A 71,256-nucleotide genomic window follows, 5' to 3' on the forward strand; every position below is an offset into this window, starting at 1 on the left:
TTATTGAATTATTAAATGACGTGGAGTTATGCTGGTTGCTCAAAGACGCTTCTCAGCCTCAGCATCTTGGATTCTGAACCCAGTGCTCACGGGTCTCTCCTTAGAACAGGGCCTGCACAGAGTCAGCACTCAGTGCGCATTTGTGGGATGAGGGACAGCAGCATCCCCTCCTGTTGAGAAGCTTTGCGGGGCCAATTCTACAGATCCGGGTCAGACTGGGTCCTCCACGTGGGCGCTCTGAGACCTTGGCAAGTTACTCATTGCTCTGTACCTCTGTTTCCTAGTCTGTAATACTGGCAAAACGGCGATCACCGCACCTCAGAGGAGACGGTTAGAGAAGGGTTGTGATGAGCTGATGAGATAACGGCGTTACAGTCGATTGGGAGAAGCGTCAGGGTCCTCAGTGATGGCTACTTGTCTTTGAGACGTTGACCTCCAGGGGCAGGGGCCGAGGGAGGCCTGGCATTTAGGAGGAGATTAATAATAAGCAGGACATATAATAGTAAATCATAAAACAGGTAAATCTGATTGCATCGAGATGTAAAGCTTCAGTGTGATAAAGTAACAGCTAACATATAGTTAACCCTTAAAAAAAACATCTTTCGTGGCAGTTGTCGTTTTGCCAGTTTTACTGATAAGAAAACTGAGGCACCGAGTAGAATCACCTGCCCAAAGGTGCACTACCCCAAAGTGGGTAGACTGGGCTGTGAACTGAGGTGAGTCTGCAGGGCCTGTGCCCTTCACTGTGCCGGCCGCTGCTTTGCATGAAGTTAAAAGGCCCATCACGGAGTGGAGGGGACACTTCCCCCATCCGTCCTGCATGTGCTTACTAAGCGCAGCTGTACTCAGCACTGTACTGGGCACAGTGCTGAGGTCGTGGGCATGAGCCAAGCATAACTCTGCCCTCCTTGAGCTTATGTGCTTGTGGAAAAGAGGACCCACACAGTCATAAAGAACTGCACATTCCTGAGACACAGGCAACCTAGTGGGTAAATGGGCAAAGGAAGCCCCAGGGGCCAGGGAATCTGTTAAAAAATTTATATTTATGCAACCTCCTTGATGGTCAGGGAAATGCAACCTAAAATTGTCTGATGGGTGAGAATGAAGAAGTCTGTCCTTTCAGATTCTGGCCAGGATGGTCGGGGGTGGGCACTGGTTCTCAAAGTGTGGTCAGAGGAACCTTCTGGGAACCTTTCACAATACACACTGTACGTATACTCCGTGCTCTTCTCATAATACTGGGTAGTTACTTGCCCTGAAACCTCAGTGCTCTCACAAGTGTACAGTGGACAGTGGAGTTTTCCAGAGGCCACATGGCATGTCGTCACCACAGATTGAACCCAGAGGCAGAGATGGGAGCCCAGTTGCCTTCTTTTAAGCCGGACATGAAAGAGATTTGCAAAAATGTATAGCAATGCTACTCTTCTCGTTAAAGTTTTTTTTTTTTTTAATAAAAACCCTGCAATTATTTGAGCCATTATTTAAGTGTTACAGGCAGTAGAACACAATGCCTAATTGACATATTAGCTGTCCAGTCTGTTTATTTACTTTTATTGAGCTGGTTTGTTTTCATGGTACCCTTTGTTTTTTTTCTTTTTTGGCCGCACTGCACGGCATGTGGGATCTTAGTTCCCCAACCAGGGATTGAACCCGCGCCCCCTGCATTGAAAGGCAGAGTGTTAACCACTGGACTGCTGGGGAAGTCCCTTGTTAAGGTTTTTATTTTTAATACAGTTGTTTTTCATAAAAATATACAGGTTAACATATGATAGGTTTATTATGTTATGTTTTAAATGAATTAATAAACATTTTAAAACGTTTGGGACTTCCCTGGCGGTGCAGTGGTTAAGACTCCAGGCTCCCAATGCAGGGGGCCTGGGTTCGATCCCTGGTCAGGGAGCTAGATCCTACATGCATGCCGCAACTAAGAGTTCACATGTGTCAACTAAGGAGCCCATGGGCCTCAACTAAGACCCGGCACAACCAAAAGACAAAAGTTTAAATTTCTAATCAGGTAAACATTAGTAGCTCTAACTCATGGAAGCAATACCTCTTTGGAGCCTTTAATGTTTATTAGTGTAAAGGAGTCCCGAGACCAAAATGTTTGAAAACCACTGCTCTGCAGCAGTGTTTTTCCAACTGTAGATTGCAATTTATTAACGATTTAGGAACCTAGTTAGTGGGTTATGATGATCTTTAAAAAAAAAAAAAAAAGGGAAGTGGAGTAAAGTCTAAAGGAGGAATCAGTCCACAGCATGTGAGGTTACATACTATTTTGTGAAACTGATTTCAGTCTTTCATACATGCATGTGTGTGTATGTAGAATTGTAATGCTGAGTGGATTTTTTTGGCGTGGATCGGGGTCAGAAAAGGTAGAAAGCCCTGGAGGACCTCTTGCATGTGTGGGTGGGAAATCATGTACAAGGATGTTCATTGCTGCGTTGTTGGAAATAATTTGGTAACATCAGTCTCCACACAAAGGGACTGTCTTAATAAAATGTGGGAGAGTGAGATGATTGAATCCTGTACAGCACTTAAAAGAAATGTACTAGGGCTTCCCTGGTGGTGCAGTGGTTGAGAGTCCGCCTGCCGATGCAGGGGACACGGGTTTGTGCCCCGCTCCGGGAAGATCCCACACGCCGCGGAGCGGCTGGGCCCGTGGGCCATGCCGCTGAGCCTGCGCATCTGGAGCCTGTGCTCCGCAACAGGAGAGGCCACAACAGTGAGAGGCCCACATACCGCAAAAACAAAAACAAACAGACAAAAAAACCCAAAAAGAAATGTACTAGATGAGAAGCAAACTAACAGTATAACACTTACGTAAATAAATACCTATAAGATGACACCTTATGTTCTTAGAAATATACGTTAAGTGTAAAGCCAGTTTAGAATGGATTGGAAAGGATTCATGCCAGATTCATGATGCTGCTTTCCCCTAGGGAGGGAATGTGATGACAGATGGGCAAAGGGGACTCCAAGAAAATCTCTAATTTTATTTTAGAAAGGATTTCCCACAGTTAGATTGGGAACACTAGTGTTTGTTTATTTTCTGTTCTTTCCTAAAGCAGGTAGCCAGATCCTGAAAGAGAGAAAAACCATATAAATCAGAACTTTGGACACGGATTTTGCAAAAATTGGATAAATAGCCAGTTGTAATCCAAAAAAACATGAAATCATAATTATTTTGTCAGCAAGTATTTGCAGTCTTACTGGTATGCCAGAACCTTGTTAGCCTCCTGTGGGGCAGCAGCAGACCAGACCCTGGTCCCTGTTCTCGTGGCATTTCCCGTCTGGCGTTTGATCTGGGTGCCCATTGTGTGCAGTCGCTGAGCACTTAGCTCTCGGTGTTGTGTGTCTTCCTCACAACAGCCGGGTGAAGTGGGTGCTGGCTTCTGTGCATTTTACAGATGGAGAAACTGGGGTTTAGAGAGTTTGAGTGTTTGCCCCCTAGGACAGCCAAAGACTTGCGAGATGGTAGTGGGCAGGACTGATGTGGGCAGGTCTTTTAAGCTCATCTGGGCTGTAAAGAGAATATACAAGTCATCCTTAATGATTCAGGCACAGGTCAGCCTAAGATAAAATCCAGAAATAGTCCTGAAATATCATTATAGCCAACAGTTTCACATTTGTCCATTAAACCTTTCCTTTTTAAACTGGCCGTTTTAGCAAGAATCTAGCTAGACTGGGTCCAGCTGTGAGTGTTCTCTTGGAGACGGTGTTACAGGCAGGAGGAAGGTAGAGAAACAGAGGGAAGATGCAGGGGTCAGTGCTCTTCTCATTCCGGGACTTGTGCAAGGTCTACAGTGTTGACAGCCCTCAGCTGTTGGGGTGTCCAAGTAGGAAGTGGCAGAGGCATTGCTGTGACTCTTGTCCTCACTCTTTCCTTCCCAGGAGTATTTCTTGCAAGCAGAGCTGACAAGTAATGTTTTGAAGACAGGCGTGGTCCGCTGCTGCGTGGGGCAGTGCAGCAACGCCATCCCCATGGACACCGTGCTCACCATGCGGAAGCTGCCCATCACCTATGTATGTGTCTTGGCCACGACCTCTGCTCTCCGTAGGATTTAGTTCATTCGTCTTTGTGCCCATCTGGGTTGTGGGTGAGGGAGGTGAAGGGGAAGCTCGTCCAATCCTTCCACGAGGAAGGCCCAGAGGTGTCTGGTGGGCCTCAGTGTCACAGACGCTGGACACAGTGGGGCCAGGCTGGGTGACCACAGTCTGGGAGGTGGGCTTGTGTGGACACTCAGATGAGGACAATTTACCTGGGGGCCCAGTTAGGTTTTTCTTGGCTCTTCATCCCTTGCCTTGATACGTTCTGGGGGATTTGATAGAGCAGAGTCCACCCTGGGCACTTGTGCTGGGAGAGGTACGGCCTCAGGGCCACACAGGCGGGTCTGAAAGCATCAGTCATGATGGCAGTGCTGGTGGTGGTTGGTTCACGCTTCTTGGTGGGAAACGCTTGCCCTTCAATTGTTCCCCCTGCTCCCTTTTTCTCATCCTGCCCTGCAGAGCAACAGGAAGGAAAACAAGGGTGGGTACCTGTGCCACTCATGTGCGGAGCAGCGCATTGGGCCGCTGGCCTTCCTGACTGCCTCCCCCGAGCAGGTGCGCGCCATGGACCGCACCGTGGAGAACATCGTGCTGCCCCGGCATGAGGCCCTGCTCTTCCTCGTCTTCTGAGGTGCAGGGAGCTCTCTCCTCCGGCCGGGATGCTGGGCAGACTCCTGCCTCCATGGATGGCGGCATGGGGGGCTCCCTCCCCGAGATCGGACTCACTCACAGAGCATCTTCTGAGGAAGATGAAGCCGACTGGAGCTGGACTTGCCGTGTCTCCACCCCTGGAGGTAGCCAGACCCCACTGCCCCTCCTCCACCCCAGCAGGCCGGGGATGCAGGGGATGGTCTTTTGATAAAAAAAAAAAGAAAAAAAAAAGAAAAATTATGTATTTAAACTTTTATTACAAGGTTTCGATTAAACAGGCATTGTAGCACTGGCGTTCCACTGTGTGACGGCCCCTGCCTTCAGCCCTGCTGTTTCTGGACTTTCTCCTTTTCTCCTCTTACTCTTTTCAAAGCTCTGTAACTGTTCACAGTGCACACCAAGCAGAGTAGGAGGCTTATTGTCCAGGGTGACAACTAATGCATCAAAAATGAGATTTTTCATGCTGTGGGGAATCACACATGTATAAGACACAGGGTGCGCCTTTGTCATCATGGGGTTCACAGCCTGAACAGGGAGGCAACGTGACATATAACAAGACAAGTAGAAAGTGACACTAGCTAGACACCTTGTGTTCCCGCAGGTAGAACGGAAGACCAGAAATACCTGAGAGGGAGGTGAAGTAGGCCAGCCACGTTGTGGGGGAGACAGGAGCAGGTGGAGATGGGCAGCTGGTACCTCGTTCACTGCCTGGGGATGCTGGGTGGATGTCGTAATAAAGCTGTTCTTTATAGAGACCAGTGGAAAAACCCATGTTGCTTAGCCGTACATGGATCTGGTTTTTTACATTTTTGCCATGCAGCACTTCAGGGATGCAGATGGCAGGTGAGGGCATTGCCCAGAGAGTTCACCAGCTAGTGTCTGAGCCCAGTCAGCGGAGTGGAGAGCAGACTCCTAGCCTCATTGTTGCGGCCGCCCCTAACCTCTCCCGCGTCAGGCCTCTAGTGGAGTTTAGCGAGCAGGCCGGTGAGTAAAGCAAGGGTGCTGTTGGATCGGGCTGGGGTGCTTGGAAAGGGTGATGGACACGTCTGCATATAGCAGAGAATTCACAGAATGGGCCCTGAAGACAGAGGTGGGACGGGGTGCTTTCATCTGCTCCGCCGGCATGCCTGGCCTCGCCTCGCCTTGCCTCATTTGGTGCTTTTGGTTAACTCAGAGCAAAACAGCACGTCAAAGGAAATGGTTTGGATTTGGAGGTCACAGTGCTCAGAGTCGTTCAGAAGAGGGGTTTGTGGGGGTGGGTGGCAAGAGGGGCCATGAACACGTTTTCTGGAAATCTGCTTTTACCAACCAGAGAGGAAGCAACTTATTTATTGGGGAGAAGTCATGGATTCTCTAGACCTTCTCAGAGCACCTGATGTGGGGCAGGGCCCTGGTCGCGGGCGTCTGCAGTCAGCCGTGGTCCTGACTCGGAGAGGTGACAGTAAGAGGTGTGATGCGTGTCAGGTGTTTGGAGGCGGGCCGCTCGGGTGTGGGGCAGAGGGCGTCCGGAGAGGGGACCGCACTGCTGCTCTGGGGCGGGAGGGGTGTCTCTCTCAGAGGTGAGGTCGGAGGACCACCAAAGCGGGTGGTGCTGGAGCTGTTTTTAATAACGGGGTGAGTCGTTAGCTATTAAAGAAGAAAAGAATATTCTAGAAAGAAGGAAAAACATGAAGGTGTTGGTGGTCACGGCACTACCAGGGCAAAATGTCAGCACTAGTATTTTGGTACTTATTTAAAAAATAATAGGATCTAGGAATTGATGCTGGTACTTTATTTTTTAAGTGTTAAGAATTTCTAAAAAATCAGTAAAATCAAATGGTTGGTGTGTTTCAAATAGAAAAACAATTTTTAAATACACAGTAAAAATAGAAATGTTATTTATTTTAGTTTCTTATCAGTAATCAGTTTAAGATAGAAATTCCTATATAAAACTTAACGATTTTGTTAAATATACTTATAAAGTTAATTATATTCTATTTATTTTTATTAAAAATTTTTTATTGAAGTGTAGTTGATTTACAATATTATATTAGTTTCAGGTGTACAACATAGTGATTTAATATTTTTATAGATATACTCCATTTAAAGTTTTTAAAAATGGTTATATTTCCCTGTGCTGTACAATATATCTTTGTTGCTTGTCTATTTTATACATAGTAGTTTGCATCTCTTAATCCCATACCCTTATCTGTAAGTGTTAAATACCCATTATCACTTTAATTAAAGTGATTAGATGGAAAGAGTTAAAAGCATTATTCAAAAATGTAAACTAAATACTACATGAAAATGAAGATCTTTTAGATCTTTTATAAGGTGTAGTCTTTAAAATATGGGGCTTCCGTGATTTCATTTAGTTGTTAATGTATTTTTGTGCACAGTTTTCTGTAGAAGTTTGTTTTGTTTTTACACCACGTAAATTGGGAGAAAAAATAATTATAAGCTAGTTCCAAATATTTTTCTTTGGTTCATTAATTTTTAAATAATCCCTCTTATTTAATAACTTAGAGGAGTTCTTTTTTCAGTTGTTTAAGAATGTGTAGTCTACTGATAGCAAGTTCTAGTTTTTTTGTTTCAAAGTTAGGATTTCTGATTTGTCTCTGTCTTTGACTTTATCATGTATATAGAGGTTCTGATGCAGAGTTACTCATATAAAAACAAATTCTGTTATGTCATAATCCATTTGTTTAGAAGGTATTTGAAATAAAATAAAAATTATTCTTGGAATAGAAGTGTTAAAATATCATAGTGCATTGTAGACTATGCATTAGTTTTTCCTTTCACATAATTATTCTCAAGACATATTTCAGATTTTAGATTTTTCAAAAACTAGGTGATAGTAGTTGACCAACCTGAAATACTGGCATAGAGAAATTTTAAAATGTCACAGAACATCAGCACCTGAAATTGCATCCACTAAAGGTATGCCACTGTAGGAAAGGCTTGGGGAAATGAGATGTGTGTGGCTGGAGAATGTATATAGTAGGAGCCGGCTAGCGAGGGCCAGGTAACAAAGGGCCCGGGACACGAAGGAGTTTGGGTGGTATCCTCAAAGATTATGAGTCAATGAGAGATTTTAAGACATCAGATTTTGTTTTCAGGAAGAACATTCCAGTTGTAGATTGGAGGATGTTTTAAGAAGGTCAGATCAATTAAGAGGCTCAGAGTTGTGATCTCTGCAAGAAATGACAACCGCTGGGCTGGACCAAGACAGGCAAAATGGGTCTGGTGAGGAAGGGATGGACCTAGGTGAGTGGTCCTCAGAGTGTGGCCCCAGATGAACAGCGTCAGCATCCCTTGGGAACTTGATAGAAATGCACATTCTGTTCTTCACCCACATCTACTGGATCAGAACCCATGAGACAGCCCAGCAGCTGGCATTTAACCAGCTCTACAGTGATTCTGATACACACTGAATTCTGAGAACTTCTGCTCTCAGGATTAGAAGGTAGAATCAGTAGGACTTAGTGCTTCAGTGGGAGTGGCGAGTCGGTGATAGGAATCCCGATGGGACCCCTGGTCTTCTGGCTTGTTTTCAGGATGGGTGAGGGTACCCATCATTAGGACAGAAAACATAGGGTGTGGTAGGTTTGTATAAAAACAGTGATGGGTTTGGTTTTGACATGTTGAGTTTGGGTGCTTATGAGAAACCCAGGTAGATTTGTCCTGGAGGCTATTGGGAAAACAGGTGTGTACATCAGCAGACCTGTTTGGGCTGGGAGCAGAGGATTTAGAGCTGTCATGTGTAAGTGGTGGGTGAGGTAGATCAGTGTAGGGGTCTCTGAGCTCACCCCAGCATAGGGTCCAGAGAGAAAAGAGCAGAGGACGACGAGGCTTGGGAGGAAAAAGGAAGAGGATTCTGTGAAGGAAGTGACAGCTAGTTCCGAAAGATAGAGCTGCTGCTGAATTCAGGAGAGGAAGGGGTTTAAGCAGGAGTGAGCTTTAGCATCCAGCACTGTCCAGACCTAGGGGAATGAAGGTACAGAGCCAGAGGTGATGGTGTTAGTGCAAAGCCTATTTATTATCTGCTCTACCTTCACCCAAGGTCATCCTTTAAAGAACCTACCCAGGGCCTCAAGAAGTAGCTGACAGGACTCAACATCCTGGATTGTTTTTTTCCTTTTTTAAATGTCCAATTCAATGGTCCTGGATTTTTTTTTATGTAATCATTTTCCTGGTATTATGTTTTCTTGATCTGGAGCCTGTGACAGAAAAGGTAACATTCTAATGAGTGGTTTGGAGCTGCATGAGGAAGGGCCACTGACTTCCTGGCCTGAGGTGGAGGGACCTCACTGTCCTGTCCTACCCCTCTGCTCAGCCCATTTCACATCTCGGGGTAACTTACACCGTCCCCACTTTGTGTTACCAAATTCTGTATCAGGACACTTGGGGCCATGAGTCCCCCAGACAGAAGCTCTAAAGGGCGTTGAACAGGAAATGTGACGGTTTCGCAGAGGAGGGCGGCCTGTTTCTGGCCTCCCTGCCGTCTCTAGTGTCAGCTTTGCCGCCAGGCTGGCTTCCCCGTGGCAAGCTGCCTGTATCTTGTCGGGCAGTGTGTCCAGATGCAGCAGTGAGAAGAAAGCCTGTCCTTTGTGTCTCTTGGGAGCAAGGAACCCTTCCCCAGGAGCTTCCCCTCACGTCTCAGTGGTCAGAACAGGGTCACTTGCCCATTCCTAACCCAGCTGCTAGCAGGAGGGTAACTTAAAATAATCAGGATTTGCTTTCCTGGAGTCTGGAATGAGGTCTGCTTCCTTTGATATACATGATGGTGTGGAAGAGAATTAATACCCCAAAAGTGGGAACTCGTTTGAAAAGGAAGGAGAGGGGCAGGCAACTGCCAGGGCCTGATTGTCCAGTGTACACATCGATGTCGTCCAGGAAACGACTGCAGCATTTCTTAGCATGGTAGACATACTCGGGACTGCACATTATTTTATTTAGTTCTCCCGACATACCTGGAGGAGCGGATGATGAAGCAGCCTTTAGAGTGATTGATCAGTAGCACTTAGAATAGTGCTCGGGTTAAAACAAGTGTGATCTCCAAACCCGTGGTATTTCCAGCACCACCATGTCAACGGAACTAGAACTCTTCAAAAAGCCCACATTTGTCAAAAACAAAGCATCAAAGGCTTTCTGATGTTCTCAGCCATGGCATTCTTCAAACCAAATTTTACTGCCAGTTAAAGTGTAGCTACTGTAATTAGGACTTGGGGTGGCAACTAGAATTCTTTCTTAAGCTCTCCCCCTGGGAAGCCCCCAGGCTAAGGCTCTAAGGCTTCTGGGAACAGACCAGAGACACCGCAGCCACATGCAGCCCAGGCGGCCCTGGACAACTTGGAATTAGAGAAGCTTGGGCGCCTCTGGATCATATTCATCTCAAAGGGGGTTCTGAAGATTACACGCTTGTTTTGCAATTAGTGCTTTTGGCTCTCTGCCCAGAGAAATGAGGAAACAGCTCTGGACAGATAACCATCCAAGTTCATGGTGATGGTGTCCATCAGAAGGGGGCCCTTGGGTAGCACCTGGGACTTGCAAGACCCTAAGATTCTGCTGATTGCACTCAATCCCTGCAAGACCATCGCTCTTTAAGGCTGCTTTCGTTTCTGTTTGTTTATAATGGTCATCAAGCAGTCCTCCCAGAACGAACTCGTGTCACAGGCCACCCCAGGGGTTGTAAGAGAAGCACGGAGCTCCACAGTCTGCCTTCCACCTCGTCTGTTATGTGAGCCCCACAAGTGGTCTGTCATTTCAACTGCCTCCTCCTCTTCTGAACTTGTCACTTGCTTCCCTCTGTCTTTGCCTGTATCGTTCCCCCTATTTAGAACCCTCCCTGCCTATTTCTGTTTATTTAAATCACAACCATACTTCAACTCAAGTCCCATTACATCTAAAATACTCCTCAAGTGTCCAGGCCTTTTAGTGATTTCTTCCCCTGCTGAGCTTAACGTGGTAATATTACTGTGTTCACGCCCCATGTGGCATTTATATCTGCTAATGTGTGGTATGAAGTTTTTGCTTCGCTTTGTTTTGCTATGTCTCCCCTTTTTTTTGATCAGGCTGTAAGCACCTACAGGGTAAGAACCAGGTCTTCACTTAGCATCTCTAGTGTCTAGAGAGAGAGAGAGAGAAAGAAGCAGTTCAGAAAGCACTTTCAAACACTGCATTGATCCTCACCTTTGTGAAAAGGACAATGCAGGTGTTGTTATCCCCACTTTAAAGATGGAATGTCGGTCCTTATAGCTTAAGTGACTCTCGCAAGGTGACAGGGCCAGCGAAGGGTAGAGTGCGAGCTTGGCACCCAGGTGGTCCGAGTCCTGTGCTCCTGCCACTGTTTGAGGTACTATTCAGCAAACTCCGCATTTATAGGACACGTAATAAAGGTTACAGGGGCTCAGAGGTGGACGATTTCACATATTTGAGTAGCTAATGAAGGCTCCCTGGAGCAGGTAGATATTGAGCTGGCTCTTGAAAGGTAGAATGGATGTAGAGAGGATGGCCAAGGACTGGCAGATGGGTTGACCGTGGACGTTGTGCTTGGCCTGTGGGGACACAGGGAAGCGGTGGGGGGAAAGGTGGAGGAGGCAGCCTGGAGCAAGGCCCTGGATGGCCCTTGTGAGGGCTGTGATTTAGTCGAACAGGCTGCTATGTGATCCTGAGGGTCTGGCTGGCATAATCAGTGGGGGGTAGAACAGGGCCACAGGCTTCCTCTTGCAAGGTGACTCCTCAACCAAGGAAGTAGCGATGCTGCCTTGAAACAAGCGAGGAGCAGCGTTGCCAGGTAAAACGGGCTGCTGCTGAGGATGAGGGAGGGTCCCTGGGGGTAGAGTTGGGAGGCCTGTGAGCCTCCAAATTTCCCCTATATCTTTTTTTTTTTATTGGGGTATAGTTGATCTACAATGTTGTGTTAGTTTCAGGTGTACAGCATAGTAAATCTTTATACATATATATATATCCACTCATTTTTAGGTTCTTTTCCCATATAGGTCATTACAGAGTATTGAATAGAGTTCCCTGTGCTATACAGTAGGTCCTTATTAGTTATCTATTTTATATATAGTATTGTGTATATGTCAATCCCCATCTCCCAATTTATCTCCCCTCCACCCCCCACCCCATTTCTTAATTCCAGTCCTGGGGCCTCGTCCTCATCCAATCAGTGCTCTGTCTTCCAGCCCTCAGGTCTCTTAAACCTGCCGTGGCTGTAAATTCAGCTAACATGATTCAACACTGTGAAGACTTGAGCTCTTAAGTTGGGTTTCCTCTTGACCTTGCATCTCGAAGGCATGTGATTCAGTGGTTACAGAATCTCTAGGTTTTAGACTGTGGCTTGAAACTTGAATAGAGATTTTAGGGATTTGAACTCGTGTTCTCTTATCTAAATTATTCAATGCCATGAATAGTAGCCACCTGGCTATGGCCTTGGATTTTTCCACCCACAATATTTTAGGCCAGCTGTGGTGCAGCCTCCCGGAGCTGGGCCTTCAGTGGGCGTGCCGTTCCAGGCCACTCCTGGGGAACTAGTTCACTGCCTGCCCTGGGCCGCTGGAGTCCCATCTCAGGCTGCTAGCCAAGCTTACGCTGTTTTCTGCCCTCTCTAAGGCAGGTAACCATTCAAAACTATTCCTTCTTTCCCTACTTCTCTGTAATTTGCAATACCTGTTACTAGTACCAAATTCCATACTGGTGGGACCTTCTCAGTGACAAGTAATGAAAACTGAATCTGTAACAAGGAAAGAGAAGATGTATTGGACGAGTGTTGGGGGCTCATAGAATCACAGGATGTTGGGGGATTAGGCTTGGGAAACAGGTAGGAACCACAGCAGTCTGGAGAGCTAGGAAACAGGCAGCCTGACAACGTTGGATGCCCCTGAAGCCTTGCTGGGCGCTGCTCCATCAGTTCTGTTGTGTTCCTTCATCCCATAGTCAACGCTTCTCACCAGGTGAGGGCATCTGATGGGCCTCATGTGGCTCTGGGGCCCACACCCGGTGGGAGTTGGTGGAGGGGATATTGGCCTTTCTGTGTTGTGGTAGGGAGGGTGCCCCACACAGTGGCGGGTCCCCAAATTGGAGAAGAGGGAGTGTTACATCCCAGATAGTTCAAGACCACAAAAGTAGCATGGGTGGATTTTTAGACAGGCCCTTAGGGGAGAACAGTGTGAACCACAATTCCCTCATAAGTGTAGCGCCATATATTTATAAATTCTGTGAAAACAGTCACACATTGAATTCCTCATAGGTTCCCACAGTGTGAGGTGTTGGGGATGCTCTGATCTGAATCAGGCTGCTCTTGCCTTCAAGGAGCAGAGTCTTACGGGAAAACAAGCAAACTCAAGATTCTCGGCTACATTCTCAAAATTCTGAGGCCAGAATTGAAGAAAGTGGATTGGGCAATTAGAAGCACGGAGAAACCCTTAAATGTGCCTTTTTGGTCCCTGTTCTCCTACTTCCTAATGTCTAGAGGAGGGTTTAAAAAGATGAAAGTCAAAGTCTTAAGGAAAATCAAGTTAAGATAAAAAAAGATGATGGGCAATCAGTTTTCTTCATGACAAATGTGGTGGAGCACAGGAAATGAGAGAGGAGGGAAAAATGTGAATTATGTAGGTTTGTAGCCAGCTGGTGACATCATCTGGGCTAAAGACCTAACAGCTGTAGAACTTGCAAATCCCTTTGGGTCCTATGTACCTTGTCCACTAAAAAGTAAAAATAAAAAGATTGACTCTTCTCAGTGCCTGGCAGATACTGACCCCCGATCATTCTCTTCACTCATTTGTCCAACATTTCCTGGATTTATGGAGTGCCAAGGATCGAAAGATAAATGCCACTTCTCTCGTGCCCCTGGGAAGTACTCTGGTATAATCTCCAAAGATGGTTTCCCTTGATTCCTTTCCTCCTTTTTTGTCATCCCCCTCCCCTTGGGGCTGGGTGGCCTGGAGACTTGCTTTGACCAATAAAATGCAACAGATGTGCCCATCAAGTGTGCCAGCTCCTACCTTTGAGGTGCCTGGTGGCTTCTTCTTTCAGCCACCTGTAAGCTGTCTGGCTGTCTCGAGGCCACCATGCTGTGAGGAAGCCCAGGCTAGCCACGTGGAGAGTTTACACAGGGGAGCACTGGGGCCCCAGGCAGTGAGTGAGGCCTTCTTAGACCTTCAGCTCAGCCCAGCCACTAACTGAATGCAGCCGAGTTGATGACACAGAGCAGAACTGCCTGGCTGATCCCAGTCAGCTCCCAGAGACAGTAACAGTGGTGGTGCAGAGCTGCTGTTGGGGTGGCCTGTGATGCGGTGATAGGTAACTGGAGGAGGTAACGGCACACCAGGTCTTTCTGCAGGACCCTCCCAGGTTGGCTGGATTGGGGCTTCTGGGTAGGAGAGGGGAAGTGGTAGTTTTTGGAGAACTCTCGCAGGCAGCCTACAGGTGGGGGCAGGTGGGAGGGAGTAGGAAGGGGGTCCTGATGCCACATAAGAGGTGCATCTGAGACCACCGCATACCGTTTATCTGCCCTTCCAGCATATGTTGTTATGGTTTCCATGTCTATTCCTCACTTCCAGGTCACCTTGTGTCCTCCCAGGCCAAGCCCTCTGGGCATCAGTCACTATTTGTGTGTAAAAATAGGGGCCAGATGTAGAACTTGAAGCAGTGCTTGGAGCTGTCAAAGAAGGCTAGGGAGATGGGTGCAAAAAGACAAGTGGCTGAGTGCCCCCCAGATCACTTCCTTTGTAGCTTTGCCTGAGAACCTGCTACGCTGTCTCAGAAAATTTGGCCTTACTGTGATTAGGAATCTTTTAGTGTATTGATCTAGCATCTGTTAATGACCTTCAGGGCACTGCATCAGTCTCTGGGAATTCAAAGATGAAAGCACAGTTCTTTTCAAGATGTTCATCACTGCTTGATGGATAAATTCTGAGGCCATGGTATGTTCTGGCATCGTACAGGTTACTTTAACATTTCCCTAGAAGGACTACACCACCTGGTAAGAGAATTCATTTTACCCCTTTAGACTTAAAAAAAAAAAAAAAGGAAGAAAGAAAAAAAGGTCCTGATTGATTGATTGATCTGTCCCCACCCAACCCCTCTTGGTCCTTTTAGACCTCAGCTCCACCCAGCCCTGCTTCTATGTCTAGATCTAATTTTTGTTGTATAATTTACCCACCTTGAACTTGGTTGGTGCCTGGTAGATCGCAGACTTCCGTGCTGGACCTGAACCGGGTGATTCTGCATCTTCAAAACAGCACCCCCTGCCCCCCAGAGGTCATCATGTCACTCACTCTTCCAAAGATGATGGTGATTTTGAACCATAAATCCTTGAACTATCCCTGTGACTCAGCCCTCTTCCATCCCATAGAAACCTTTCAGATTCCTGGCTCCACTGAACATCTGCTCTTTTTTTTTCCCTGTCAAATTAGTTTTAAAATAACAAGGGTCATACACTTAAAGATTCTTGTAAGAACAAACTGGATCCAGTTAATGGTAAACTCTAGAAACTTAGGGACAGGCAGCTGAAGAGAGAAGCAAAAAGTTTAGGTAATCAGGCAGGTTCAGGATAATCAAGTACTTAAGGCCAATAGTGAATAGAATGGCCCAGCTCATGTGTTAGCAATGAGTTTTCCTACTTGTTGAAACAGATATTTGCAGATAGTGAAAATGGTGTGGCTCTGAAATTCCCAAAGCAGCCATTTAAAATTCCTCCCCTTCCTTCCTTCACTTTTTTTAAAAAATAAATTTATTTATTTATTTTTGGCTGCGTTGGGTCTTCGTTGCTGTGCGCGGGCTTTCTCTAGTTGTGGCGAGCGGGGGCTACTCTTCATTACGGTGCGCAGGCTTCTCATTGCGGTGGCTTCTCTTGTTGTGGAGCACGGGCTCTAGGTGCGCGGGCTTCAGTAGTTGTGGCTTGCGAGCTCTGGAGCGCAGGCTCAATAGTCAGGCTTAGTTGCACCGCAGCGTGTGGGATCTTCCCAGACCAGGGCTCGAGCCCGTGTCCCCTGCATTGGGAGGCGGATTCTAAACCACTGCGCTACCAGGGAAGTCCCCCTTCCTTTACTTTTTTTTTTTTGTGGTACGCGGGCCTTTCACTGTTGTGGCCTCTCCCGTTGCGGAGCGCAGGCTCAGCGGCCATGGCTCACGGGCCCAGCCGCTCCGCGGCATGTGGGATCTTCCCGGACCGGGGCACGAATCCGTGTCCCCTGCATTGGCAGGTGGACTCTCAACCACTGCGCCACCAGGGAAGCCCTACTTTTGACGAAGCCATCTAAATTCATGACGTGAAGAAGTTTATAAGAAATGGTACTTTGAGAGCCGCGGCAGCTCGTGAATTTGTTGCTGTGCCTATGCCCCACCTCCTGTATGCTTGTGCTGTGTGATGGGGCAGCTGACACCTGGTTTATAGACCTACCCCTGCACCTGCCCTGTTCAGACTCTGTTCAGACTCTGGCATTAACTGAGCCACATGGCCTTGGGCAAGTCACTTCTCTAGGCCTCAGTTTTCCCATCTGTAAAATGAGGAGGTGGGACCAGGCCCATGATTTTATAAACAAAAGTTATAAGCATCGAAGCATGAAAGAAAAGAACACTGTAGAGAAAGAGACAGTGTGTGCACCAGGTATGCCTGGGCCACAACCTGCCACCCGTTGCTTCTGTCGTGGAAATGCTATTAAAAATTCTCCAAAACTGTGATCTGACTCAGATTCAGACAAGACTTTTTTTTCTCCTTTGAGAAAGAAAAGCTGAACTCTGCATTCCTGATCTCCTTTTTTTATTTGTGGTACATTTCTCATGATTCTTTCAGTGCATTCTTTTTGTATTGAAAATAGACATTTAATTTTGTTTATACAAGACACAATTTCAAAATACAAATCTTATAATATGTAGCTATAAAAGACAAGGATATAAATATAAATGCACATCTATAGAAAATGTCACCAAGTTCAGTTTTCTCTCTGAACGTTTAAATCAAGAGGATTCACTGGGCACAATCTCTCTGTTCCCTTTCAATGTGTGCAGAGCACCTAGCTGAGAGAGAGGTTTTAGGAGCTGAAATGCTGGTGTCATCCTCGTAAACATCTCCCAAGCCAGGAGGAACCTCGAGCGTATTTCTTTTCTTTGTAAACTGCAGGTCCAGGTGAGGAATGGGAGAGAGAGTCGAGTGGATAAGCTGTCCTGAATAAATGTCATGATGAAATAAAAGCCCTGATAGGAAGACCTGAGACCTTCACTCTCTCCTGGGAAAGTGTCGACCTCTGGGACTGTGGGGACTGGGCCCTCTGCCCCAGGGCAGGGAGCGAGTGTCCGTGCTGAACCCAGAGAACCCACTCATACGGGCGGTGCCTGAGCTGGGCAGTTGGTACAATGGTACCAGGATGTTTTCTCACCCTGGTGGGCTTTTCCCCGAGGCCACCGCCCCAAGGCTTCTCTAGGTCCTTTTTGGCTGGAGCAGAGCTGGGCCTTCACTGTGGCTTCTGCTGTCCTCGGCATCCCCTGGAGCCTCCTAGGTCGTGTGGTTCATTTTCTGTGCCCTCCCCTCTGGCATCGGTTCCCCCAGTCATTGGCACGACCTCCATGCTTTCCATTTCAACACTGGGTATCTGGTAAGCTTGCCTGTAAAGCAGGTAATTCACAGGTTTTGAAAAGAGGAGAGATTAGGTCAAAAGATAGTTCATTCTAGGTGTTCAGATGGAGAGCACCTAGATTGTCTCCACTCACAGGTGGTATTTAAATCTTATTTCGGTATTTTAAGCCCTTTGTCCACCAAGGTTTACCAATGCTCTTGGAGTGGCCTCCCGCACCTTGCCAATCCTCCCTCTGCTAAAGGTGGTGGTTCAAATGCCAGGCACCGTGGAAGGAGTAAGTCACCAGGAGCCCGGCTAAGCCAGGTGTGACAGTCTTAATGAAAATGGTGTAATGGTTACAAAGCTTTTAAAACAGCTCCTGACATTTACTTAGTAAGTGTTAAATGAATAAACAAATGTTGAACTTCCCTGGTGGCGCAGTGGTTAAGAATCTGCCTGCTAATGCAGGGGACATGGGTTCGAGCACTGGTCCAGGAAGCTCCCACATGCCGCGGAGCAACTAAGCCTGTGCGCCACAAATACTGAGCCTGCACTCTAGAGCCCATGAGTCACAACTACTGAAGCCTGTGCACCGCAACTACTGAAACCCACATGCCTAGAGCCCGTGCTTCACAACAAGAGAAGCCACCGTAATGAGAAGCCCGTGCTCTGCAACGAAGAGTAGCCCTGCTCACCTTAACTAGAGAAAGCCTGCGCACAGTAATGAAGACCCAACGCAGCCAAATATAAAGAAATAGATTAGTTAGGGCTTCCCTGGTGGTGCAGTGGTTGAGAGTCTGCCTGCCGATGCAGGGGGCACGGGTTCATGCCCCAGTCCAGGAAGATCCCACATGCCGCGGAGCGGCTGGGCCCGTGAGCCATGGCCTGCAGAGCCTGCGCGTCCGGAGCCTGTGCTCCGCAACGGGAGAGGCCACACAGTGAGAGGCCCGCGTACAGCAAAAAAATAAAAATAAAAAATAAAGAAAAAGATCAGTTAATTTAAAAAAAAAAACAAAGAAAAAACCAAATATTAATCAGTCCTTGAGAAGCCAAGAGTAGGGGATGCAGAGCATCTTAATTCCACAGTTCCCTGTCTGTCGTTGGACATGTGTTTTAGGCCCTGAGTATGTGGGTCTGTGGATTATACAGTCTACCTCCTGAGGATGAGCAACTTTTAGGACATTTTAGAGTAAGCACTTTGAGTTCCTTGGAGTGAGGGCTAAACTGTAAATTAGGACTCTAGGCCAATTTACCAAAAACAATTTTCTAAAAGCCAACTTGTTGAATGACAAATCTACCTAATAACTTATTTGCAAATTATCAGTTTATGGCAAGAATCAACTCACCAAATGCCCAAGTAGTCACACTTACCAGGTTTACCAGTTCTTCTTATAGATATATTTATGATTTTCCATAATATAGTCAGTGAATATTGATGTTTTCCTTTTATGAGCATATTTATTGGCCATATCAAATTTACAAATCCTTTTTAAAAATATATTTTAAGGTATTCTTAAAAAAGATCGTGTATATATTCTTTTCTAATATAGTCAATGAATATATTCATTATTGGGACTTCCTCAGTGGTTAAGATTCTGCCTTCCAATGCAGGAGGCGTGGGTTTGATCCCTGGTTAGGGAGCTAAGATCCCACATGCTGTGGGATGCACTCAAAGACTAAAATAAATAAGTAATGGAAGGAAATTTAAAAATGTATATATTCATTATAATCTCCTAAGAATGTAATTCCAAATACAACGTTTTATGTGGAAATTATTTAGTTGTAATGGTATTCTTAAAATCCTTTTAAAAGTCATTTTCTGTTTTTCTAATATTTTAGCACTTGGGATTTTTTGATGAATTTTTAGGTAAAATATCAACCTTATTTTGATTTCTAAACTATGAGGTTTGTGGCATTTCTTTTGCTTGGGGTGGTATTAACAACTTTTGAAGATTTGTGTGAATTTTTTGATGGCTGTTTTTCATTGTGGCTTTACAGTAGCATTTCATGGAATGTTCATTTTGTCAAAGTCAGGCTCGAAGGGTGATATAGTCTTTGTATTGAGATAATATTTAGAAAAAAATATTTGATAACTAGTGACTAAAAGTTTAGTTTCAACACACCTGATATGTCTGGAACAGCCATATCACTATGGAATTCTAAAATACTGGCTACTAACTGATGGAAGTACAAAATCAAGGCTAATATGCCACTTGAGGCTTTTACGAAGGAATAGTAAAAATGCGTAAAGATTAGAAAAATAATAAAAACTGAAATTTCAGCAAGTGGCAGAAACAATCTTGCCACTACTGCTGAAATATAGAATTTCAAGTATTAGAAATTCCAAGGCCAACATGAATGAGCCTGTTTATGGGGAAGCATATCTGTATTTAACGAGTACATTCAAGAAGAATACATTCATGACTATATCATCAGAATTGCAGATCCATCAGATTGGTTATTTGGAGCCTTCTTTCCTTCTGAATCGGCTTTCGGTGAATTGGCCCGGTGTCATCTGTTGGCTTCTGGCTGCCTGGTTCTGACCAGTGGCCTGCAGGCTGCTTTGGAAAGTGAAGGGCACAGGCCCGACTCAGTGACCACTCAGCCGTGACACTCCTTTTGGCAAACACAGGCAGGGTGCATGGAAGTGCCTGTGTCTACAGCCAGGAAAGGGGGTCTTCCTTGGACAGGGCAGGCCCGGGGTCATCCAGATGCAGCCCTTTTCTTGGGGGAGGAAGCATCTTGTGCGGTGCGAGTCTTCTGTCTACTCACCTTGACCGTATGTAACGTACGTAACGTACCAGAAGACATACCACGCACACTCCACAGAGCACGGCGACTGACGTGGAGATGGCCGCTGGAAAGAGAGCAGAATTGAGTTGGCATTGAGCTCGAAGGCCTGGCAGCAGATTTGTTTCTGAGACTGAAAATTCTTTACAGTTTACATTCCTGCAGCGAGATCCAGATGCCTTCCTAGCCAGCTCACCGTTACTAACAGTTCCCTGAGGTCCAGCTGTTCAGCCTATTCTACGTCTGGGCACAAAGGACACTCCTTTCCCACCAACACTGCCAGTTCAAACCGTCCCCATTCGCATTATCTTTATGCTCGTCCTTCCCGATCAATGTGGCATGGGTGACTGGGCAGGGACAGGAGTGAGGCTGGAGGAGAAAGTAAGGGCCTCAGCAATCAGAAGCTGGGCGTGAGCATCAGGGCGAGGGCACCAGCACCCCAGGAGGAGAGGAAGCTGCTGCTAAACCCGAAGGTGGGTAAATAGGGCAGGGATCCTCCTCAGTTGTCCCCGCCACAATGTCCCCCTTTTCTCCACCTTCACAGAATCCTGATTTAGAAACAATAGAAGGCAGTGCCATTTTTCTTCCAATTTCATCTTTACTATGTTTTTTTATTTGCAACTTTTTACGGTGGTGTTAAGAAGGGTGTCATGAGGCAGGTGTTACAGATTAGAAGAGAATAAGGTAACAGCTTAGGAAAAGGGGAACACATGTTTCGTTGGAGTTGAAAGGACCAGCATTGGGAGGGGGACTTGAGGGTGGAGGACCCCAGGCACGATGGCTTGAGATTGTTAGGGAGGGTGGGATCTTCACATGGAAGCGAGAGGGCTGAGCCTGAGGGCAAGCTGAACAGAACTATCTTTAAAACATTTGTATCAATCATAAGCGCCAAGCAGATTTGGCCAGTTTGCCTTACTATTGTGAAATCTCCCTGCAAAAAAATTGCCTACGTGCACTGTGTGTAAGATGACAGCCCCGAACGTCTGGGGACCCAGGAATCTCACTGTGGACCAGGAGGCACATTCATCTCCTGAATTGTTGAGCTTTTCAGACCTGCACCTATACGGACAGCACACAGCCGTGCGTACAAGGATGAATCACCCATGACGTGGCCTTAAAAATAGAACTTTCCTGAAAAACAGCTAAATATGAGGGGAAATACCCAGATTCTCTGCAGGGTAGAAGAGGAAGTGGGTGAAGTTTTTCTCAAGGGCAGTTAGCACGTGTAACAGAAGCTTTGGAGAAGACCGTTTCCTTTGACTCTCTAAGTCCACTACTAGAAATTTATTCTAAGGAAATAGGAAATACATATACAGTATTCACTAAAGTATTGTTTAAAATAATTTTTAAAATGTTAATCTAAATCTCTTATCAGTAGAAAATAAAATAAAATGTGGCATACCCACACAATGGAATATTATTCAGCTTTTTAAAACTATGAAATCTACATTTGTTAATGTGGAAAGATGTCTACAGTGTCTTAAGTAAAAAAAGCTGGTTGACATAAAAACAAAAAAAACTTTCCAGTAAGCCATGTGTGTATCCATACACACAGAAAAGTCTTGAACACTATATACCAAAGTATTAGGTAATACTTTAGGATTGTAGATAACCTTATTTTCTTTTTTAAAAAGTTTTTTTTCCTGATATTTTTGCAATGATATTGTGATCAGAAGAGACACTAAAGTTATAGAAACATAACTAGTTGCACCTAAGTAAATAAAAGTAAGCATAGAAAAGTTGTTCCCAAAAAAGTAATGGAAAACATGGGAAATTAGTGGAAGTTGTTTTAAGTTTTTAGACTTAACATTAATCATCATTATGACTAAAAGACAAAATTTTTTTATGTGACTCTGTTAAACTATTCCTTCATGTTGACTAATCAGGTTGGCATGCATTTACTGTTCATGGAGAGATTTATTGGAAAAGGCAAGCTGATGTTAACTATAGTTCCACTTTCACAATGCTGCTTCGTGTTTCTTCTTATTGAGAATAAAAACTGCAGACTCCAACTCAAGTGAGAGGAGCGCCCCTGAGCCAATGATATAACACAGCAATTTGAATTCAGCCATTTGAACTTGGCCTCTTCCTCAGTTATTTCCAGGCAAAGTTAGTAAAGAAACCAGAATCACCAAAACAATGGATTAATATATCAACTGCTACGTTCTCCACCCTTTTGTGTTTCCTAGGGGGCACATGGATTGGAGAAAAAGGAAAAGAGATTTGGCAAGACAGAGGAAAGAGGGGAGAAAAGGTGGATGATTGCACAGGAGCCCAGAAGGGCCAGGAGCCCCCACCTTGACTTCAACCTACAGTGATGTTGGGTCTACACTGGGGAAGGCGGCTGAGGTGGCCAGTGGCCACTCTTCAGTGTGGGTGATGAAAGGGTCCTCTGTACCCACAATGAAGTGTCACCTCACACCGGTCAGAATGGCCATCATCAACAAGTCTACAAATAGCAAGTGCTGGAGAGGGTGCAGGGGAAAGGGAGCTCTCCTACACTATTGGTGGGAACGTAAATTGGTGCAGCCACTATGGAGAACAGTCTGGGGTTCCTCAAAAAACTAAAAACAGAACTACCATATGACCCAGCAATCCCACTCCTGCCTATATGTCTGGAAAAAATGAAAATACTAATTTGAAAATATACGTGCAGCCCAATGTTCATAGCAGCACTATTTTCCAAGCCAAGACATGGAAGCAACCCAAGTGTCCATCCACAAATGAATGGATAAAGAGGTGGTATATATATATACAATGGAATATTGCTCAGCCATAAAAAAAAAGTGAAATTCTACCATTTGCAGCAGTGTGGATGGGCCTAGAGAATATTATGCTTAGTGAAATAAGTCAGAGAAAGAGAAAATACTGTATGATATCACATATGTGGAATCTAAAAAAATAATACAAATGAATGTATTTGTAAAACAGGAACAGCCTCACAGAGAAAACAAACTTGTGGTTACCAAAAGAGGGAGGGAAGGGGGAGGGGCAAATTAGGGGTAAGGGATTGACAGATACAAAACATTATACGTAAAATAGATAAATAAGGATATACTGCACAGCACAGGGAATTATAACCGTTATCTTATAATAACGTAAGTGGAGTATAATCTGCAAAGTTACTGAATCACTGTGCTGTACACCTGAAACTAATGTAATGTTGTAAGTCAACTATACTTCAATTTTAAATGTGTCCTCCGTGAACATCCAGGGAATCGTCATTTCTTGGCAGTCCGTGCAAGCTAGTTAAGCCGTGGGGTAGTGTATCTGATGTGCCGTGTGCCTGCATCTGCTGAAAGTAGTTTTGAAGTGAGAATGTCAATTCCTTACTCCTGGGCAGTGGTTTCTGTTTCTTCCAGTACTGAGCACTCTGCTGGGTTCAGAGTGGGTAATCAATAAATACTTAAGTGATCAAATTAAACCGTTAACCTTCCGTAAGCTGAAGGACATGTAAAGTGCCATTTGCTTTTTAATGAGAAACCTGCATTTCGTTGCAGCTTAGGACCCTATCTGGCACAGGATAGGAGCTCAATTTATATTGTTTGAATAGATGAATGACACAATATAGGGGTAGCTCCTGTTAAAGGCTGAGCATATAAACTGCAGCAAATGTATTTCAGCTATGAGAGATGAGAGGTAAAATACAGTCTGAAAGAGAAACCCTTTACTCCTCGTGCACTAAATGAATATAGCAGCGTAATGCTTCTACGCCAGTAGCCTGACAGTGAGAAACTACCAACATTAAGATAAATAGTCAAGTTAGAATTCCATAAACAGGGGGATCATGTAACTTACCTAAACAGAGGCACTTTTGAGAGTGAAAGAGGGAGCTGTTGGTGACCATGCTGGGACAGCAGGCATAAGCCAGGTCTGCCCAGCACCCTGGCACTGAGTTGCCCTGAGCATAAACACCACCAGGACAAAGGAAAATACTTACCAGTCACAGCTGTGGGATTGTACTGATATGCACCTGCAGAGAAGAGATTGCAGCTCAGTTATTGCCATGGTCCTAAAGGCACTAATTTCTCACTAAGCAAGACAAATCCTGGACAATTTGGCTCCCATCTTAAAGCCTTGAGAGAGTCACGGCTAGCAAAACCAGCCTCACTTTAGCACAGAACCAGGGTCATGGATTTGATTGATGCTGGGCCATGCTTAAGAATCAGATACGCTCTTAGAGAAGATGCCGATTACCGAGCGCTCCCCCATCCCACACATTGTGATTCCAGATCAAGGAAAGCTTCCTCTGGCCTCCCACGTCAGGAGGAGGAAGATCTTATTCTGATTCTTGGCAAAGGCTCTGCCATGTGAATTAATACGGGGAGGCTTGTCACATGTAGGAGACAGGCTTTCTCTCCCCACTGAGCTGAGCCAGGGTGGAGCACAGAGAACCAAGGCTGTGGCAGAGAGCAGGAGGCAGAGGGTTGCTCAGTCATCCTGACTTTGGATTGGATGGTGTGATGCGCTTGGCTCGCTCAGGATCTGCAACTCAGAAGCAGCCTGTGTGAGCTGCCCTCTCTCCTCCAGCACGCAAAGCCAGCACTAACCGGGCGGGTCCTGCGAGGCCGAGGGGGTGTGTTCCGGAGGCTTGGCTGTTGTCTGAGCTGGGACTTGGGAGGGCTCATTATTGACTACCCCTGTGGTCCCCGCAGAAGGAGCTTTGGATGGCATCAGCCTGGAGCCTGGTCCAGTAGCCAGCCTTGTGGCCACTGTGGTGTCTGACCTGGAAGTAAAAGCTGGCTCTGCAGGGAAGTGCAAGACATGGACAACGAAAATATTGAGAACAGTGTCTTTTCTTGGCTTTGGAAGAGAGTATACTAACATCGGCTCTCGTGAGCCTGCCCTGGCCAGCCCGCCCCCAGCAAACTCCTCCACGGCTCTGGGGGAAAACCCCTTGAGTGGGTAACATCTTCATCCATCTGGAATGGCCAAGGGGCTTTTGAGGACGCTAGAGGATTTATGGTTATTTATCATGGGGCACATAAACTAACCATCCGAAAGCTCTGAGTAGAACCAGGCACTAGAGAAGTGTTTACTAGGAGACCCAGCTCAGATAAACAGTGGAACTGTACTGGCCAAAAGACATTGGGATGCTGATTTTAGTTTACTTTTTACCTGTTTGCACAAAACATTTGAAATCAGGGGAACCTGAGATTTGCCCTGAGGGATGTGTCCTGGCTTGGCCCCCATCTCGGGGAGGGTGGGCCACCTGCCTTATGTTTAGGTCCTTTACCTCCCCATCCCTCACTAGCCAACGGCTGCCCCAAAGTGTAAAGTGTGGTGGCACAACTCCGCTGTTCTCTTTCTGTGAAAAATGGGTCTTCCACTGTGACAGTACGGTGCTTAGGAGCCCAGCCCTGGAGCAGAGGGTGTGCAAGGGTGGCTGTGAGCCCCGCATCCCGGGCTGTCGGGCCATACAGTCGGGCCACTTCCCCACGCTCTCCCAGCCACGTGGGCAGAGCATGGGTGGGCACCCGTGGCCATGGTGCCCGCCTGGGAGATCAATCTCATGTCTGAGGTTTCACTATGCAGCTGCATCTGCCAAGTGTTTGAGGCATGAAGGCAAGGCTCGGGGAGGCCACCTGAACCAGGTGTGACTTGGACCAAAGGGATTCTGGGTACTCCAGCCCCTTCCTTCCGTTTGTCATTGGCTAAGTAACTGGGAGGAAACCCTGCTCCCGCCTCTCCATCCTCCCTTCAGCAGTGGTTCTCAGCCTTGGGCACCTAAGTAAGGGTCCCCAGGAGAGCTTCTAGAACCCTAATTCCCAGATGCTCCCCAGACCACGCAGAGTTCCAAGGAGATTTCAACGAGCATCCACGGTTAAGAACCGGCTCTCCAGGGAGGCAGCCCGAGCAGCATGGTCAACCACAGTGGGATGGCTGTGCCTGGAGGGAAGGGAGGAGACAGGGACCAGGAAAAGCCTCACAGTGGGTAATGGGCGACAGAAAACCAGGAGTCAAGAGAGGGCATTAGAGGATACAGCGCATGTTGTCCCAGGATGTTCAGCCTCCAAGAGCTCGGATTTTCTTAACATCAGGACGGTGCTGAGGAAATTGGGGTAGAGTTTACCTAAGACATGATGGAAATGCAGAACCCTGGCAGCTTCGTGCAAGCGTCTGTACTAAAGCAATCACAGGTTATTGGGAGACGGCTCTGTGTGGGTCTCTCCCGGTTCTGCACACCTTGCCAGCAGGGCACTGATGGCCCTTTCTTGGCACCGTCTTTTCAAGGATGCTTAGATGGCCTTGGAAGGTGGAGACAGTGCCTCCCCCTGGAACACAAGGCAGACATGTTCATGCCAGCAGTGAAACACTCAGGTTCCTGCTCAGGCTTCCCCTCCAGTGACATAGGCTGCCCGTACGGGCATCTGTTTAGGCCTGCTTAAGGCATGTGGGGACGAGGGACTTGAAACCTGCTGACAGTCCTGTTGCCTGTGGTGCCGGGTAGGAAAATCCTCCATCTCTGACCCAGGAGGGTCAGGTTTTCTGCCAGCGCCCATAAGACCTGGCAAGGCTGACGTGCAAGGCATTCAGAACCTCAGACCCTCCCCCGTTCTTGAGGCTACGTTTCTCCCACAAAGTGTGATCTGGCCTATTAAGGGTGGATTTTAAACCGTTATTAATTATGTACCTGTGAAGCCTGGCTATCAACCTACTTTGGTTTACAAGGGAAAATGAAACTAATGTCAATCCTCATTCTTGACGTGAATAAGAGGTGTTTGCAGTGGAACCCTGGCAGTGGTCCACGAATCTGAGGGTTCTCTGTGGACCAGATGGCATCAGGGGATGAGAGTCCGGAGAGAGTCTGTGACATTCCTACCTTTTCCAGAAGGGTTGGGGCTGTCTGGCTCTGGGGTCACCCCTGTCGGTGCTGCTGTGGAGGGTGGCCTTTGGTGAGTCAGGGAGGGGTCTCCTAGAGAGAGGATAACCACATGGCGTTTATGATCCTGAGGGTGGAACCTGGTGTGGCTTCAGAACTGGATGTAAATAAAAAATAAATATATAAATTTAAAGTGGACACGTCTGGCTCCCTAGGCTAGGCCAGAAGCACAAGAGAGAAACAAGCATCAGTCTGCAGTTCCCACTGCAAACAGACTGCACACTATTTTTTTCTAGCCTTTCAGAAAGACTGCATAAGTTAAGTGTCACGTGTGTTTTATTTTTGGCTGGGATGATAGCAGCGATGTCAACTCAGCTTTAAAACACTGGCTTTTGCGTGGGAAAATAAATGATTACTCGATGGACTGTTTTTGGCACAAGAGGTTGGGGAAAATAATGGAGGCAGCTTTTAGTGGTAAAAGGTGGGGGCTTTGGGGATGAGACCTAAAGGTTCCTCCAGTCTTTGGGTTCTAAAAGTCTACGATTCCAGGCCTCGCCCCCTTCTTTCCTCTCCCGCCTGCAACCCGCCCTGTTCAGTTCGCCATCCTCGATTCATTCACCCAGAGGAATTGGAACTTTGAAGAAACAGTCACTGTCCCTACAGTGGAAAGCCCTTATTTTTGCCCCTGGACTATGGTTCCAGTGGGTCCCCGGACTAGACCGAGGAAGACACCTGTGTTCTCCCAGAGGTTACTGCTCAGACCCGTCCTCACCCAGCTCATCCCTCCAATGGCCCCAGGATGCCGTGGGCGCCATGTTCCCAGCCCAGCTATTCCTCTGCAACAAGCAGAAGGTTCCCTCCTTGCCCGGCCTCTGATGCCTGCATGGTGGCCACGCAGCGGGAGGGGAAGGGGTACAGGGCGATCTCAGCGCTACAGATACAATACAGATTCAAAAAGCCAGAGGGAGTCTGGCTTTTCAAGGAGTCCCCCAGCTGTGAGTTTGCTGTAGAACAGCCCCACTTGTCTGCTTTGCCCAGAGAGGAGTGGTGAATTTTCACAAATACTACGTGAGAAAGTATCACGGCTGGACATGCACCACGTGTGCAATAAATGTTTGTTAAATCATCATTCTCTTGGAAGATCACAGATTAACCTTTCCTTTTCTAGAGTATGGGGCTTAGTATTCCTGAAAATAGCACTACTGGCTTCCACTCCAAGATTGTTTGACTTCTGGTGTGGTTATCCAGCTGTGGATGCTTAAAAAAAAAGGGATTCTGGAGATCTTTCCTCACACCCAGTCTTGAGCTCTGGCGGGACCCCAGACATGATAACTGGGCCAAGGGGGTCTCTGCTCTGTGGGTCTCCGCGCTGCTCTCTGGGGAGGAGAACAGGGAGTGATTTCCTTGCAGGCTGTCTCCTAGGGAGGAATCGGGAATGCTTTCTGGGAAACAAGCATGCTGTGAGCACACACCTTTGTCTGTAGCCAAATTCTTGCTTCTATCATCTTAAAGCACTGAGGTAATAATAGTTAATATTTACCAGATTTCTCTTAATCCTCCTACAAGCCACACTGTTGACATCAGGTCCATTTTCTAGATTAGGAACCAAGAGATCCAAGACATTAAGGCCCTCACTCCAGGTCTCACAGATGGTTAAGTGGCAGAGCCAGGACTTGAACCCAGAACTGTGTGACCCCAAAGCCCATGTATTTCCACCTCCCAGAGGTGTGTTTAGAAGCCCATTTGTTTATTTAGTCTCAGTCCTCAACCCAGATGTCAAGGCTACCTCATTCTGCTGCCCACACTGCAGTCTGCTCTCTGCGTGGCCTTGGCAAAAGGGGCAGAGGGACAGTGCACTTACTGATGCACTTGAGATTGGGAGTGGTCCATTGGGCGATGTTCACAGTCTTGTTAAACACGCACTCGGTCAGGCTGGAGGTCCCAGCTTTACGCTTGAAGCCAGAGTTACAAACATACCGCTCCCTGGAGTTGAGTTTGTAACTCTTGACCCAGATGTCTGCATGTTTCACAGATGTGGGAGTTGGGCACGTGATGCCTGCAGAAGTGCAGATGAGAGGGGAGAGATGAAGAGATTTCAGCTTGCTCCGAGGGAACACGGGTGGTAGTCAATAACTTTATAGTCGGGGTCTGGATTATCGTAGGGGCCCCTGGGGATACACCTCAGATTCCAAGCATGTGGAAGATGTTGAGGAAGGGCCCCCACTGTCTAGAAGCTGTCCAGAATCTTGCCTCAAGTACCAGCCATTCAGCATAGCTAGATACCAGGGATCATCAATAGAGACCCCTCTCTCTTGCCCTCCACTCCCATCAGTCTCCAGCCTCAGTATCTCTTAGCCTCTGGATTGCTATCCCTACAAGCCTTTAATCCATTTCCACAAGGCAGCCGGCATCATCTTCAGATGACTTCAAGTTTGATGACTTCACTCTTTCTCGGTTGCCCACTGCTCTTAGAATAAAAACTAAAATCAAGGCTCTGCTGGACCCGGCACTGTCTGCCTCTCCAGCTACTCTTCCCTCTGGCCACACTGGCCTCTGGTCCCCCCATGCCTCTCACCATGCACCTCCCCCACCCACTCTTGGCTGGCCATCTCCTGCCACCCTTCTTAGCTTAGTTCAACATCGCTTCCTCAGGAAAGCCCTCCCTCAGCCCCACAATCAGAATAGCTGTTGGCATTAACCACGACCCCGCGGAGTAACCACTGGCCATAGATGAAAGGCTAGACCGATGAGGACTGGAAGAATATTAGTCATGTGTATATATTATATACTGTTTTAAATATATGAAATACTTCATAATAAAAAAGTGGGGGAGGGGTTTTTAAAATACCCTGCCACAGGAAGTCAGAAACCTTGGCTGACCACAGGGCAAGAGAGGGCTAAACCATGCCAAGGGTGGGTATTCAGTGCTTTTGCTGCTAAATGAATGTGAAAAAGGTAGGAGATCCTAGAATTAGGAATTTTCTCCTGTCTCTGGGCAAGTTAGGGCAGCTTAGGGTAAAATTGAAGCCGAGAAGACTTGTGAGGCCATTTGGGAGGATTCTGGACAGGCTTTTGGGAGACAAGACACAAGTCACTCCCAGCAGACTGTGGATGTGACCAAGTGCATGTGGAGTGAAAAATAAGATACGTTTTATCAGAAGAATGTTACCAAAAGAAGGTAAGAGCCAGAGCTAGAACAATTAAAGTTTTCTTAATAATTGCCCCCTTCTAATTAGTTGGAAGTTGAAAGATTTGAGCAAGATTTAGACCCTACGATTTTCTTTGTATGAAACTTGATGGCTAAAACCAGCGTCCTGGGGTTTGCCCCATCCTGGACCTTCATTTCATTTCCGAGGCACCTCTCTGTAGACAGATGCTCAGTCGATCAGCAATCAGCTCCATAGCTGGTCTAGTGCTGTTAGCATGACACCTAGTGAAGTCCTTTGTTCTCATATCTGAGTTTGGGAGCAGGCTAGGATCAGACAGTGCTAGTCTGAAAGTCTGCTGATTTAGCCACCTGAGGGTACTGGGAACAGACCAACTCCCAAATGGATGAGGTGGGCTCAGTCACCTATCGGGATGAGACAGTGTCCTATCCAGATTAGAGCCTGTGCTACGCCCGGAGGGGGACAGAGTCTGGAAAATGTGACCATCTTCCACAGTTTTGCATGACGTGCTGAGGACGCTGGATTCCAGAACATGAATCTTCATCTGCCTTGGAAAATGTCTCTGTCTTCACCCGTGTGTCCTGGTGGTGCTGAGTTCCTTCTACAGCCTTCGAATAAGCCAGTCTTGTTTGATTTCCCCCAACAGAACCTGTGCCTGCTTCCTAGAAATCCGAACCTTCCTCTGGTCGGGCAGGATCTGGGGTCAGCTTTGACTAGCCACGGGCCCCCCAAATAGCAGCTTTCACCATCCTTCTCACCTGCTCCCTGTGGACTGGGCTGTCTCTGTCCAGGACCCTAGCTTTCTGGACTAGGGCCTGCCCCTCTGCCCAGGTCTTGTCCATCTTCTCCTCCAGAGGGCATCCCCTGGGTTTCCACACTCCCCAGCTGCTGGCCTAGGTTTGGATGTCAGAGAATGACTGCCAGAATCACCAGGACACTTATTCACCTGACTCTCAGCGTCACCACCACCTGGACCCCTTATGCCACATCTTGCTGGCCAGGTGGGCCTCTTTAGATATCAAAATCACAAGGAGCCATCTCCAGGGACTTCCCTGGCGGTCCAGTGGTTAAGACTTCGCCTTCCAATGTAGGGGCTGCGGGTTCCATCCCTGGTCGGGGAGCTAAGATCCCACTTGCCTTGCAGCCAAAAAACCAAAACATAAAACAGAAGCAATGTTGTAACAAATTCAATAAAGACTTTAAAAATGGTCCACATTAAAAAAAAAAATCTTAAGCAAAAAAAAAAGAAGGAGCCATCTCCAGATTCAGAGTGTGGTTGGAACAATCCACGGTCAAGTGCCCAGCAGCCTGCAGACAGGCCAGCCCACTGGTGGGGCAGCTGTCAGACCCTCCCCTCCTGCTTCAGGCTCTGTCACTGAGGTGTCAGCATCCTCATGCCGGAGCCCACCTGAGCTCGGTGGGTTAGTCGCTCCAGGCTTTACTTTGGTCTCCCTAGTCTCAAGAGGGAAAATGGATTGTTTGCTTTTTGTTCTTAATCCAACCCCTGACTCTTCTTTTAAAGCCGCATTGACATCTAATATTAGATTTTTAAAACTATAACATACATACAGCCTGCCGTCCTTTATCACTCCATCCTGATGGTGACAATGTTCTCTTTTCGCTTGCGGGGCTTCTATAGTGGACTCAAACATTTTCATTTTCTTTTCAATGAGATCATAAGATAATCGTTATTTCAATGTACCAGTTTTCTAAAAAAAAATTTCCTACTATTTTGTATGAACAAAGTTCATAGTGAAGAGAAGAAATCTGGCTGTTTAGGTTTACTTCCTTCATCTTCCTCTCTCTCCCATCTGGTCTTTGGGTTGTTCCTCTTTCGCCTGAATCCCTTCCCAAACGTTTTTATTCGCTGTGTAGTCCTCAAGTTCAGCTTAATCCACTGATTCTAATTTCAAATGATGTTCTTTTAAAAAAATATATTTATTTATTTATTTGGTTGCACCAGGTCTTAGGTGCGTCAGGAGGGCTCCTTAGTTGCAGCTTCGGGGCTCCTTTAGTTGTGGCTCACCAGCTTCTTAGTTGCAGCACGTGGTCTCCTTAGTTGAAGCATGCGAACTCTTAGTTGCGGCATACACGTGGGATCTAGTTCCCTGACCAGGGATCGAACCCAGGCCCCCTGCATTGGGAGCGTGGAGTCTTATCCACTGCGCCACCACGGAAGTCCCTCAAATGATGTTCTGAATCTATTGATCTTTCCTCGGCCACCTTTTTTCAGTCTTCTCTGTTTTCTGTGTTGTTTTCAGATTTGGGATTTTTGTCAGCAAATTGTTCTACATCTTCTAAGTCTTAAAATACTCCCCTCCATTTAGGGCAGTGGCTTTCAACTTTGAGTGTCTGTGGCACTCTCTGAAATCAAACATTTGCGCCCTCCCACTCAAGGGGATTTAAAACATTGAGACAATGGCAACCGTGTCAGCAAGTTATAAAGAGCCACTGCCACAGCATAAGGGTATCCATGCTAATGTGTAACTCACTTGGTCATCCTTCAGGGCTGGCTGCTATGTGGGTGGGATAGTTTACTGCGTATAAAAGTACTTAAGTTTATGGTGTATATAATAATTCAGAGTTCTTACAGCCTTCAGTAAATGTGCAGTCGTCTTTGTGGTGGTTTGAATTCACCTTAGATTCGTAGCAGGTAGTACCCCTCCCAGCTCGACACCCCTTCTGCCAAACGTTGTCATTGCTGGTATATTCACTTGAGCAACAGTGAATTTTACACACTGATCAGGAAATGTGCTGTGCACACAGTTGAGGACCTCTGTTTTACAAGGCAAAGCACGCTGGGCCAGATCCTGAGTGAATAAGTAGTGACTTCTTGTAGCATCCGTAGATTTTCCTCCCAAGCCCATCTCTGCTGTTAAACCTGAGGGCAAAAGTCTGAAGTCACTGTCATCCCTCCTTTTCTTCCTGATTCTCTACTGGAACCAGTCATCAGTGAGTAAGACATACTCAACCCAGGGTCCTCACTGTTGGAGGAAGAAGTTACAACTATGGAAATGGGGAGGGGACGACTGGAATGCACCCTGTGGTGCTGGGATAGAATTGGGGTTGGAGGTGTCAGGATGTAATCACAGTGTGTGTGTACACGTCTGTGTATACGTGATTCTGTGTGTACACGTGAGTGTGTGCGCACACGCTACCTGTGTCCTCTGACAGTGCCTGGAAGCAATGACATACAAGCAGAAAACACATTTAGTACCAAGATCTTTGTCTCCACTAAAAGGAACCTCAGCTTCTTGGAGAAAAGGCTGACCCGGGGCCGGGAGAGCGAAAGCACAAGGTGAGCGTGGAATATCTGGTACCAGAAAGTAGGGAAGGGCTTAGAGAATGATGGCAACATGTCAAAAGGATTTAGTGGCCAGGTTGAACTGGCTATTGCTGGCCAATCTGGGACAATCTGAGTGTCAAAACAAATATAATAACAGATAAAGGAATAAAATAAAACTCAAGTCTGTGCTAATATAAATAAATAAAGGACTAATAACTAAATAGGGGAGAAGAGAAAGCCTTCAGTATAATGCTAACTAATAAATATAGACAGGATGATGGAATAAGAAAAAGGGACAATGGATACAAAAATGAGGGACATAGTATTTACATAGTGTGGCAGATTTGCCCTGCGTCAGTTTAGCTGAGCTGGACACACACGCCCTAAATTCCCCTCCCTGCACGGTGTCCAGTTAGCCTGTGACACAACAAAGATTTTATGTTCAATCTGGAAGGAGGGAAGGAGCATCCATGTTCCTTTGCACTTGGGAGACGGGGGCTGCTGCCGCTCACGCACTGTCGCTTATCTGCAGGCTCCCTTGGGTGGCCAAACAGCTCCTCCAGCCCCGTGACTCTTTGCTGCAGCTTCTCCCATCTTTGGGCCTTAGGTGTGTATCTACTGCCATGATGAGGAGCGCCAGCTTCTGCTGGACACGCTCCTCGTGGAAGCTGGAGTCTCGGAGGGAAGACGAAAGGCCAACATGGGATCCAGCTTGGCCTCATGGCTCCCAGGTGGCTCTTGCTTCCCCCACTCTATGACCATCTTCCCACTCAGACTGTGGCCTGGAGGCTCCGGCTCCAGACACAGAAGGAACAGCTCACCTAGATGGTAACCGGCTCCCACAGCTGCACAAGGTGGTTCTGCTCTTCTTAGATTCTTAGGACCACAATCCTGACTTGTACATAGAGTCCTAAAGAATCTTCCCACAATTAGTTACTAGTTACAATGGGGAAAATGGTAACTATATTGGAGAAAGCTGACAAACACCACCTGAACCAAGTGATCAGAAGTAACATCACCAACACTTGGACAAATAGCTGTCATATCCCTCCTGATCTGATTCATTAACAAGGACACAAGCATCACATCTGTGGTCTCTCTCCCCCAAATCCATAACTGGAATCTAACCACGAGGAAACACCAGATGAACCTAAACTGAGGGACATTCTGAAAAGTAGTTGGCCTGTATTCACGATCAAGAAAGATCAAGAGGGACTTCCCTGGTGGCATGGTGGTTAAGAATCCTCCTGCCAATGCAGGGGACATGGGTTCGAGCCCTGGTACGGGAAGATCCCACATGCCGCGAAGCAGCTAAGCTCGAGTGCCACAACTACTGAGGCCCTCGTGCCTAGAGCCCATGCTCTGCAACAAGAGAAGCCACTGCGATGAGAAGCCTGTGCACCGCAATGAAGAGTAGCCCCCACTCGCGGGAACTAGAGAAAGCCCGCACGCAGCAACAAAGACCCAACGCAGCCAAAAAAGAAAAAAAAAAGAAAGGCAGAAGGAATGTTCCAGACTGAAAGAGGCTAAAGAAATGTGACAACTAAATGTGATACATGGTCCTGGATTAGATCCAGAATTAGGAAGAAAACAGCTAAAAAGGACATTAATGGGACAATTGACAAAATTTGAATATTGACTAAGTATTAGATAATAATATTATGTCAAGATTAAATTTCCTAATTTTGATAGTTGTACTATGATTATGTGAGAGTGCTGTTTTTTAGGAAGGTATGTAAGAGAATGTGTTCTTAGGAAACATACTGAAATATATAAGCATAAAGAAGCATAGTGTCGCCAACTTAGTTTTAAATGCTTCAGAAGAACGTGCACGTGTATAAGAAATGTAGATTTATTTAGAGAGACGGGGGAATGGTAAAGCAAATGGGGAAAAATGTAAACAGCTGGCGAATCTGGGTAAAGGATATTCCGAAGGTCTTTGTACTATCTTTTCAACTTCATGGTAAGTTTGAGGTTGTATTGGAATAAATAAGTTAAAAAATAAGTATCCAAAGAAAAACCACCCGATGAGTGGCATTTGGAGCCCTTTCTTTGAGATTTCCTCTTGAAGGAAACTCTATGAGCCCTTGACAACTCAGACCAAGATTACCTTTTGGTCAGGAAAATTTTAATTATTTCCCTAATTGTGGTTTTCATGGTGCCGACCTCCCCTCTTTTCTTGTCCTCCCTCCACACCTTTTATTTTATTTATTTATATATATATATATATATTTTTTTTTTTTGCGGTAGCGGGCCTCTCACTGTTGTGGCCTCTCCCATTGCGGAGCACAGGCTCTGGACGCGCAGGCTCAGCGGCCATGGCTCACGGGCCCAGCCGCTCCACGGCATGTGGGATCTTCCCGGACTGGGGCACGAACCCGTGTCCCCTGCATTGGCAGGTGGACTCTCAACCACTGCGCCACCAGGGAAGCCCTTGGTTTCATTTTTTGAAAGATACGTTTCCTGATTATTAGAATTCTGGCTTGACAGTTTTATTTTGTTTTGGCACTGTAAAGATGTCACTCCATTTTCTTATGGCTTGCATAGTTTCTGATGAGGTCTACTGTAATTCTTATCTTTGTTCCTTGTGTATAATGTATTTTTATTCTTTTTATCATGATTTTCTCTTTACTTTTCAGCAGTTTGAATATGATGTGTCTAGCATGAGGTTTTTGGTTTTGTTTTTTTTTTTGGCGGGGGGCCATTTATCCTTCTTGGTGTTCTCTGAGTTTCCTGGATATGTGACTGAATATCTTTTATAAATTTGTGGAAATTCTCAACTATTATCTCTTCAAATATTTCTTCTGCTCCATTCTCTTCTGTTTCTGGAATTCTGATTACACATATATTAGACTACTTTCTGTTGTACCACAGCTCTTGGATACTCTTCTATGGTTTTTTTTTTTTTCTTTCATTTTTTCTCTTTATGTTTCTGTTAGAGTAATTTGTACTGACCTATCTGCAAGTTTACTGATTCTTTTCTTGGCTGTGTGAAGTGCTCTGATAAGCCTGTCAAAGGCTTGCTTCATTTTGTTTTTAAAAAATTTTCTAACATTTCCATTTGATACTTTCTTATGATTTCCATCTCTCGGCTGAAATTCCCCATTTACTCGTGAATCCTGTCCATCTTTTTCACTTGAGCGTTTAACATATTAATGATAGTTACTTTAACTTCCAGTCTGATAGTTCCAATTTCTGGGTCAACTCAGAGTCTTGTTTACTGCTCTGTCTCTTCATAGTGGGACTGTGCTATTGTTGCTTTTTTGTATGTCTCATAATTTTTGATTGAACGCTGAACTATGTGTGTACAACTGAGATAAATAGTATTTATGCCTGAAAATGTGAACACTTCTGCTAAACTGATGATGTGGGGAGGATTGAGTCAATCTAGTCAGCTGTTGAATTGGATTTGGATTTTGTTGTTGCTATGGTTACCTTCAGAACACCATTGGCTTCAAATTCCTCTAGTCTTATCGTTTTTATTTTTTATTTTTTGCAGTACACGGGCCTTTCACCGCTGCGGCCTCTCCCGCTGCGGAGCACAGGCTCCGGACGCGCAGGCCCAGCGGCCATGGCCCACGGGCCCAGCCGCTCCGCGGCATGTGGGATCCTCCCGGACCGGGGCACGAACCCGCGTCCCCTGCATCAGCAGGCGGACTCTCAACCACTGCGCCACCATGGAAGCCCCTCCTCTAGTCTTATCTTGTGCTTAGGGTGGGGGCTAGAGTGGCAGAAGATTCTTCTCAGTGCTCCCGCTCCACCCTCATCTTTTGTCCTTTTCCATTTATCTAAACCACAGGGGTTGTCTCTCCACACTCTTGCCCACCCCACCTTGAGCAGTTGACTGCTGTGTTTTTTACTTGGTGCTTGCTTGCCTGGATGTGGTGGCATCAGGGGAAGTTCTCTGTGGTCTTAATCCAGCCTCACTCTTAGGCTGGCCCTGTGTGCTTGGCTCTCAGGGTTGGAGTTTTCAGTTATATTGCGTTTTCCTTTCATGGCAGCCAACCTCTCCCTTGTATCTTTGACAGGTTTTGTGCATTAAAAAACTTCCTTCCTCTCATCCAGCAGCAACAGATGTGGACCTCCAGTGGTATTTAGTGTAGGATCTTGACACAGGACCAAGTATATGTGGGGTTATTTATGGACTTGATATTGTTCCATTGATATATTTGTCTATTTGTTAATCTTGACACCAATACCATGCTGTCTTGATTACTATAGCTTTATAATAAGTCTTAAAGTCAGGTAGTGTAAATCCTCTAACTTTGTTAGTTATTTTCAAAGGTGAGTTTGGTTCTTTACTGGGTTATAGAGTCAGTATATCAATTTCTCAGTATATCAATTTCTAACTGGAAAAAAAAAAGCCTGCTGAAAGTTTGATTGGAATTGCATTAAATTTATAGATCAAGCTGGTGAAGAACTGACATCTTAATGATATTGAGTCTTCTCAGTATCCATAAACACAATATCTTTCTTGATTTGTTTACGTCTTCAGTAGTTTATCAGAAATGTTTTATAGTTTTCAGAGTACTAATCTTGTACATATTTTGTCAGATGTATTCCTAAGTATTTCATATTTTTATTTCAACACAAATGGCATTATTTTTATTTTAATTTCTAATTGTTCCTAGCATTTTGTATTCTGATATTTGTAAATTAATTGTGTACTCTGCAACTTTGCTAAACACATTCTAGTAGCATTTTTGTAGATTCCATAGGATTTTCTATGGAGATGGTCCCATAGAAATTTCATGATTCTTGGTTATATTATTTTAGTGGTTGCTTTTGGGTTTATAGTATGTGTCTTTACCTTGTCACAGCTTACTCTCAGGTGAAATTATACTACTTCACATATATAGTATAAGAGCCTTAAACAATACACTTTCATTTCTTTCTGCCCAGCCTTTGTGCTATTTTGTAATACATTTTGCTTCTACATATTTTATAAGCACCACAACACATTATTATTATTTTTGCTTTAAACAGTTGATTACCTGTTTTATTGGCTATGGATTTTAATAGATGTTTGCTCTGTATTATTTATCGTTTCTGGGTATTTTTTTCAGCAGGAGAGTTTTTCAGAATACCTACTCTATCATTTTGCTAAAAAGGGAGTCTACTTTCTGTTGTGAACAGTCCTCAAAGGTAGATAAATCCATGAATAATTGATACATGAATCCACAGGGTATCAGTATACTGCAGCCAACCCAATCAGCCACATACTGGCCAGTAACTAACTTTACAAAGCTAGACTCTCTCACAAGTGCATTGGAGATAACACATTTGATTGCATCAATAACCTTTCATTTCAGAGGCCTTAATCACATCTTTTGATACTTTAATTATAATTTCTCTATATATTCTCTCATAACATTGTTCCTTAGATAATCAGTGTAAGCAAGTCTCACCTTGTTTACAATATTGTAAGCTCCTGAAGGGGGGGAATATATTTCTCTGGTACTCTTACAGCTCTAATTAAGCCCAGTATGTGGTGGATGTTTTCTCAAGTTAGTTACTAGCTTATGAATCTATAGAGTGGAATGGATGAAGTAATGGAAGTGGGAGAAAATGTAAGATTCTGGCATTTTCAAAGCTCTTAAGTAGCAAAAGATATACATAACAAGTCCTATCGATCATTTAAATGAAGTCACCAAAATAGTTGTGTAGGGCCACACCTCTTTCACTTCTCAGAACCTGTGAATCCGACTTTTTTATCAAGTCAGTTTACACAGTCTAGCATGACTAAGTAGACTTGGCCTAGTCTTGCATCCAGAGTTCAAGGGTAGTAGGCCCCTCCCAGTCTTCAAGGAAAGTCAGAATCCATTCGAGTATTTTCTTTCTCTTATTCTATTATTTAAATGCCTACAGAATGCTGACTGCGGTAGGATACAAAGACGTATAGGATATGGTTTCTGCCCTCAAGCTCTTTGTGACTCTAATGTTTCAAAAGCATAAAAGCCTCTCTGTGTTCAGAGTAATCCATTTTTCCTCATTATTTTTCTGGCTGAAACACCAGCCAAGCCAACACATTTTTTTCCTATTGGCACTCAGTGTAAGTACCAACCACAGCCAGGTCATGCCCTTAACTCATCAATTCTCTTCTCTCTCAGGCTCATTCACTGAGCATCTTAATCTACCTTTTGTGTAGTAGGTGGATTCATCACAGTTCAAGTCCTTAAATTATGACTTTTGAAGGCTTGGAAGACTTGAGTGGCTATAGGTTGAAGGGCAAACAAAAAAGGGAAAGAGTGAAATACATTCTATACTTGTAGAACTCAAAAGGAAATCTGCCCCCTCCCCTCTCCCTTACTGACACTGCCTTGCTTCAGGGTTTCATCACCACTTACGGGAGCTATTGCAAAAGCCTCCAGCTTAGCTTCCTGCCTCCAGACCCTCTTGACTACAGTTTGTTATTCACACTCTTGATAAGAGTAACCCCTTCCACCATGCAGCTCCAATAATATCCCCCCACCAGAGCCCTTAATTAGGTCCCTTCCTCACAGAAGAAAAGTAAGTCTTTCCAAGTGGAAACATTCAGACAACATCAATCATGTGTAACGAGTAACATGGATATGACTCCAAGAGTATATACTAGGGGATTTTATACATGAATTTACTTAGTTACATACTATTTGGTAAAATCAATTTGGCAGAAGTGATTTAGTCGAATACAAGTTAGTTGAAGTGATGATTTGATTGAAAAAGAATATCCTCAAACATTTCTGCCATTTAAAAAAGACTTTGAGGGCTTTCCCCTTGCCTTTTTTGTTCTTTATAGCTAATTTTCATCCAGTTATTCCTACTCTGTGCTTTTTAGAATATCAGACATTTTGAAACCTAAATATCCAACCATTGGAAGGTAACAGAAGCCTACAAATAGCTCTGACAATAAGGAATTGTTTAAACAAGTTGTAAAGGATTATAAATGTATGTATATAATGCACAAATGTTATATGCAGTGACTTTATAGAACGTGATTTTGAGCAATTTGCAACATTTATAAAGCCACAAAAACATTGGCAAACAAGATTGGCTATAATTAATTAAAGATGAATTAGAAAAAAATTCCAAAATTCTAGATCTTTTTTGCATTATTTCTTTTGTAGTTTTATTTATTTCCTTTCATTACAAAAGCAATTCAAATTACGACAGAAAAATAAGAAAAGGTGGACAACTATACACACACACAGACATAACCTATAATTTTTCTACTCAATGACAACTACTAGATCTTCTAGTAAAAACGGAATCATATGATGCATACTATTTGAAAGCAACCCTATTTCATTTATGCAGTCCTCCACTGTTGGACATTTAGGCTGATTTCAACAAATCCCATATTTTGTACATTTAAGTTTTTATCACTTTTTTTGCTATCAGTAGCAGCACAAAGCAATAATGAGATAAAAATGATTTGGAAAAAAAAAAAGGTTTTAGCAAAACTTCCCAGATTCTGAAAAATGGTTTAAAAAATGTTTAAAGACGTAAGTTTTACAACCACCCCCAAGCACTACACTAGCACCCTGCACAACAAAATCCAAACTGATGAGCAGGGATATTCATCTTCAAACAAATCATTGTCCTTTCCAGCTGCTTTGGGCAAATCATCTGCAGCCTTTCAGGTTACGAGGATCTTTAAGAAGCAAATGACCTCCTAGCCGAGATGATGGGTTTCAACTTGCTGTGTCTGTTAGTGCTGAAAACTAACAGGAACAGATCTGAGTCTATTATTTACCCAGCTAGTTGTAAGGAATGAGCTGCCCTGTATAATTTCTGACCAGGATCATACTGCCAAGTAGCAAATCTAATCATCTGTATCCACTTCTAAGCTCACTTAAAAACATCAGGCGCCCTCTGTTCTGTTAGCTTTTTGTCCATCTTTACACCAATACCACACTGTCCTGATTACTGTAACCTTCTAACTCTCAATATCAGAAGTGTTGATCCTCCAACTCAGTTGTGTTTCAAAGTTGTTTTGGCTATACTAGGTCTTTTGCATCTCCGTGTGGATTTTGGAACCAGTTTGTCAATTTCTATAAGAAAGCCTGCTGGAATTTTGATGTGGGGAGGATTGACAGCTTAACAATATTGATCTGTCCAATGCATGAACATGATATACCTCCGTTTATTTAGATCTCCTTTAATTTCTCTCAGCAGCGGTTTGTGGTTTTCAGTGTACAGGTCTTTCTCATTTTTGTCAGATTTATCCCTACGTATTTCATACCTTTTGATGCTATTGCCAGTGATATTGCTTTTTAAAAAATTTTCAGTTTCCAATTGGTCAGTGCTAATGTCCAGCAATATAATTGATTTTCACGTACGGATGTTTTGTCTACAGCAGCCAGCACATGTATAAACAGCTGATGCTCAAAATAGGTGTAAGAGCAATTCAGCAGAGATAGCTTTCCAGCAAATGGTGCCAGAATGACTGGATATCCACATGCAATAAAACCCAAAACCAAACCAATACAAAACCTTCAAGCCATACTTCACATTATATGAAAACTTAATTCAAAATGAATCACAGACATCAATGTAAAACCTAAGCTATAAAACTTCTAGAAGTAAACATAGAAGAAAACCTTTGTAACCTTGACTTAAGCAAAGGTTTCTTAGATATGACACTGAAAGCACAGTATATAAAAGAAAAAATTAATAAGCTGAACTTCATCCAAATTAAAAATTTCTGGGCTTGCCTGGTGGTGCAGTGGTTAAGAATCCGCCTGCCAATGCAGGGGACATGGGACATTCAATCCCTGGTCTGGGAAGATCCCACGTGCCACGAAGCAACGAAGCCTGTGCACCACAGTTACTGAGCCTGTGCTCTAGAGCCCACGAGCCACAGCTACTGAGCCCACGTACCACAACTACTGAAGCCCATGTGCCTAGAGCCTGTGCTCTGCAACGAGAAGCCACCGCAGTGAGAAGCCCAAGCACTGCAAGGAAGGGTAGAGCCCGTGAGCCACAGCTAGAGAAAACCCATGCACAGCAATGAAGACCCAACGCAGCCAAAATTAAATAAATAAAATAAATAAATTTATATAAAAAAACAGGTGTTTCTTCGTTAGACGTTTATGAAAATGAAAAGACAAGCCACAGGCTCTGAAAAAATATTTGCAAATCATATATCTGATAAAGGACTTGTATCCAGAATATAGAAAGAACTCTCAAAACTCAACTCAATAACTCATTTTTTTTAAAGGGCAGAATATTTAACTAGACACTTTACCAAAAGAAGATATATTGATGGAAAATAAGCACAAGAAGAGACGCTCGACATCATTCATTATTTGGAAAATGCAAATTAAAACTATGAGAGACCACTACACATCTATTATAATGGAACGATTAAAAAGACAGACTGGCCACACACACACACACACACACACACACAGGTGTTGTTGGTAACTGTGAGATGATGATGAATATGTTAACTAATCTTATTGTAGTAATCATTTCACAATATGCACATATATCAAATCATCATGTCGTACACCTTAAACTTACACAATATTATATACCAATTACATATATCTCAATAAAGCTGTAAAAAAATTAAAATTTTTGAAAGTTAAACAACAAAAAAAGACTGGCCATACCAAGTGCTGACAAGGATGTGGAGGAGTGGAACTCTCACCCACCGCTGGTGGGAGTGTAAATGAGTACAATTACTTTGGAAAATAATTTGGCCATTTCTTTAAAAATTAAACATACACATGTCACGTGATCCAACCATTCCATTCCTAGCTGTATTCTCTACCCAAGAGAAACAAAAACCTCTGTCCACATAAAAACCTATATGTGAATGTTCGTAACAGCTTGATATGTGATAGTCAAAAACCGGAGACAACCCAAAAAATGTCCACTATCAAGTGAATGGATTAAAAAACCCTGCAATATCCATGCAGTAGACCAGTGCTAGTAATAAAGAAGAATGGGCTGTTGATACAAGTTACAAGGCTGGAGAATTCTCAGAATAATTACTATGAGTGAAAGGAGCCAAACAAGAAAGAGTACAAACTGCATGATTCCGTTTATATAAAATTCTAGAAAATGCAACAAATCAATAGTGACAGAAAGCAGATCTTTGTTGCCTGGGGGACAGGGCTGGGAGGTCAGGATAAACGCAAGATGTAAGTAAGCTTTTGATAGTGGTGGTCATGTTTACTCTCTTGACCGTGGTGATGGTTTCGTGACTATACATTTACCTCTAAACTCGTCAAATTGTGCCTTTAAATGTATACTGTTTATTAACTGTCAGTTGTACCCCCCGAGAGAACTGTTTAAGAAAAACTAAGAAACACCGGGAGCTAAAAGATGGCAGCAGGGCTTCCCTGGTGGCGCAGTGGTTGAGAGTCCGCCTGCCGATGCAGGGGACGCGGGTTCGTGCCCCGGTCTGGGAGGATCCCACATGCCGCGGAGTGGCTGGCCCGTGACCCATGGCTGCTGAGCCTGCGCGTCCGGACCCTGTGCTCCGCAACGGGAGAAGCCACAGCAGTGAGAGGCCCGCATAGCGCAAAAAAAAAAAAAAAAAAAAAAAAAAAAAAAAAAAAAGATGGCAGCAATGCCTTTGTGGGGTCAGAGAGCGATGCTGGTTGATGAGCTCATACTTCCAAAACTTGCATATAATTTTGGGGTTTGGGACCCCAAAGAACAACCATGGACTCTCCAGGAGATAGTAATCCCATGATCTGTGTGTGTGTGTTTAAGGCAACACTCCTAATAAGTTACCTCCAGTCGGGCCAGTCTACCCATTACTCCATCAGAGGCGTCCATCCACAATTATGGCTGGCTGGCCTGCTGTGAACCCATAGCTCTGAAGGCTTTCCTAAAGTTTAATTTTCCTGAGACTATGTTTGCATTTCCCCCAACTTCTGAGAATCTGAGTTATGTTGGTGATGGAGTCAGTTGGCTAGCCAGTGTCCCACACGACCCCTGGGGAGATGTGGGGCACAGCCAGAGCACTGGGGCAACTCACTGGACAATGTGAAAGTGAAATTCAGCTTTAGTCAGAACCCGGCAAAGATGAGCTGTCTGCTTACACATGCAGATGACATGCAGGCAAGTTTTGGAAGTATGTGCATTCATGTATTTTTCAGAGGAGAGAGTTCGTAGCTTTCATCAGACCCTCAAAGAACTCCGTGACTGTAACAAGATTAAGGCGCGCCAACGTGGATAAAGCCAGACCCATCTCTCCTTTCTCCTCCCTCTTGTCTAGCTCTCGGGACGAAAATCTACAACCTGTAGGACACTCGTTCGAGTCTAACCGGGAAATGACATCTGTGCGATCTAAAGTTCTTCCCGAACACACCCAGCCATCCTCAACTTCGTTCTTCCCCGTTTGCCTGGGACCACGTACTTCGGGGCGCGCCCCCTACCTCGCGCACTCTCTCGGTTTCCTAGTGCTGAAGAATTTGAAGCTGTTGCCAGGTCCCCCAGGTGTGCAACCTGCCCGACAGGTTTTCACTCCTCCGGGACGCACGCAGTCCGTACCCCGTCCCACCACCACCGCCACCGCCACCGCCACCCCCCCCCCCGCCATATAACCTGCTTTGATCGGAGGGTAGAGACCAGTCGTTTTCCCCGGACCGCCCCATCCCCCGGGGGGACTGCCGGCGGATGAACGCGCGCACAGCTTTCCTCGCGGGGCTGATGCGTTTCTCGAAATCGCTGTAAAACTCTCAACTCCGAGCCCGCATTGCAAACCCCGGCTTCTTCCTTTTGCCTCGGAAATTGGGGAAAACGTAGAATGAAAAGCCCGACCACTCGCTCCCTGCCTTGAGAGGCCAGGCGAGCCGGGGCGCGGGGCCCTGAGCCGACGGTCCCCGCGTCCCTCCACGTGTCCCCGGCGCACGGGCGCACACCCTTGTGCTGGGGGCCGACCCCAGCCCGGCTTCCCGCTCCCCGCGCGCTCCCTACCCGGCGTCGCCGGCGGTCCGAGCAGCAGCAGCAGCAGCAGCAGCAGCGCGGGGAGGGCGCCGACTCCGCAGCCCCGGAGCCGCCCCGACATGGCCCGACCTCGGCCGCGCCCCCGCCGGCCTCCTCCCGGGCTCGCCCCGGACGCGACGCCCCGCCGCTCGCGCGCTCAGATGTCCACTGCCCGGGAGCAGGCGGCGGGCGCAGCTCCGAGACCGGCCGCCCCGCGAGCCGCATTCGCTTTCGCTTTTGCTTTAGCCCCCGAGGGCTGGAGAGGTGAGAAGCGGTGACAGATCCGTGACTCAGCATCCCCACCCCCTCCCCTGGAAAAAGACCCTATGACCCCCGCGCCGCCGCCCGGTCCCCGCAACGCCACCGGCAGCGCGGGACGGGGACCCGGACTGTGCCCTGAGGAGGCCCGGGGTCTTCCCCGGCTTTGCCCTTCTCGCCCCTGGTGACCCCAGCAGTCCATTCCGTCGTGTGTCCCCGCGACGAGTGGGAGAAGCTTTCGGGAAGCAGACTAGTTCCCGTAAACACGACCGGTGGGCGTCACACCTGGCTTCGGCTCCACTCGGTCACCTCGCCTCGCTTGTCTCTGCCTGTTGCTCCGACTTCGAAGGTCCTGGACCAGGAGCTGGCGAACGAGTTGCCGCGCGTCCCGCTGGTCCGGGCCGGTGACGCTGAGTGACAGCGGGGATATCGCCGCGGCGCGGCTGGCCCGGTCACCTGCCCGGTGCGCCCAGGCCCAGACCGGGAACGAAGCCCAGCCCGCCTGTCCTGAACCTTGCCTGGCTCCCGGCACCACCACTTTTCTTACTCCTGCTGCATCTTTCTTCCCAAGAACATTTAAACTATTTGAAGCGGGCGTGGGAGGGAGGACCGACAGTTATTCACCTCTGTGCCTTAGACAATTCGGCTAGCTGCTGCTTTGCAGGTGGCTTTTTTTCTTTCTTGGGATCTCCAGTTAAGCCTGACCTTATTGAGAAGCGGGTGTGCAGTGAGAAAGCTCGGGACGCACAATCAGAAATCCCCAGTTCTGGGAGTGAAATTAGGCAGGATGGGTCATCTCTGGGCTCGGGTCTCCATCTGTTCTCCCAGTGGTAACATCCTGAATAACTCCAGTACAACAGCACAGGCAGGGAATGTCATTGATGCAACCCCCAGACCTTACTCAGATTTAGTCCGTTTTCCGTGCACTCAATGGAGTGTGTGTATTCAGTTCTGGGCACTACACGTCACATATGTAGGTGTCTGTGACCACCACTGTCAAGACGGGGAACAGTTATCAAAAGCATCCCTCCCACTACTACTCTTTTAGTCACAGCCACCTTCCACTCTCACCTTCTCCCTAAGCCCTAGCAGCCACTGATCTTTTCTCCATCTCTATAATATTGTCATTTGAATAATGTTATGTAAATGAATCATACAGTTTGTAACCTGTAGAGGTCAGCTTTGTTCACTCAGTATAATTCCCTCGAGATCCATTCAAGTTGCTGTGTGTCAGTAGTTTGTTCCTTTTTATGAGCAGTACTGATGGTTTCTTCTTTTAAAAACATGTGAATCTCTGCCATCCACACCCAAACAGCCCTGTGCTTTTGTATGTGTATTATTTTGCTAGGGCTGCCTTAACAAAGTACCAAGAACTAGGTGGCTTAATGACAGCAGGAATTGGTCCTCTGATCTTCTGGAGGCCAGGAGTCCGAGATCCAGGTGTCTGCAGGGCCATGCTCTCTTGGCACCAGGGGAAGATCCTTCCTTGCTTCTTCTAGCTTCTGGTGTTTGCCGGCAGTTCTTGGTGCTTCTGCGTGTGTCGGTGCGTCACTGCAGTTACGTGGCTGGCTTCTCCCTGTGTCTTCACCTCGTCTTCCCTCTGTGTCCAAATTTCTCCTTTTTATATGGACACCAGTCGTATTGGATTAGGACCCACCCTAATCCTAATGACCTCATTTTCACGTGGTGACCTCTTAGAGACCCTATTTCCAATAAGATGACATTCTGAGTTAGTGGGGGTTAGGACTTCAACATATCTTTTTGGGGTGACACACTTCCACCTATAACAATATGGTATATTTATTTCTGAGAACAAAGTCCAAGACCTGTTTTCTCAGGCCAAAGGAACTGACCTGGATGCAGAACAGTTGGATCCCTGCGGTACAGTGTCCACACCTCAAGGGTGACTCAGATGGGAGCTTGTTTGGGGCCTTTAAATAAGAGGGTCTCTTACAGGGCTGGGGAGCTTGGTCAGCAGCCACCACTCAGGGCAGAGCTGGAGTTGAGGACAGGGCTGTGGGGTCAGGAGAGATGATACCTGGGAGCTGGGTCTTCAGCCATCGGCTGTCCTCTGGAGGGGAGCAGACAGTGAACCCTCAGGATGGGAGGGTAACATGTCACACTGGGCCACCAAGAAGGGGAGGCTATGGATCAAGTCTAATGGATTATTCCCCAACCAATTCTCCTCTTCCTCCTTCTTTAGAATCTTAACTTTTTAAAGTAAGATATAATTCCTATAACAGTAAATTCACCGCTTTATAGAGTATAATTCAGTGGTTTTTATTCATGACATTGTATAACTATCACCACTATCGAATTCCAGAATAATTCCATCACCCCAAAAAGCAACCCAGGGCCTGTTCGGAGTTCCTCCCAATTTCCCCCCTTCTTAGTTGCTGGTAACTTCAAATCTACTTTCTTTCCCCATGGATTTGACTATTCTCAATATTTCACAGGAATGGAATCAGATAATATGTCCTTCTGTGTCTGGTTTCTTTCACTCAGTGTAATTTTTTTCAAGGTTCATCCATGTTGTAGGGTGTAGCAGTACTTTATTCCTTTTTATGACTGGATAATATTCCATTAAATAGATATTTCACATTTTGTTTATTCATTCACCAGTTCATGGATATTTGAGCTGTTTCCAACTTTTAGCTGTTAGGAATAATACTGCTATGAACATTCACGTACAGGCTTTTGTGTGAACATATGTCTTCAGTTCTCTCGGGTGTATGCCTAGGAGCGGGATTGTTGGGTCACATGGTAATTCTCAGATTCTTGAAGGACAGCATGAAGACTCGGGGAGCCTTTTAGGAACCAGACACAGCTGGTTCCCAGACTGGGGGCGAGCATTCCACTGCTCACCAAAGGATAGTGTCCTTGGCTTTGGGAGATGCTGACTTAGGAGCTAAGGCAATATAAGTCTGTAGGCATCAGCTCGTGGGCACCTAGCTGCTGCTGCCAACCTGGGGGCACCGAGGCAGTAAAACGAGGCAGAGGGACCCAGAGAAAACTAGTCCACTCACAGGAGGAGTTGTGCTAAAGAGCAGAAAGACAAATGTTGGCTGTAAGGGGAAGGAATTGCTTCTCAATCCTCAAAGTATAAAAAATACCACATTTTCTTATTTTTGTAAATATTCCTATCTGGCTCCAAGCTTCCACTTGCCAAGATCAAAACAAATCCGATATCTCTCTCGCCCCATCCTCCAAAGGCAAATGGCTGTCTTCCCTTCCCATGGATTTTGCCAGGAAAAATAGAGAGAGGCCTCTGTCACCTCTGTCTTCTTGGTTATTTCTGGGTGGTCGTTGTCCAAACCCACCCTCCGGCCTCTGGTCTCAGCAGATGTACCTGACCCCCTTTTTTTGCACAGCCTCACAGACAGTCTAGGCAGATTCTTTCGATTAGCCGAGGTCTTTGTCCAGAAAAGGCCTATTTGGGTCCGCCTCCCTGTTACTCTGCAATCAAATAAACAAACACCAAACAAATACATTATCTGTAAACTGCATCCCTTGGGTGGGAGAGCCCCACACCGTAGAATGCAAAATCTTGTCTGCTCTTGGGGAAAATCACCCCTTACTTTCTTCCCTGTGATAAGTAGCAAAAATCTCCAAGAGACCAATCCATTTCTTTCTTTTTTTTTTGTGGTATGCGGGCCTCTCACTGTTGTGGCCTCTCCCATTGCGGAAAACAGGCTCCAGATGCGCAGGCTCAGTGGCCATGGCTCACGGGCCCAGCCGCTCTACAGCATGTGGGATCTTCCTGGACCGAGGCACGAACCCGTGTCCCCTGCATCGGCAGGCGGAGTCTCAACCACTGCGCCACCAGGGAAGCCCCCAATCCATTTCTTGATAACTCAGTTATATTCATTTGCAGCCTCATAGCCATAATTTAATCACGTTTAGTTGAAAAATTAAGCGATGAAATGGATTTTGAATCTTAAAGATTTAAACATGTCAGAGTAGTGTGTGTTTAACAACTATTTAAAGTTTATTTTTTAAACTCAAAGTTGTTTTGGAACTTTTTAAAATTGAGGTAACGTGATTTATAACGTAAGTTTTATTTGTAAAACATTATATTTCTACTTCTGTCTACCGTACAGCGTGCTCACCACCAAACATTTAGTTTCCCTCTGTCACCATACAGCTGATCCCCTCTACCCATTTTACCCTCCCCCATCCCTTCCCCTGTGGTAGCCACTATTCTGTTCTCTGTATCTATGTGTTTCTTTGGTTTGGCTTTGGAACTTTTACTTTTTAATTGACTTTGAAACCACATTCTCTCCAGTTCTGCATATATGGAAATAACAGGACCCACACCACAGGGTGGTTGTGAAAATCAGACGAGTTAACAAAAGCATTTTGAACAGTGCCCCACATATAACAAATGCTCAATAAGTGTTACATATATGATACGCAATGTGTAATATATAATATATTGTTCTTTGTAAATTACTTCAGATGATTGTACAGAAAGTTATCAGCTAAAAATGTTAAGTAACAAGCTAGGGGTGGAGAAAGGGTTGGGAGAAACGTTATTTCTGATACTAAGCCGAGCCAGCTGCCAAGGGGGGGACCAGGCGTGTGGAGAAGCCGAGCTGATGTAATGGATTAAGAATATGCAGGTTATGACCTTCTGAACGAGGCAGCAGCAGTCACCCACAGGGTGTCAGCAGGCAGCATTCTCAGCATCCCAGCTCCCGCTTTGGGGAAGCGAAACCCACGGGGGTCGTTTTGATTGAAGGTGAAGTTTCAATACACCCACACAAAGGAAGTAGAGTCATCGACTGATTATTACTTACGGATCCCAGAAGCGAGGGGGCGCAGTGACCCTGGGGAAAAAATCAGCCCTCCGTCCCAGGTGGCGGCAAGCAGGAGATGGAGAGCAGGGTAGCGAGCACCTGTTATTTACAAGGTGCTTGGGCGAAGGTCACTACCTTTTCACAGGCTTCACTGTAAGGCGTTATTTTAAAAGGTGCCCGGGGAAAAGCAAAGCGGGAACTTATGGCGGCATCCTCAATTCAAGTCTTTATCTAAATGTCCAGACTCTGAGTGTGAGTAAGGTTATCATAGTGTAAAATACCTCAGCAGCAACTCAGAAGACAAAGTTGTTTTTCTCAATAGTTTTTTTTTTTTTTCTCCTCATCGCACCAAAGCGCCAAGAAGATAGACAGGGAGGGCTTCCCTGGTGGCACAGTGGTTGAGAGTCTGCCTGCCGCTGCAGGGGACACGGGTTCGTGCCCTGGTCTGGGAGGATCGCACATGCCGCGGAGCGGCTGGGCCCGTGAGCCATGGCCGCTGAGCCTGCGCGTCCGGAGCCTGTGCTCCGCAACGGGAGAGGCCACAACAGTGAGAGGCCCGCGTACCGCAAAAACAAAACAAAACAAAACAAAAAAAAAGGAGATAGACAGGGAGGCCCCATGAACAGATGGTGAGGATAGAAACTCCGTCCTGGGTGGAAATTCCAACAGCTGGGACCAATATTCCCACTTGTGCTGTCACTTCCTACAGCAAGACAACAGCCAACTAAGATGATAAACTTGTAAAGCAAACCTCCCCGAGCTGAATCAGCTTTGTGTTCCACTTTCAATTACACCAGGAGAATCCCCTACTGACCCTCGTTCACCCAAGATCCCAATTCGGCCTGTCACCCTGGGAGCTCTTCCTTAAATCTGCCCCTCCTCTCCTGCCCCCAGCCCGGCCTCTTCTTCCTCCCTTATCTCATCGCTGGTGAGGAGGGCTTGAAGAAGAGCAACAGCTTTCATGAGCCTCCTGCTTTCTCCTTTGTCCTTTAGTTCATCCATAAATAGCTCAGGATAAATCCAAGGAAGAAAGTGACAGAACCTTAGGGTTTTAAAAATGCAAACCCATGATTTATCCTGGAATCTCAAACCCAAATGCCCTTAAGGACCCGAGGGTGGGTTGGTGGGCGTGAGAGGAAGTGAGCTGAAAGCTCTTGCAGACTACGGGACTAGTGTGTGTCCAGTGCCACTAGAGTTTTAATTTTTGAAGAAACATTGGAAATATGGGTCCTTGTGTGATATCTCCTGGTTTGCAAATAGTGACTGTTGCTTTAGAAAAAATCAAAACACCATGCAAGCCCAAGAAAGCCCATTCGTATGCTTTGCAACATTTAATATGTAGTAATCTTTTTATGCAGACAACTACTCAAAGTGTTTCAATTCCTCCACTATGCTAGAAATCAGAAATATTAATTTATTGGAATGAGTTTGGTTCACGAATTTTAAAATCTTCGATCTATGACCAATCACAGTAGGTGACCCATTACCTCTTGGAACATTTTGCAAAAGTTTTTTTGAGCATGCTCTTTTCTGCAGAAAAGACCCATAACTTTCATTAGTGTTTGTTTCAAAAGGGTCCTTGACCTAAAATATTAAGAATAAAATATCTACAAATTATAATATTTTATAGACATTGTAATTTTTTTAATGTAAGAACTTATAGATTCTGAGTTGAAAGATAAGGTATTTATGAACCTAAAACTCTTACTGATTTCTTTGGGGTTAGAGTTATTGTTAGTGTCATTTCTTTCTTTCTTTTTTTTTTTGCAAAATGATTTCTCCAGATATGTTATAGAAAATGTGTTAAGAAACATCTTAATAGTTTTGAAGATTGGAAATAACCCAAATGTCCATCAACAGGAAAGTGATTGGATAAAATATGTAAAATGCATACAAGAGAATATAATGCAGTTGTAAAAAAGTTCTCTTTCTACGAATGTGGAAAGATCTCCAAGACATATTGTTTAGAAGACAAATAACCAAACAATATGCAAAACTATGTATAGTATGCTGCCTTTTATGTCAGAAGGGAGAAAATAAGAATATATTTATATTTGCTTGTATTAGCACACATACTTGATAACACCCTGGAAAAGCACAAAAGAAAGCAATAAACGTGCATTTCTATGGAGGTGGTAACTGAATAAATGGGACATGGGATGAAGGGGGGATGCTTCAATGTATACGTTTAGTTTTACCCTTTTTTCCTCATCCTTTTAAAAATATTTATTAATTAATTTATTTATTGGCTGCGTCGGGTCTTAGTTGCAGCACGCGGGATCTTCTTTGGGGCATGCGGAATCTGTCATTGCGGCGCACAGGCTCCTCTCTAGTTGTGGTGCACGGGCTGCAGAGCACGTGGGCTCTGTATTTTGTGGCACGCGGGCTCTCTCGTTGAGGTGCGCGAGCTCAGTAGTTGTGGTGCACGGGCTTAGTTGCCCCGCGACATGTGGGATCTTAGTTCCCCGACCAGGGGTGGAACCTGCGTCCCCTGCATTGGAAGGCGGATTCTTGACCACTGGACCACCAGGGAAGACCCATATTATTTATTCTAAAAACGAAATTTAAAAAGTCTCATGACGACCTTAAACATCTTGTTTTCAAACAGGAATTTTTTTTTTTTTTTTTTTTTTTTTTTGCAGTACGCGGGCCTCTCACTGTTGTGGCCTCTCCCGTTGCGGAGCACAGGCTCCGGATGCGCAGGCTCAGCGGCCATGGCTCACGGGCCCAGCTGCTCCGCGGCATGTGGGATCTTCCCGGAGCGGGTCACGAACCCGTGTCCCCTGCATCGGCAGGTGGACTCTCAACCATTGCGCCACCAGGGAAGCCCTCAAACAGGAATTTTTAGCTCGTGGGTAATTTTAAGAAATTGAAACAAGGCAAGCCAACAGATTTGGTATGGTTTTGCAGGTATACTTTCCAGTGAAAGTTTACTTTAGCCATTTTATTAGGGATACTTCTAGTGTAAAGTAGCCATTTTAAATAAGAATCCTGAAGTAAACAGGCTTCTAAAATGAGAATGTTTCCAAAATAACTAACCAATAAGAGATTTAAAATCTGGCATTCTGGTAGACCAGAGAGGCTCAATTAGGCAAGATTGTTCATCCCTAAAAGATAGTTCATCTCTTCCAGACCGTCTCTTTACACACTATTCCAAAACCAATAGACATTTTTGTTTGTTTGTTTGCTGATGTAGTTGCAAAAAAAAAAAACCAACAAAAAACGGAAAACAGAGATGTGCTTTATATCTTGTCACTTGATTTAAATGGCCTTAAAAGGAAGGGATGTGTCATTCTTCACGCTTCCTCTTTCTTGCTGGCTGAAATGCAGACATAATGACTGGAGCTCCAGCAGTCATATTGAGCCCATGAGGACTCTCAAAAATAGGAGCCACAAGCCACCCATAGAGTAGAGCTAAGATGGAAAGAACCTGGGTCCCTGACACCAGGAGGACCAAAGCAGCTTGGACTGTCTCCCTTTGAATTTGTTGAACCTGAAAGAGAAATAGACATCTACCTTGTTTGTCATTTCTACTTTTGGTTTTTTTCTTACAACTAAACTTATCCTAACAATACACCTAAAAAGAGAAACTATGTTCCAGATAGGCTTGGGTTTTTTCCCTTATAGATTTTCTTTTCATTAGCCCTGGTATTTTCATTTCCTGATGCAAGGAAAAACATTTAGTATACTCTTTATTTTCATCAATTTTGAGATACTATTAAGCCTATTTTGACATCTTCATTACCCTTTTGTGATTTAAAATAAATTTTATTATATTTCATTTATAAAAAACATAAAATTATGTTGTATTTTTAAAGAAAAAAGAGTCTGTTATTATTATACATTAACTTAATAATCAAATTTATAATATAACTAAAAGAACATTGATAAGGTTATAAGATGTGTAAGATTATTCTAATTATTCTCTTATCATCTGAGCCTTCAACAAGTTGTAGTAGTAACATCAAAGATCACTGATCACAGATCACCATAACAAATATAATAATAAGGAAAAGATTGAAATATTGTGAGAATTACCAAAATGTGACACAGAGATGTGAAGTGAGCAAAGTGTTGGAAAATGACACCAATAGACTTGCTCGATGCAGGATTGCCAGAAACCTTCAATTTGTAAAAAACACAATATCTGCAAAATGCAATAAAATGAAGTGCAATAAATTGAGGTCTGCCTGTAGAGCTGATAGAAGAACATGCATGCTCATTTCTGGGTATAAATATTGTTTACCTCAGTCTCTATTATTCTTGTACACACAAAATTTAACATTTCCCCCCAAAACAAAATGAAATGAGATAAAATAGTCAACAGAGCCAGACACAGAGATGGTGCAGATGTTGAAACTATCAGAAACTTTAAAATAACTATAATTAATATATTAAGAGTGTATAGTGGAAAAAGTGGACGACATGCATAATGGGGAATTTGACCAGATAGATGAAAACTCTGAAAAAGAGTTAAATAAAAATGCTGGAAATGAACACCATTTCTTTATGGACTAAATTGTGACCTTCCCTCCTTCCCCCCAAATTCATATGTTGTAGCCCTAACCCCCAATGTGGCTGCATTTGGAGATAAGGCCTGCCCTAGCAGACGAATAAGACCATGATATCAGACATGAAGAATTCCTTCAACATGCTTATTAGCAGAGGGAAGAATCAGTTAACTGGAGGAAAGGACAATAGAAATTATCCACACTGAAACATGAGTGAAAAGGGAGGACAAAACATACCAGCATCCAAGAGCTTTGGGATGATATGAAATGGTCTAACATATGTTACTGAGTCCTAGAAGGATGAGAGACAGGAAGATAGAAGAGATAAAAGCTGAGATTTTCCCAAAGTGCATGAAAAACAACAAATTCCAGATCCAGGAATCTCAAAGCACCCTGGTCAAGATAAATACAAATAAAAACACAATTAGCACATCATTGTCAGACTGCTGAAAATCAGTGATAAGGTGGAAAATCTTAAAGACAGCCAGAATGAAATAATGAAATAATCCATAAGGAAGATACTACATTCTGAAGACTTCACATCAGGCACTGTGCAAACCAGAAGATGATAGAGTGACATCATTAAGAAACTGAAAGAAGGGATTCCCTGGCAGTCCAGTTGTTAGGACACCGCACTTCCACTAAAGGGGCATGGGTTCAATCCCTGGTGGGGGAACTAAGATCCCACAAGACACCTGTCATGGTCAAAAAAAAACTGAAAGAAGAAAAAGCCAACCTAGAACTTTAGACTCAGTGAAAATCTCTCACACAAATGAAAGAAAAATAGTGTTGTTTTTTTTTTTCGGCAAATAGATGCCAAGAGAATGTATCACCCATAGACCTTCGCTACAGGAAATGTTAAAGTAAATTATTCAGGCAGAAGGAATATGAGACTAGAAAGAAGTCTGTATCTACACAAAGGAATGAAGAGTACTGGAAATGGTAAAAATGTGGGCAAATATTTAAAAGTTTTTTCTTATGTTTAATCTCTTAAATGGATAATTGACTCTCTAAAGCAAAAACAGTAACAATGTACTATGGGAATTATAACATATGTAGAAGTAAAATGCATTTCAACAATAGCAAAAAGGATGGGAGAGAGGAATTGGGAATGTACTGCTGAAAGATTATTACACTTAAAGTGAAGTGCTAAATTATTTAAAGATAGACTATGACAAGTAGAAAATGTATATTCTTTAGAGCAACCACACACACACAAAAGGTATAGATAATAAACAACAGTGGAATGGAATGGAATCATAAAAAAATAATCAAAAAAACCCAGGAAATGAGAAAAAAAAGTAACAAGGAATAAACGGGACAAATAGAAAACACATAGCAAGATGATAGATTTAAACTCAACCATATCAACAATTAAATATAAATGGTTTAAGTAACCCAATAAATTAGAGAGATTGTCAGATTGGATTTAAAAAGCAAAACCAACTATATACCATAAGAAACCCAGTTTAGGGCTTCCCTGATGGTGCAGTGGTTGAGAGTCCACCTGCCGATGCAGGGGACACGGGTGTGGGCCCCGGTCCGGGAAGATCCCACATGCCGCAGAGCAGCTGGGCCCGTGAGCCACGGCTGCTGAGCCTGCGCGTCCGGAGCCTGTGCTCCGCAACGGGAGAGGCCACAACGGTGAGGGGCCCGCGTACCGAAAAAAAAAAAAAAAAAGAAACCCAGTTTAAATATAAAAAGAAATAAGGTAAAACAATGGAAAAAGATATGCTATGTTAATACTAATCAAAAGAAAACTGGGGCTATATTAATTCAAAGTACACTTTGAACAAAGAACATTACCAGGGATAAAGAATATTAAATAAAGAATAATCCTAGGATAAAGAGGGACATCATATACTAACAGGATAAATTAATCAAGAAGACATTGCAGGGTTTCTCTGGTGGCGCAGTGGTTAAGAATCTGCCTGCCAACGCAGGGGACACGGGTTTGAGTCCTGGTCCGGGAAGATCGCACATGCCACAGAGCAACTAAGCCCGCGTGCCACAACTACTGAGCCTGCGCTCTAGAGCCCGCGAGCCACAACTACTGAAGCCCACGCGCCTAAAGCCCGTGCACCACAAGAGAAGCCACCGCAATGAGAAGCCCGTGCACCACAACGAAGAGTAGTCCCCGCTCACCGCAACTAGAGAAAGCCCGCGTGCAGCAACAAAGACCCAACACAGCCAAAAATAAATAAATAAATTTATATTAAAAAAAGAAGATATTGCAAAAAACTTTCAACAAAATGAGTATAGAGGGAACATACCTCAACATAATAAAGGCCATATACGACAAACACACAGCTAACATCAAAAAAAGCTGAAAGCATTCCTCTAAGATCAGGAACAAGACAAGGATGCCCACTCTCACTACTTTTATTAAACATACTATTGGAAGCCCTAGCCACAGCAATCAGACAAAATAAAGAAAGAAAAGGAATCCAAATTGGAAAGGAAGAAGTAAAACTGTCACTGTTTGCAGAAGATCAAAACAGATGAACAAGAGATGAAAATTTGAATTTTAATATGATAAAATTTATCAATTAAATTTTTTTTTCTTTATGGTTACGAGGGGTTTTTTTGGTTTTTTTTGTTTTTGTCTTTTAAAGAAATTCTTCGGGGACTTACCTGGTGGTCCAATGGTTAAGACTCCATGCTTCCAGTGCAGGGGGCGTGGGTTCAATCCTTGGTCAGGGAACTAAGATTCCGCATGCTTTGCAGTGTGGCCAAAAAATAAAAATAAAAAAAATAAGAAATTCCTTCCTCAAAGTCAGAAAGATATTAATCTTTATTTTCTTATAAAAAGTTTAAAGTTCAGCTTTTGACCACTAAGTCCTTACTTAATCCATCTGGAGTTAACTTATTTGTGTGCTATGAAATAGAGATCTAATTTCATTTTTTTTTATACGGAAAACCCACTTTTTCTAGCTTTGTTTATTGAATAGTCCTTCTGCCATGCTACCTCCTTCGTCATTCCCAAGTTTAACTCTCCATAAATAAACTCTTCCAGGAAAGGTGTGTCTCCACAGGATCAAGAAGGACAACATCTCTGGTGAAATACACTGGGTGACTCAGATGAACACCGACTTTATTTCAAGTCATCCCAAACAAGAAAAAGCCAAAATGTATGCATTTGTCAATAAATAAATATATACACACATTTATACTGGGGGTGAAATGATAAAGAAAATGTGATGACTGATAGGTGTCCATGAAATATAGAACTTTCTTGCAGTTTTGAAAAACTTCACCTTCATCTTTGATGAGAGGTCCAGGGATCCATGCAAGCAAGAGTAATCTTGGATTCCTTATGAGCCATGGAGAGCAAGATTTAACCTTCCTTTCCACCTGAGAAAGTAGAGGGAACAAGGCTCAGATTCTGGCAGTGGGTAAAGAAATATACTCTCAACCAGGCGTGTTCTTTCCTGATGAATGTTCGGTTGCAATTCCTCAAATCAGTCTGCGAAGTCGGAAAGATTGTTTCCAAGACCACCTGGAAGAACTAACAAGAATATGTTTCTCTTTTCATTCACATAGGATCCAGATTAATTGTAGAAAACTTAATCCAGATAGCAAGAATAGGAACTGAAATAATCATTAGGGCCCTGAGGAAACACTCCTATTATTGAAGTGGACCCCATGATGGTTCTGCTAGGGCTCTGCTCCAGGGGAAGTGCTGGGTGGCATATTGAGATGCCCTAGTGCTATGGTGCTCTGCGGAGCCTATAGAGCTTGAAGTCAGGCTGCTGGAGTTTGAGTTTTCCTGCACACGAGTCTCCCTCTGCCTCCCTTTTCTCATCTGCAAGGTGGGAACAGAAGTGGGGTTGTTTGGGGTACAGTGAGATTCCAGGTAGGGTCCTAGCCTAGGGCCTGACCTCTTTCAGCAGCTCATTATTATTACTATTAGTCATCATTATTACTCTTAGTAATAATAGTAGTAATTATTATTCGGCATTTTAATGATGTCTAGCTGACTTGGGTTTTCATGGGCAAAGCTTATAAATAGGACACTTTCTGTGCCCAGTTAGGGTTCATGCTTATTTCCTTCATTTTAATCCACAGCAACATGCCGTTAACCTCTGATTTCTTGAGCCTGGACCTAATCTGGAAGGTCAGAGCCATATTTTAAAGTAATTTCATGCTAGTTATTATGGGACTCCTGAGTTTATGAAAGAAATCATGCTTGGGTTTGTACTTGCATCAGATCCTACATGACTTCATGGGGAGATTTGGTTTTAAGGGTCATTGAGAGCAGATTGGGCCATAGCTTTTATCTCTTTTTTCAGGTATAAAAATGAAATAACGAGAAAATAAAACACAACAAATTACATATTTTTGAATAGTCTTCAGATAACACAGCTGTCTCTTAAAACTTCAGTCCACAACTCCTCTCTTATTTATTGGCCAAAGCAAGGCACAGAGCCGTGCCTGAGTTTAAGAGGGTGGTCGAGGGAACCTCCTGCATGGTGGAGCGCTGAATATTTGTGAGCACTTGTACCCATTAGAGGCACAGTGTGACCCACTGTACTTGCAGTTTATTTATTTTCTAATATTTTTGTCTCTACGGGTCCCAGCACATGGTTTGTCCATTTAAAATGACTGAGACATCTCTAGGGAGGGAACCACGGGAGAAGAGGAAAGGAAAAGCCCACAAACCCCACAGATGTACTTTTGGGGAGCAAAGATGCCATCTGATTCCTCCAGGTAGAGTGAGTAGACAGCTGCCCTCACAGGACCCGGGTGGCAGAAGCATTTTAGAAGTAGAGACAATAATTTCTGATTCTAAACCTCTGACCTACCAGGTGCATTCCATCCTGTCTCGCCCACTCCATGCTTTCCCTCTGTCCACTTCCGTAAGCTCTCAGGTCAATTATTAACTCATAGTTTTGTTTTAAATTCTATCCGAGGATTCCATTACCCACTTCTATGGAGGGGGGACGTCTCTCTTCCATTTTTACCCCGATGTCTCCAAGTGGTAAGTGAGGGTGTCCTGTTCCAGGCCCTGAGGGTGACATCCTGCAGGTCCTTGGGTGCCATCAAGTCCTGGCAGGAGATCCACTGACATTCTTGGCCTCAACTCCCTCCCTGCACCCAGGCTCCTTCCTCGCTGAGGCCTGGAGAGTGTGCGGTCCTTGCCTGCAGTCCCCTCTGGTCCCCACATGGGCACCTGGAGACATTTGGACTCTGTTCAGGCCACGTTCTCCCCGAGGGGAGCTCAGAGCTTAGACCACCTCTGGAAGCTCTCTCTGGCTTTTCCCACGTCTAGGGGTGCAGTATTTGTGTTCCTGCCTACTCTCAAAACAGCCAGCCTTCCCTAGGCTATTTTTTTTTTTAACAGCTTTATTGAGATATCTTTGACATATAAAAATTATATACACTTAGGATGTACAACTTGATGTTTGATACAAGTATACATTATGAAAATATCACCAGGATCACGCTAATAAACGTCTCTGTCACTCTACGGTTGGCCCCTAGGTTCATGGGTGTCCCAATTTAATGGGGTGCCTGTATCAGAACCTACCCCCCTCCGCAGAGCGCCGAGCAAGGGGAGGTAGAGGCGCTGAGCTAGACCGCACCCCTTCTCTTCCTTCACCTCGAGGAGGACCGGGGAGAGTGTGCGTAGGGAAGGAAACCAGTTCTCCCGGTTGTCCTGCAATCCCCCACCTGTTTTGTCCCACACCTGATGGAGTGTTCTTTGAACAGCAGATTAACATCTGGTGACTTTGTTTTCATGAGTACGAGTGTAGGTGGTTGCAGGGGCACAGAGGAGAGTTTGGTGCCTTAATCTCTAGCTCTGCCAAAACATCGTACTTTACATATCACCCTATCACAACGTCTATGGAGCCATCTGTCTGCAGGTTTTCCCTAGAGAGTGGTGCTACGTAGTTGTAAAACAAATATATGGAAAACTCAAAATCCAAGGGCCCTAACAGAGGTTTCAACACTGTCGTCTTGATCTACGTGGACTGGATGTCCCGCTCACTGAAATTCACATGTCTCTGGGTGTGTCTGGTGAACCTATAGGGACAGGATGCAGGAATCTATTTGCAGTTTTGGAGAAGTGAGCCCAGGGGACAAGCATAGCGAGGAAGGAAGGGAGGACATCCTTGTGTCTGTCTGAGACTGTCCCGTTGGTCTGGCCCCTTGGCCGTGAGTGAGAACCTGAAGCTATAGGCATGAGCTGAGGGTACAGGATTCACGGAGGACTTGGTGAGACTCCAGGGCACATGGAACTTGTTTTAGAGCAAATACAGTCCTGACAACCAGATCCCAAAGGTGTCTGAGTGAGACGGGGGGTGTGTGTGTGTGTGTGTGTGTGTGTGTGTGTGTGTGTATGAGACTGTGAGTGTTGCATGTGTGCCCATGGGTGTGTGCAGGGCTAAAGTCCTACGCTAGCAGGTAGAGCAAGAGCAAGGAACTATGGGTTATCACCAACAGCCTGGCTTGGTCTGAACCTACTGGCTCGTGAGGCCAGAAGACATTTCAATCGGAGACCAGTCCCCTACCCCAACACCCCAAAAATCCAGAACCCTGCCAGGAATTTCAGACAGAGGTGAATTCTTTAGAAAGTATTTTATTGGGGGGTTAATTGAAACTGCACATATATGAAGCATACAATTTGATATGTTTTGACATGTCTGCACCTGTAAAACCACAATCACACAAATGCCCCTTTGTAATCCTCACTCTGCCCCTCCCTGCCCCTCCCCTGACAACCTGCTTTCTGTCACTGTATATTAGTTTGCATTTTACTGAAATTTATATAAAATAAATGGAATCAAGCAGTAAATACTCTTTAAAAATTGTGGTTAAAAACATATAACACAAAATGCACCGTTTTACCCATTTTAAGTGTACAGTTCGCAGCATTAAGTACATTCAGAATGTTCCGCGACCATCACCACCATCCATCTTCAGAACTCTTCATCTTGCAAAATTGAAATTTTGTACCCGTTGAACAGTAACTCACCGTTCCCTACTCCCTGCAGCCCTGACAACCCCCATTCTACTTCATGTCTCTGATTCTGACTACTCTAAGTACCTCATATTAGTGGAATCAGACAGTATTTGTGTTTTGTGATTGGCTTATTTCATTAGCACAATGCCCTCAAGATTCATCCGTGTTGTTGCATATTGCAAAATTTTCTTTGTTTTTTAAGGCTGCATAATATTCCATCGTGTATATAGACCACACCTTATTTATGCATTCATCTGTTGATGGACACTTAGGTTGCTTCCATGTTTTAGCTATTATGAATAACGCTGCCATGAACGCGGGTGTACACATATCTTCTTGAGACCCTGCTTTCAGTTCTTTGGGTATATACCCAGAAGTAGGATTACTGGATCATATGTAGTTCTATTTTTTAGTTTTTTGAAACTCCATACTGTTTTCTGTAGTGGCTGCACCATTTCACATTCCCACCAACAGTGCACAATTTCTCCACATTTTTGCCACCACTTGTTCTTTTTTTTTTTTTAATTTAAAAAATTTTTTGCCTGCATTGGGTCTTTGTCGCTGCACGCGGGCTTTCTCTAGTTGCGTCAAGCCGGGACTACTCTTCGTTGCGGTGCGTGGGCCTCTCATTGCCATGGCTTCTCTTGTTGTGGAGCATGGGCTCTAGGGCGCACACGGACTTCAGTAGTTGTGGCTTGCATGCTCAGTAGTTGTGGCTCACAGGCTCTAGAGCGCAGGCTCCATAGTTGTGGCGCACGGGCTTCGTTGCTCCGCGGCATGTGGGATCTCCCCAGACCAGGGAACCCATGAACCCATGTCCCTTGCAGTGGCAGGTGGATTCTTAATCACTGCACCACCAGGGAAGTCCCATTTTTCTGTTATTTTGATAATAGCCATCCTGATGGGTGTGAGGTGGCATCCCATTGTAGTGTTAATTTGCATTTCCCTAAAATAAGGGATGTTGAATATCTGGGAATGTACTTATGGCTGATTCTGGAGGAAACTGTTGCTGCCATAGAAATCAATGCTGTTGTAACTGCAAAAAATTTTGGAGCCTATAGTGGCAGTCAACCACTGTTCTCTTTACCAAGGCTGCTGGAGCCTACAGCCATCTCTCGCTGATGTAGATGCTGCTAAAAGCAGAAAGGAAGGTTTATGGCTTCTCTTTTATCATCTGCCTTCCAAACTCTTCTTAGGACTTCCCACTGGCCACCTAGCCCATGGCTGGGGCAAGAGCATCTGGGAAGTGTAATTTGCAAAGACCCAGCCCCTGACAGTCGAGAACAGGGTGTGGAAGGACAGGAAGTCATCACATATCTGCTGCTGCATCTTTTACTTCTTTGCTGATTAATGGTATTTACCTGCACAATTAATCACTTTGCTCTAAAGCATTTATTCCACTGAAGATTTAAAACACTTTATACCTTCTCTTATTAGGGTCTATTCTATCAAGGTAATCTGAAGATCTTAAGCCAGATTTTCTCTTCCCGAGTCTGCTAATGGAAAACACATAGCCACCCGCCTTGCGTGACTGCTTGAAGGTAGTTATTAGCCTTTTTTTTTTTTTTTCCAGATGGAATATTCTCTTAACCTACCCTCGTATCAGTAGGATAACATCATATAACTAGGATAACTTATTGTAGAAGAAGAGGTCATGGGTTTTGCACGGCACTCCTTCAGAGGAGGAATGGAATTACAAAGGGATTGGCTTTCAAAATCTCAGCAGCTGTCTCTTTCTGATTCCTGACTAGCTGGAAAGCACCGTCTGCTAGGAACATCCCCATGTGAGCCCATATTTTTGGAAAGCCTTCAGGGACACCTTAAATTAACTACAGTCATTCTCTGAAGATGAGTAAGGGAGTAGTCAAATTAGTGCGGAAAATTGATGCCATTTTCTCTGATACGCTTGTTCACCTCCTGTAGGGAGAATTTTTTTAGATAACATTTGTGGAACAGAAAACATGTACTTACTTGAAAGTCTGCTTAAATGTCATATGCTTGTATATGTATATGTATAGCTGATTCACTTTGTGATAACAGCAGAAACCAACACACCATTGTAAAGCAATTATACTCCAATAAAGATGTTAAAAAATAAAAGAGGAATATTAAAAAAAAAGTCCTATGCTAGGGCTTCCCTGGTGGCGCAGTGGTTGAGAGTCCGCCTGCCGATGCAGGGGACACAGGTTCGAGCCCTGGTCTGGGAAGATCCCACATGCCGCATTTAGATAACATTTGTGGAACAGAAAACATGTACTTACTTGAAAGTCTGCTTAAATGTCATATGCTTATGTATATGTATAGCTGATTCACTTTGTGATAACAGCAGAAACCAACACACCATTGTAAAGCAATTATACTCCAATAAAGATGTTAAAAAATAAAAAATAAAAGGAGAATATTAAAAAAAAATGTCCTATGCTAATTCTTGTCCCATTTTCCACTGAAAATATTTTGATACTGTTATGACTGTCTAAGCCAAATTTGGGGGAGGTGCATGTAGGGTGGATGATTGTTATGGGATGTTGATACAGCTGCTCTAATGAGGACAAAGGTCACAGTGGCCTAAAGGGAAGGGTATTTCTTTCTTTTTTTTTTTTTTTTTGGTAGTTATAACTGTTATAAATATCACATCTGCATTTTATTTTTTTAAAAAACATTTTATTTTATATTGGAATATAGTTGATTAACAGTGTTGTGTTAGTTTCAGGTGTACAGCAAAGTGATTGTTATACATACACATATATCTATTCTTTTTCAAATTCTTTTCCCATTTGGGTTGTTACAGAATATTGAGCAGAGTTCCCTGTGCTGTACAGCAGGTCCTTGTTGGTTATCTATTTTAATACAGTAGTGTGTGTACATGTCAATCCCAAACTCCCAATCTATCTCTAGGGGAGGGTATTTCTGACTTATGTCCAGTGCAAGAGTAAACAGCTCTGGCGGGGCCCCTCCATGTCAGACATCCAGGCTCCTTTGGTTTTATTTCCCTGTTAAACTTAATGTGTAGTTTTTAATTCCGCTGCTTGTTCTAGCTCCCACTACGAAGACCACCTGCCAGCCAGTGGAAGAGGGGAGGAAGGGCAAGGCACACCTGTTCTCTTCAAGGACACCTTAGAAACTGCTCACTTTACCTCACTCATGTCTCACGAGTCAGAACTTAGTCACGTGGCCCATTTAGCTGCCGGGGAGGCTGGCAAACGTAATCCTCAGCTGGGGGAGGGCTGTGTTCCACTAAAACCTGGGCTTTCATTACCAAGGAAAGACTGGATTTAGGGGTCATAGCAATCTCTGTCAGAATAATTTATTTTCCATAGTTGTTTTAAATTCCCAGTCTGACATCTCTGCCATATCTGAATTTGGTTCTGATGCTGGCTCTGTCTCTTCAGGCTGCATTTTATGCCTTTTAGCATGCCTTGTAATTTCTTTCTTTTTTTTTTTTTTTTTTTTTTTTTTTTTTGCTGGGCTGCGTGGCTTGCAGTATCTTAGTTCCCTGACCAGGGATTGAGCCCAGGCCCTTGGCAATGAAATCGCCGAGTCCTAACCACTGGACCACCAGGGAACTCCCTAGCATGCCTTGTAATTTTTTATTGAAAGCTGGACGTGATATACTAGGTAAAAGGAACTGAGGTAAGTAGGTCTTATGGTGTGAGGCTTTGTGTTTGCCTAGGAATTAGGCTGTGTTTAGCATTTACTATACCTGTGGAGGCTGAAATTGCCTATGGTGTCATTGTTTTTATCTCCCTGGCTTTCCCTGGGTTTTCTCTGCGTTTCCCTAGAGACTTTTTCTTCAATAATGTCTAAGATGTATGGGTCTTTGGGCTGTGTTTCCCCGTTATCATACAGGAGCCATACTGATGTGATGGTGAGGTGTGGGGGAGGGATTGTTTTACAATTATCTTACAATTGTCTTACAATTAGGGGTTAAGTCTCCTTAGTGAGCCTGGGGCTGTGCTTCTCCCCCAACCCCTCAGGTGGGATAGAAAGCCTGGATAGGAATCCAGGAATCTGGAGTTGATATTTCGCTTCTCCTGTGTGCAAGGTAGAGCAGGTCAGAACTGGGCATTTCCCTTCCCTCTGGTGTGTTAGGCTTAGATAAAACCCAAGATAGTTAGGGAAGTAGTTTCTCCCAGGGACAGCCCTCCTCAAGGAGAGCAGAGTGTCTGGTATATTTCAAAATTGGTTCCTTTGCCCCCTCCCCCTGCTGCAAGCATGAGGGGGGTTTCTCTGACCATCACCATGAGGACCTGGTTCACCCCCGGGAGGTAAAACTCATGGAGACGTAGGGCCTCCTATGACTGGACCCCTGGAGTTTATACCTCCCAGACTTGTGCACACCGAGCCTCCAGCAGTCATGGGTTTCGGTTTCCCTGCCCCAGTGTCTGCTCCAGGGGGCCGTTGATTCTTTGCATCCACCTGTCTGTCACTTCACTTTGGGGGCAGAGCTTTGCCCTGTGACTGAAGATCTGAGAAGAGTCACTGGTGTTCAGTTTGTTCAGGCTTTTCTTCTTACCCCAGGCCTGGAAACTGCTCATTTGCTTTCTGTCTCTTTGGAGCTGCCTATTCTGGACATTTCACACAAAAGGAATCATACAACATGTGACCTTTTGTGTCTGGCTTCTTTCACTTGGTATAATGTTCTTTAGGCTCATCTATGCTGTAGGCTTTATCAGGACTTGATTCCTTTCTGTGGCAGAGTCATATTGCAGTGTGTGGAGAGACCATGGTTTGCTTATCCATTCCTCCGTTGGTAGGCCTTTTGGGTTTTTTCCATCTCTTCACTGTTTGGCTGTGATAAGCAGTCGTATACAAGCTTCTGTGCGGACACGGGTTTTCTTCCTTCCTATGAAACATGCCCAGGAGTGGAAGTGCAGGGCCATCTGGTAATTCTTTAACTTTTTGAGGAACAACCACCACAATGGCTGCACCATTTTACATTCCCTCCAGCAACGTATGAGGGTTCCTATTTCTCCACATCCTTGTCAACATTTGTTATCTCCTTTTTTTTTTCCCTTAAAGTCATCTTAACAGTTATGAAGTGGTGTCTCACCATGGTTTTGATTTGCATTTCTTTTTTTAAAATTTTTTATTGAAATATAGTTGATTTACAGTGTTGTGTGAGTTTCAGGTGTACAGCAAAGTGATTCAGTTATATATATATATATATTCTTTTTTTACATTCTCTTCCATTATAGGTTATTACAAGTTATTGACTATAGTTTCCTGTTCTATACAGTAGGTCCTTGTTGGTTATCTATTTTATATATAGTAGTGTGTATATTTTAACCCCAAGCTCCTAATTTATTCCTCCCCCCACCCCATTTTGGTAACCATCAGTTTGTTTTCTATGTCTGTGAGTCTGTTTCTGTTTTGTAAATAAATTCATTTGTATCATATATATTTTTTTAGATCCCACATGTAAGAGATATCATATGATATTTGTCTTTCTCTGTCTGGCTTACTTCACTCAGTATTATAATCTCTAGGTTCATCCATGTTGCTGCAAAGGGCATTATTTTATTCTTTTCTATGGCTGAGTAATATTCCATTATACATACATATATATATATACATATATATATACATATATATCTGATTTGCATTTCTGAAATGACCAATGATGATAAATTTATTCCTCCCCCCACCCCGTTTTGGTAACCATCAGTTTGTTTTCTATGTCTGTGAGTCTGTTTCTGTTTTGTAAATAAATTCATTTGTATCATATATATTTTTTTAGATCCCACATGTAAGAGATATCATATGATATTTGTCTTTCTCTGTCTGGCTTACTTCACTCAGTATTATAATCTCTAGGTTCATCCATGTTGCTGCAAAGGGCATTATTTTATTCTTTTCTATGGCTGAGTAATATTCCATTATACATACATATATATATATACATATATATATACATATATATCTGATTTGCATTTCTGAAATGACCAATGATGATGTGCTTGTTAGCCATCTGTCTGGACCTCTTCATATTATTAAAAAGTATTGAGGCTCCTCAAAACTTTTTGTTATGTAGTTACATCTAGTGATACTTATCACACTTAGACACTAAAACCAGGAAATTTAAAAAATATTACTTATTAATTCTTCTATAAACAGCAGTAGTAAACTCATTATGTGTTAACACCAGAGCGATGACATCATCACATATCATGTAGCTTCTGGAAAACTCCACCATACATTTGTAAGAGAATGAGAGTGAAAAAGGTAAATAACATCTTAATCACAGCTGACCCTTGAACAACACTGGAGTTGGGAGCAATGACCCTCTGTGCAGTAAAAAATCCACGTGTAAGTTATAGTTGGCCTTCCGTATCCGTGGTTCCTATGTATCTGTGGTTCCTCTGTATCCCTGATTCTGCATCTGCGGATTCAACCAACCAGGGATTGTGTAGCACTGTAGAATTTACTTTAAAAAAAAATCCACATAGGGCTTCCCTGGTGGCACAGTGGTTGAGAGTCTGCCTGCCGATGCAGGGGACACAGGTTCGTGCCCCGGTCCAGGAAGATCCCACATGCCGCGGAGCGGCTGGGCCCGTGAGCCATGGCCGCTGAGCCTGCGCGTCCGGAGCCTGTGCTCCGCAACGGGAGAGGCCACAACAGTGAGAGGCCCACGTACCACACCACACACAAAAAAATCCACATGTAAGTGGACTCATGCAGTTCAAACCTGTGTTGTTCAAGGGTCAACTGTATTATGAAAAAAATTTTGATCTCATGGACCTCCCTCCCCCAAAATGAGTAATGATAATCCAGTTTTATTCAAGTAAGATAAATAAGATTAAAAAATTTTTTTTTCTGGTCTTATATTCGTCTTAACATTAGTTTCCCCAGAAAACATATACTTGAGGGATGTTGATGATGGAACCTGATGGTACTTGGTTGGTCACAGAAAGGACAGAAAATGGTTCTTTAATCTAGATATGGACCTGCTGACTCCTGCCCATTTTTTCCATAACATTTTCCTGCCCTTTCAGAAATGAAAACTGGCTGCTGATTTAAATTTTTCATTAATCTTCATTATGTGATTTTGTTTAACCTGGACATCTAAGTCAACTGATTGAGAATTGAGATTTTTGGCAAAAGTCTGAATCTGCACTGAAATCTCAGCCCCTGAGGCTGACTTTTCCAGTGAGAGTTGAGGGTGGGAGGCATAAACCCCGTGGTTCTCAAAGTGTGGCCCTGGACCAGCATCATCAGCATCACTTGTAACCTGTTAGAAATGTAAAGTCTCAGGCCCCACCCCAGACCTGCTAACTCAGAAACTCTGGAGGTGGGCCCAGCCTTCTGTGTTTTCTGTTTTGTTTTTTATTTTTGGCTGCATTGGGTCTTTGTTGCTGCACGTGGGCTTTTTCTAGTTTCAGAGAGCGGGGCTACTCTTCCTTGTGGTGCGTGGGCTTCTCATTGTGGTGGCTTCTCTTGTTGTGGAGCACGGGCTCTAGGTGCGCGGGCTTCAGTAATTGTGGCACGCTGCCTCCGTAGTTGTGACTCACGGGCTCTAGAGCGCAGGCTCGGTAGTTGTGGTGCACGGGCTTAGTTGCTACACGGCATGTGGGATCATCCCGGACCAGGGATCAAACCCATGTCTTCTACATTGGCAGGCGGATTCTTAACCACTGCGCACAGAGAAGTCCCCCCTTCTATGTTTTAACAAGGCCTCCAGGTGGTTTTGATTTGCTCAACGTTGTGCTAACAGTTTGAGGATCACTGGTGTGACCTTGTCCATAATTACATGCTCTCCCTCCCACCCCACCCCACCCTGACTTCCTTCTTTCTTTCCTTCCATAAACATTGAATGTATTGCTCCCTTATCAGTGTTTTTATGACACTTGTTTGAAAATGTACACATTTGCACATTGTGTGTCTGTCTGTAAACATCAAATTCGTGCTGGCCAAACACAGAGTATCATTTATAGCAATCCAAGAGAAACTAACTCTTGAAGTGGCCCATTAGTCATGTACAGCTGAAGCTTTTTGACCAGAATAATCCATTACCTAGGATCTAGCTTATCCCCCTTCTCCCGACATTAACTCCAGTGAAATCTTTTCAAATATTGAAGCTCTACAGTTCCAAGGGCTTGGTTGTCCTCTTTTGGTATTACCCAAAGACTATTCCCCCATGGACTCTGTTCTTTAGAAACTCAGAATTGAAGGTTCAGTGGAGGGGGGCTAGTTTAGAGCACTGAGCTAAGGTCCAAAGCATTCCTAGTTACCAGTCCAGAGTTCTTAGGGGGCATTCATTAAAGGATGTGATCAGGAGAATGGGGTAGTCAACCAGAGGCTGGGAAAGGACCTACGTGGACCAAGGAACAAGGTCCAGTTACATAGGGTAGAAAGCGTGTGTGTCTATTTACATTAGTGCTAGGGTTTTCCTTGGGATTTCTAAACTGGGAAGTTGCGATGAACTTAGCATGAGGCTACTCTTCTTTGTATTATACATGGCATAGAGAGAGTTCCATGCCGGTCATGCTTTAATGAACACATACACATGAAAATGGGACCAAGAGTTCTGGTTTTTCCTCCCTGTTCCTCCAGTGACCTTGGACTTGCTGCCTACGTGCAGGTCAAGCTCGCTCGTTGATACTACAGAGCTGGCTTCACGATGGGGTTGCAGGTGCCTGGTGTCCTGTGATGTGACTTCAGAGCTTTCCAGAACCCATGGGATCAGGAGATGCCTCTTGGATGAGTGTTCAGCTGCCTTGATTTTGATTGTGGTCCATGACATCTGCGGGTTCTTCTTGGCTTCTTACTGCCCTTGGTTTTCTAGATTGTCCTTCTATTCTTCTTCCTGTAGTGATATAACAAGTCATAGTCATGGGTGTAATGCCGCACCAAGAAGAATGTGGTCTGCACCCTAAACTGATGTGGGTGGAGCATTCAACAGAAGCCCCCATTGACCCGCTAACTTTAAATCCCACCCCGGGATACTGTGACCTTCCCACATGCTGACCACCCCTCTAGAGATCAAGACTGGCAGCCCTGTGGTCCTCACAGCGTGATGATCCAATCATTGTGCGGTGAGTGGGGCTGAGAAAGAGCCTGGGACTCAGATCATTACAGGTGTGGAGGCTGGGTGGGTCTTAGGGAAGGGGCTACAGGAGGGGGTCTGCTCCAGGGCTACTCCCCACGGGGTACATGACCCTCACGTTACACGTCATCCTAGTGTGTAGTGACAACAGTCCCCCGTAACACTCTAACATCTGGTGTCATCCCCAAGTCAACCCTCTTCCTTAACCCTCACTTCTGATCAGCCACCAAATCCTGCTAACTTGACTCACGTATTTCTCGATTTTTTTCTACTTTTTTTTAAAGATTTATTTTTAATTTATTTATTTTTGGCTGTGTTGGGTCTTCGTTGCTGTGCGTGGGCTGTCTCTAGTTGCAGCGAATGTGGGCTTTCTCTAGTTGCGGTGAGCGGGGGCTACTCTTCATTGTGGTGTGCGGGCTTCTCACTGCAGTGGCTTCTCTTGCTGTG

The 71,256-nt window shown here is 44.6% G+C and overlaps 3 protein-coding genes across 17 annotated transcripts in view; 1 reads left to right on the forward strand and 2 right to left on the reverse strand.

The window, feature by feature from the left end:
* The window catches only part of FBH1 (F-box DNA helicase 1), a 46,594-nt gene extending 40,113 nt beyond the window's left edge, over nucleotides 1–6,481 (forward strand). For both annotated transcript variants that reach the window (XM_024732268.1, XM_024732269.1), the window contains exons 20-21: nucleotides 3,892–4,023; nucleotides 4,507–6,481. In XM_024732268.1, coding sequence (XP_024588036.1) covers nucleotides 3,892–4,023; nucleotides 4,507–4,677 — 303 coding nt within the window. In that variant the 3' untranslated portion in view covers nucleotides 4,678–6,481. The remainder of the gene's footprint in view (nucleotides 1–3,891; nucleotides 4,024–4,506) is intronic.
* Nucleotides 6,482–16,427: 9,946 nt separating this feature from the next.
* IL15RA (interleukin 15 receptor subunit alpha) lies at nucleotides 16,428–45,761 on the reverse strand. 14 transcript variants are annotated; one of them, XM_024732276.1, is made up of 8 exons: nucleotides 45,223–45,745; nucleotides 44,851–45,028; nucleotides 28,712–28,906; nucleotides 26,851–26,943; nucleotides 24,578–24,772; nucleotides 23,968–24,000; nucleotides 20,039–20,094; nucleotides 16,428–17,286 (listed from the first exon to the last, which is right to left on the reverse strand). In XM_024732276.1, exons 1-8 carry the CDS (start codon nucleotides 45,526–45,528, stop codon nucleotides 17,260–17,262), a joined length of 1,083 nt encoding a protein of 360 aa, XP_024588044.1. In that variant the 5' UTR covers nucleotides 45,529–45,745; the 3' UTR covers nucleotides 16,428–17,259. The 14 variants fall into 14 exon arrangements, 13 of the variants coding, with proteins under 13 accessions (XP_024588044.1, XP_024588038.1, XP_024588046.1 ...); XM_024732270.1 differs by having other exon boundaries at nucleotides 20,010–20,094; nucleotides 45,223–45,742; XM_024732278.1 differs by having other exon boundaries at nucleotides 20,010–20,094; nucleotides 44,851–45,021; nucleotides 45,223–45,739.
* Nucleotides 45,762–69,550: 23,789 nt separating this feature from the next.
* IL2RA (interleukin 2 receptor subunit alpha) overlaps nucleotides 69,551–71,256 on the reverse strand; it is a 45,290-nt gene continuing 43,584 nt past the window's right edge. Inside the window, exon 8 of the mRNA XM_024732284.1 lies at nucleotides 69,551–70,569. Within this exon, the coding sequence (XP_024588052.1) occupies nucleotides 70,545–70,569 (25 nt within the window). The 3' untranslated portion in view covers nucleotides 69,551–70,544. The remainder of the gene's footprint in view (nucleotides 70,570–71,256) is intronic.

This window comes from Neophocaena asiaeorientalis, unplaced genomic scaffold (assembly GCF_003031525.2).
Source record: "Neophocaena asiaeorientalis asiaeorientalis breed wild unplaced genomic scaffold, Neophocaena_asiaeorientalis_V1.1 scaffold176, whole genome shotgun sequence".
In the NCBI taxonomy this organism is placed as follows: domain Eukaryota; kingdom Metazoa; phylum Chordata; class Mammalia; order Artiodactyla; family Phocoenidae; genus Neophocaena; species Neophocaena asiaeorientalis.

Bases quoted from the DNA above. Each gene is read 5' to 3' on its own strand.
- IL15RA (XM_024732270.1), bottom strand. From the start codon at position 45,528: ATGCTGAGTCACGGATCTGTCACCGCTTCTCACCTCTCCAGCCCTCGG. The intron at 45,029-45,222 runs GTAGGGAGCGCG...CCAATTTCCGAG, and splicing joins CGGACCGCCGGCGACGCCGG to GCAAAAGGAAGAAGCCGGGG. The intron at 28,907-44,850 runs GTTATATGGCGG...GCACTTCTGCAG, and splicing joins CTACCCTCCGATCAAAGCAG to GCATCACGTGCCCAACTCCC.